The sequence below is a fragment of the Brassica rapa genome, chromosome A02 (genome assembly GCF_000309985.2).
Source record: "Brassica rapa cultivar Chiifu-401-42 chromosome A02, CAAS_Brap_v3.01, whole genome shotgun sequence".
Taxonomy (NCBI): Eukaryota; Viridiplantae; Streptophyta; class Magnoliopsida; order Brassicales; family Brassicaceae; genus Brassica; species Brassica rapa.
Window position 1 is genome coordinate 11,598,341 of NC_024796.2, and position 60,834 is coordinate 11,659,174.

The 60,834-nt window shown below is 31.8% G+C and overlaps 7 protein-coding genes and 1 pseudogene across 7 annotated transcripts; 2 read left to right on the forward strand and 6 right to left on the reverse strand.

Annotated features, from left to right (window-relative positions):
* Nucleotides 1–928: 928 nt before the first annotated feature.
* On the reverse strand, nucleotides 929–2,161 carry LOC103852686 (MLP-like protein 31). Its single transcript, XM_009129583.2, has 2 exons — nucleotides 1,898–2,161; nucleotides 929–1,507 (listed from the first exon to the last, which is right to left on the reverse strand). The coding sequence occupies exons 1-2, from the start codon at nucleotides 2,094–2,096 to the stop codon at nucleotides 1,230–1,232; spliced, it is 477 nt and encodes a 158-aa protein (XP_009127831.1). The 5' UTR covers nucleotides 2,097–2,161; the 3' UTR covers nucleotides 929–1,229.
* Nucleotides 2,162–7,450: 5,289 nt separating this feature from the next.
* Nucleotides 7,451–8,556, reverse strand: LOC103852687 (MLP-like protein 31). Its single transcript, XM_033285683.1, has 2 exons — nucleotides 8,111–8,556; nucleotides 7,451–7,895 (listed from the first exon to the last, which is right to left on the reverse strand). The coding sequence occupies exons 1-2, from the start codon at nucleotides 8,307–8,309 to the stop codon at nucleotides 7,618–7,620; spliced, it is 477 nt and encodes a 158-aa protein (XP_033141574.1). The 5' UTR covers nucleotides 8,310–8,556; the 3' UTR covers nucleotides 7,451–7,617.
* Nucleotides 8,557–9,396: 840 nt separating this feature from the next.
* On the forward strand, nucleotides 9,397–9,837 carry LOC103853363. The gene has a single exon (XM_009130287.1). It carries the CDS (start codon nucleotides 9,397–9,399, stop codon nucleotides 9,835–9,837), a length of 441 nt encoding a protein of 146 aa, XP_009128535.1.
* A 6,385-nt stretch (nucleotides 9,838–16,222) lies between these two features.
* LOC103852688 (MLP-like protein 31) lies at nucleotides 16,223–17,213 on the reverse strand. Its single transcript, XM_009129585.3, has 2 exons — nucleotides 16,873–17,213; nucleotides 16,223–16,741 (listed from the first exon to the last, which is right to left on the reverse strand). The coding sequence occupies exons 1-2, from the start codon at nucleotides 17,069–17,071 to the stop codon at nucleotides 16,464–16,466; spliced, it is 477 nt and encodes a 158-aa protein (XP_009127833.1). The 5' UTR covers nucleotides 17,072–17,213; the 3' UTR covers nucleotides 16,223–16,463.
* Nucleotides 17,214–18,591: 1,378 nt separating this feature from the next.
* On the reverse strand, nucleotides 18,592–19,881 carry LOC103852689 (MLP-like protein 31). The gene is made up of 2 exons (XM_009129586.3): nucleotides 19,096–19,881; nucleotides 18,592–19,002 (listed from the first exon to the last, which is right to left on the reverse strand). The coding sequence occupies exons 1-2, from the start codon at nucleotides 19,265–19,267 to the stop codon at nucleotides 18,734–18,736; spliced, it is 441 nt and encodes a 146-aa protein (XP_009127834.1). The 5' UTR covers nucleotides 19,268–19,881; the 3' UTR covers nucleotides 18,592–18,733.
* A 1,338-nt stretch (nucleotides 19,882–21,219) lies between these two features.
* On the reverse strand, nucleotides 21,220–22,505 carry LOC103852692 (annotated as a pseudogene).
* Nucleotides 22,506–25,316: 2,811 nt separating this feature from the next.
* Nucleotides 25,317–32,693, forward strand: LOC103852693 (homeobox-leucine zipper protein ATHB-X). Its single transcript, XM_009129588.3, has 4 exons — nucleotides 25,317–25,806; nucleotides 25,905–26,104; nucleotides 26,240–26,319; nucleotides 27,373–32,693. Exons 1-4 carry the CDS (start codon nucleotides 25,722–25,724, stop codon nucleotides 27,623–27,625), a joined length of 618 nt encoding a protein of 205 aa, XP_009127836.1. The 5' UTR covers nucleotides 25,317–25,721; the 3' UTR covers nucleotides 27,626–32,693.
* A 2,050-nt stretch (nucleotides 32,694–34,743) lies between these two features.
* Nucleotides 34,744–36,915, reverse strand: LOC103852694 (chaperone protein DnaJ). The gene is made up of 6 exons (XM_009129589.3): nucleotides 36,171–36,915; nucleotides 35,813–36,004; nucleotides 35,596–35,683; nucleotides 35,434–35,498; nucleotides 35,289–35,345; nucleotides 34,744–35,195 (listed from the first exon to the last, which is right to left on the reverse strand). The coding sequence occupies exons 2-6, from the start codon at nucleotides 35,918–35,920 to the stop codon at nucleotides 35,019–35,021; spliced, it is 495 nt and encodes a 164-aa protein (XP_009127837.1). The 5' UTR covers nucleotides 35,921–36,004; nucleotides 36,171–36,915; the 3' UTR covers nucleotides 34,744–35,018.
* Between the last annotated feature and the right edge of the window lie 23,919 nt (nucleotides 36,916–60,834).

Here is a 60,834-nt window from a genome sequence, read left to right on the forward strand (position 1 = left end):
AAAGTAGACCCGCAAAATGATGGAACAAATCAGTTGCGATCTAAAGGGCAACAAGCACGTATGGTTTTTCCTCTCACTTGTAAACAGATCATCATGTCTCCTCAAAATATATCAAAACTAGGTTTCAATTTCTTTGCGCCGTGTTATCGGTATTAACGCCCGCTGTGGTGGTGGGCCTCCGGCACGTGAAAGTCACGCTCCAATAAGGGTGCAGTGAAACCTATTCCACGCATTAAACCACTAGTCTAATACACTGTTGGTTATGTTTCAATTTCTTTTTGTATATCTTTCAAATGATTTTAAAACAGATCTTAGTGTTAAATGTTTATGAATTAGAATTTTAGATTTTAGGGGTAGAGTTTAGGGATTGAAATTTGGACCCTTTAAAATTTAAAGTTTATGATTTAAAATTCCGGATATAGGATGAAAAATTAGGGGGTAACAAAATTTATTTTATTTTTAAATAGTTTTTTTTAAATTGTTTAGAAAATATTTATTTATATTAAATTTGTTATACGTTAAAGATAGTTAGCTTTTTTTAGATTTTAGTGAAAGATATTTTGTTATATTTTTCTATCCTACGCTATGTTGTGAACAAAACTATTTTGTGGTATTTGAGAAAATTGACTTTTTATATAATATTTGGATAACACATATGTTGATTTAAAGAATAATATTTTATTATAAAAGGAATTAAATCCATAACACAAATTAACCAAACCCTTTATATTATAACCAGGTCACCACCTATGTGGTTAAAAGTTATTTTACATAGATTACATCATATATGGTTCATTTGTATTCCTCTCGATGGAATTTCTTGTTATCTCGTTGCAGAAAGGTTTTAGCAAGGTTTAATTATCCCGCCCCCCACCCAAACTCAAAGGTTTTAGGAAAGAAAAACAATTAAGTTGAAGAAAGGTGGAAATAATAAGAAAAAATATTATATTATAGCCAACGTGGTGGGTAGGGTAGTACCGTAGTAGCATACATAAACTTTAAGTAGCCTTGTAGCTACACTCCTACTACACATCGTTTCATATTAAAAACTTCAAACATAACTGACGACTGTTGTAGTATGCATACGTACACGCATGTCACACCAACATATATCTCTTATTCTCTTAGACAAACTCAGGCACCGCTCATTATTTATTTCAAATACATAATTAAGCAAACATCCTTAAGACGAGAGCAAACACACACACACACATACGAGGAGGGGTCCTCTATTCTTCGGTCAAGAGATGTTCGTCGATCCCTTGGGACATTTCAGTAAGGAGCTGGACAATAGTCTCAGGGTGAGCCACCTCCTCACTAATTTTCTCATACTCAATGTGCCAGTGCACAATACTTCCGGACCCTTCATGCTTAGGGGTCGCCTGGATCGTCAACACAAAGTTCTTGTACTCTTTCATGAGATCACCTTCTATAACCCTCATCTTGAACAGGTTCTTCTCCCGATCCACAGCTTCTATTATGTCCTTCGCCACCTTTGGCTCTCCATCTGTACCAATTAGTTCAAAATGTGATTTATATACACAGATTTATTTTTGAGAATCAACATGAATGTAGTTTAAGAACATATCATAAGCATGTATATTAGGCCTAATGTATATTATATGCAAATGATGGTATTACAGTGGTCATCCCCTCGTGGATATTAAGATTAATTTCTGCTCTGAAAATTAGTTTTATTTTTCTTTCTTTTTGAAAATTAGTTTTCTTGTTTGAAATTCTCTCATTATTGAAACATGTAATCAGTGGTAGTATAGTTTGGTGACCGTCTAATATCACTTCAGTGATCGTTGCATATCTAATTAAAAATGAGTCTTAATTAGTTTCAGTTTTGAATCAATAGAATGTTTTTATCAGATAGTGCATAAATTTAACTTGCCATGAACGTAGTTCCAGACGATGATAGAGCCAACTTTTCCCCATTCGCCGTCGTGCAGATCACATCCCTTAATGTGGCCTGGAGTTGCTTTCGGGATATGGTGTGGTCTCTCTGCGAACATGTGATGGAACTTCTCAGCCGAAGCTTTGATCTCCACTTCTATCTCAAGCTTCCCCAGCAAACTAGACGGCTCTGCCATGGTTTTTTCTTATCTTGGGAAAATAGATGGTTAGGATTTTAGGAGAGTGAGTTATCTTGTGAGTTTTAGCTTGTCTACTTATAGAGGAATAAGCAGTGATCATGAATGTACATTGCCTAGCCGTATAAACGGATGCCTAAACGGGTATATACAGAGATATATTTTTACACGAAATATAAGTATAAGATAGATATATATATATATATATATATATATATATATATATATTATTTTTGAAAAAACTGAACATAAATATATTTTAAACCCACTTTTATGTATAAGTATATAGTTTAACATATATATATATAGCTTTAAATTATAAAAACTAAAGTCATTTTAAATATATAAAGATGATAAATTTAAAATGATTTTGCAACAATTATACTAATATCTACAGTCATATAAATACATAAAATAAGGAAAAGTAATATTAATAATAACGTTAATAAAAAATAATAATAATATTAATAGTTTACTTTTTTGAATATTAATGCATAAAATCCGCCTAGACGTCCGTGTAGACCGCACAATATCCGCCTAAACGCTATTATTCGTCTGAATTATATAAATCCACACAAAAAACTGTATAACATAAAAACAGTACGGTTAGCTAACGTAGAGCACCTAAACGCCGTCTAAGCGGGTGCCTAGACCGTATTTTAAGACACTGGGAATAAATGAGCACGTGTTAGAATAATGGAGATCTTTTGTTCGTTTAAAAATTATCATGAATAGTTTTGTGGCCCAAAGAATATGTGGTCACGGAAAAATCTTATCATAAGAGTTTCTGTAGATCAAATCCCCTTTATATATACCATTGAGTATTACAACATGTTTTCGTAGTCACGTGTTACCACTAGAATAACTTTTAGAATCCTTTGAAAAATTACTGGATCCATATAAATATATATTATACTTTTTATTAAACTAACTATCAAATTGATTAGGATTGTACAAAATAATATTTTTTCTTTCTTCAAGTAAAAACTATGAAATTACCTAATATGATTAATATATATACGACAATTGATTATTATGAATAATACATATTTGATAACAATTTTTATATCTTTCTTTTTTTTTTTAATTTTATATTATTACATAATCACATTAAGCATATAATAAAAAAATACATTTTTTCATATATGTTAAATTTTGATTTTTTTAAAACAGCTATAAACTACTAAAAATGGTAAAATTCCCACATTGAAAATTTTGTGATCGATGATTTAACGTTTTTTTTGTTTAAGCAAAATACAAATGATCATAAATCGTATGAATATGAATTCTCACTAATAGATATCCATATTATATATATATATATATATATATATATTAATATAATTTAAATTAAATTATACACTATAAAAAATAAAAAAATTTAATTTCAAAATTTGCGGTGAAAAATTATTTTGATATTATTATCTTAATTTTGAAATTTGCATTGAAAAAATTTACATTAAAAGTTTTGTGATGAAAAGTTTAAATTTTTGATACAAAAATATATATAAATGTTAAATAAAATCATATGAGTAGAAAGTGTCAACAATAAATATTTACATTAAAATATACTACATATATCTATGTCAATATCACTAAAATTTAATTATAGAGAAATTAGGCCACATATATGTAGAAAAATTCATATTTAGGTAAGTACACTAAACACTATTGACATTTCTATAAATGTCCATCTTTTTGAATTGACACTTATGTAATTCACTGAATTCATAAAAATTAAAAAAAGAAACAAAACTCATATCAATGAAACAAAAACAAGAACAAAATCACTGTTTTATAGAGGTAGAAAATGAAATCACTTACAGAGAATCAATAGTATACAAATCGAGATCAGAAAACCTAATCCCCTTTCGTCATTTTACAATCGCTGTTACCTATTTGGCTTTGTCAGTTGCATAACTTAATTTCTTTTTCTGCATATTAAATCTTAAAAATAATTAAAATGAGTTGTAATATGTTAACTCTTCAACAATGATGATACATTTAATTGACCAATATTTGTATTCGTCATTTTACAATCGATACAGATTGTAGTGTTACAAAATGTTAAAACTACTTAATGAATAAATATTAGTATAAAAAAACTCACTCTGCGCATGCACGCAGGTTATCATCTAGTACTTTATTAAAACACAATACACGATCAGGCTCCTGCGTATTACGATGGATCATTATATGTTTAGCCAATGATCAAAATTATCACGAGAGAACCAAGCATATTGAGGTATCACTTTTTGAGAAATGAGAATTAAATTGAAAATGAAAAAAAGTAGAAATTGCAGATAATCATGTTGACATGTTCAATAAGTAGGTTTCTCACAATAAATTTAAGTATTGTTTGGACTTGTTAAATATATCAACATGTTAGTCTGGTTTTAAAGGGGATCTGGCCTGAAAGATATCTGATCTAAAAGAAAATCTAGCCTGAAATAACATCTGGTCCGAAAGTACTTCTGGTCCGTTGGAATATCTAGCCCGGACATCTGAACCAAAGAGAGTGAATCTAATACATATGGCGCTAGTGAGCCTATCTGGTACATCTGGCGTTGAGGAGGAGTGTATCTGGTACATCTGACACTGGAAGGTGCATTTGATGCATCTTGTACCTCTATTTTTGGAAGATTCACGTTACAATAGAGATTCGTTAATGTGCTTTAAATAACGTGATCCGTTAATTTGCTTTAAATCTGGATATTGCATCTAGGCGATGGATGTTGCATCAAGTGCAATATACCCACTCGGTTTGTGTCAAATGTGTTGCATCAAATTGTTATGGATGTTACATCTGATCATGAGCTTAGATACATAAGTTCATATATGTTGTAGTCATGAAATCCATTGTTCAACCATAGTCTCACCAAACCTCCCAAACCGGCCACCTAGGAGACACCAGCGACATATGTTCGGTCCACAGAGCCTATCTCGGCAACCAAACGATTTTTTCTATGAAACCAATTTTCCAAAAAGGATAACTAATCAATGAGTCATTGAGGCTTGGAATTTAAAGCAAAGCTTCACGGAACAGAAAGTTATGGATTTTACAAACTGGAGGTTTTCCAATCCGTCCAGTTGCAAGTATCAGCCCTTAGAAGTGGATTTCAGCCCAACCATGAAGCGCCCTTCTTCAGAATCAATCATGGGCTTCAATGCGGATTTATTATCTTTCCAGGAAGACCGAAATCAGAAGAATTGGTCAAGAAAATACCAAGATGCAATCAATTTCACAAAACCGGCCAAACCGACATTGTTTATGGAAAGTCTCCAACGAATTCAATTTGGTTCGACCCAGAGTTATCGATGGAAGCCAGGATATTATATCAACCATCCAGAAGACATTCCAGACATCGTTAGCTTCACCTGCACCCAGGGGATCAGGCGGATCTTCATTTACACCAACCTTCCATATTTGGCAGCATGTACTCTTAATGCCTTAAAGGAGTTTTTCCAAGTTATCTCTCAAGATCAACGGCCATATTATCCATCAAGGCGCTTCAGGGTCATATCAGGGAGACCCCTAAACCGTGGAATCATTCAGAAATTTTCCAGATACAAGATCATCCAAGTTTCCCCTTTTGAAGGCTCAAATCGAGCTAACGGCTAATTTTTAAGGAGCCATCAAAGCTTTCTCATCCAAGTTTTTTATTTCAATTTATTTATTTTCTTATTTCATTTTATGACTTTTAGAGAGTCCCAGTAGTCGAACCTACAAAGCTCAAGTTGTTTCTTCATTGTAAATTACCCTTGATCATTTTGAAAGTAATAGAAAACAGTTTTTCTTATAAGAAAGTTGTGAATTATTTGTTGTTATTTCTCTAGTTCTCTTTGAGTGATTCACTAACTCCTAAAAAAGCCACGTCCAGAGAGTCTTATGAGATTCAAGGCAACCTGTTCGTCTATTGATTGAGCGAGTCAATCCCTATCCATCGATCCATCTCATCCACCGGCCAAAGCTTGAGAGTGTTATACAACCAGCAAGCTTAGCTCCATTGCATCCAGCAATCCGACCATTTCTTCTCACCTTATCACCTTCATTATTCTCTGTTTATTATTTGTTTCATTCGTATTCACCTCATTTGCATTTGTTTCAGGTTTACAAGCTGGATTCCATTGCTATCGACCACTAGATCATATCTCCGGCTACAACTTGGTTTCAGCCTCTATCAATTCGTAGGTTACCCCCATGTGCCCACAACAATATAGGTTTTAAGATATGAAACACTACTACGTATATCTTATGTTTGAAGTAATCCTAACTTTACAGTTTAATATCATATTTAATAATAAAATTTCTTTTTACCCGTGGATATAGCTAAACTAGTGAATCACAGTACATCATTATTTCTTTATTACATCGATTTATTTATCTATTTCCGCATTTCTTTTTCTCATGTCTGGAACAAAAAGTAGTATGTTATATAGGCATGGGCATGAAAACCGAAAACCGAAAATTAAATCGGAACCAAACTGAATCAGAATCCGAACTGAAGTTCAAAAATAACCAAATGATTCCTATATTTTTATAGCCAAAAAACGAAACCGAACCAGAACCAAATCGAGAACCGAATGAGTACCCAAATATCTGAAATACAATTTATATACCTAAAATATTAATTATATTTAGTATTAAAAATATCAAATATTCTAAACATATTACTTATACACCGAACTACCCGTAACCTTTTGAAATACCCAAATATTTTTTTTATCTAAAGTATTTAAAATTATCCAAATTATTCTATAACCTGAATAACTCGAATAATTTTTATCCAAAATATTAAAATTTATCCGAATTACCCGATTTTTTAATCTGAAAATCCCAAAAATTCTGTTTTTTACCACGACTTATCCACAATTAACCGAAAAACCAGAATCAAACCATTACCGAATTGGAACCAAAATTTTATCGGTTCTTATAATTGTTATCCGAACCGATCCAAAAATCGAAAGAATGGAACCGGACCCGAACCAAATTTTATAGATAACCAAACGGTTCCTATATTTCTAAAACCAAAAAAAAAACTGAAAATCGAAAATACCGAACACGAACCGAACCGAACCAAAAACCGAACGTCCATGCCTAATGTTATATGTTCTTTGCAAGATTGCTTGGATGTCAAGTACAAGTAATATTATATGTCGATACCTGTTAATACTAAAAAGAATAACATTTGTCTCTCGATCGATGCTATTCCTTCTTATTTAACCCTCGTTAAATTAGGTTTCAAAGGAGGGGATAATTTTTTTGAAACATATAGAATATTATATTATTAACCGATGTAGAGTACTACATAAACTTCATGTCGTCTTGTATCTTTAACCCTAGTATACGCCGATTCAAATTAAGAACTTCAAATATATCTCCACCATACTATTGTGCACACACACATACACGCACGACACACGCCAACATATATCTCTTACCCAAACTAGGACACGGCACATTATTTAATTCAGTTTCAGATACTTAAAGAGGCCACGCACACACACGAGGAGTAATCCTCTATTCTTCGTTCAAGAGATGTTCATCGATCTCTCTTGAGATTTCAACACAGAACTGGAGGAGGGTTTCTGGGTGAGCAACCTCATCGCTAATTTTCTCGTACTCAAGGTACCAGTGCACAACACTACCAGGCCCTCCATGCTTAGGGGTCACCTGGATTGTGATCACAAAGCTTTTGTACTCTTTCATCAGATCACCTTCTACAACCCTGAACGTGATCAGGTTCTTCTCTGGCTCCACCGCCTCGACCCTCTCCTTAGCCACCTTTGCCTCTCCATCTGCACCAATTATTTAAACTTTATTTATATAGGTTTGGTCTTTTACGAATCAGCATGAATGTTATTTTCAAAATCATAAACATATGTGTATACAAAACGTAATTCTGTAGTAGAACTCATGGACTTGTTAAGATTTTCCTAAACAATTTTTTTTCCCTACTACTAAATTTATTGTATGTATTGTAAAAGTAAAAAATATATATAAAGTGGCTTGCCATGAACGTAGTTCCAGATGACGACTGAACCGACTTTGCCCCAGTCGCCTTCACGTAGCTCACAGTTCTGAATGTTGCCCGGAGTTGCTTTGGACACATGGTGTGGTCTTCCTGCGAACATGTGATGGAACTTTCCAGCAGGAGCTTTGATCTCCACATCTGTGTCAAGCTTCCCCACCAAAGTAGACGCTTCTGCCATGATTTCTTTGCTTGCTATGAGAAAAGAAAACGTTTAGTTTTGTAGGAGTGAGTTGTCTTGTGAGTTCTTTAGTCTCTATATGTAGAGGAGTGAGTTGTCTTGTGAGTTCTTTCGTCTCTATATGTAGAGGAGCGAGTGAGAGCAAGCGTTGAAAAATAGAACGATTTTTGTAAAATACTATAATGATAACTTTTGTGACCCCATGGTGATCAGGAGGAATTCAGGATCCCATACTAATAATTCACCTGCCCAATATTTTTCTATTATCCTGTCAAGTTACAAAGTGGTTTATATTTGATATTATTCAACAATCGCAACATTCACGTCGTTCCTTTCGCTCTCAATTCTTCTCTTCTCGGCTCTAGTTGGTGACACAGTAATGTTTTTTTTTTTAAAAGCATTAATAAATTAGAAATATCGGTTCCAAGAAATATTTTTAGAGATGCGATCAGTAATTTTGGGCTTGAGGCCCCAATTATGGTGGGCTGAGTTTGGGAACCACCATTATGGAAGATGGACAGATGATCCAAAAAAAGTATACATATGTTTGTTCTTTAGATTACGATACTATCTGTTTGTAGTTTGTACGATCATATATTGTAGGATTCAACTTATTCCCATTAACACTAACGAAAAAACGTAGAAGCCCATATCACCCATCGCATATTTTTGATGTCACCAGGATGATTTTTTTCCCTTTAACCCAGTACAGAGGAAACTTGTAAATTGGAGGTGGGCATGTATTGTAATTAGTTAGGTGTATCATCTTAAAACTTAATAAAGTAATAGAATTTAAGTATTTGTTAGGAAAATTCCAACTTGACCTTGTATCAACCAAACATCTATTATTTGCTGGTTTTTTTGATACTACTTGTTACGTTTACCCATACACTAACTTTCCTACCGTAAGAATCTGCAAGTGGAAGATACGGTCTTATGGAAGAGTAATGCAGAGAGCTACAAAACCTCTTTCTCATCAAATAACACATGGCAACTGATCCGAAAGGAGTATGTTAAGCAAGGGTGGAGCAAAGGTGTATGGTTCAAATATGATACGCCAAAATACTCGTTTCATGTTTGGACAGCGATGCAGGACAGACTGTCAACATGTGATAGAATATTGAAATGGATCTCTGCTATTGATCCTGTCTGTGTGCTTTGCGAACAGGAAATGGGGACAAGGAACCATCTGTTTTACTCCTCCTCATACTCGAGAGAAGTTTGGCAAAAACTGATGAAGGGATTGCTGCTTGGGAGATATACAGAGAAATGGGAGGAGATAGGTACACTTCTACTTGATGAAAGCCAAGATCGGGTGAAGTTATATCTGTTGAGATACACTTTTCAAGCCGCTGCTCATTCCATTTGGAGAGAGAGAAACTGTAGAAGACATGAGGAGAAGCATCTCCCACACATTTTGCTAGTGAAAGTCATTGACAAGAATGTGAGAAACAGATTATCTACCATTAAACGCCAAGGAGGTCACAAATTGGAAGGAGGGTTGAGAATGTGGTTTGGTAGTAGATAAACTCTTATTAGAACCAGCTTTCAAATATTTTACATTTTAGCTTGAAGTTGCATTTCAATGTAAAACAGCTGTTTTTTTTATGAATAAAATTTAACATTTATTCAAAAAAAAAAAAAAAAACTTTCCTACCGTTTGAATGTTACAACTTGGATCTTTGTGATAAAAACAGAAACTTAAAGACACAAGAAATTTGTTTATCCAGTCCCCTTTTCGGTAACCCTGGGGTGGGATATCTCTCCCACAACTTCCACTAACAAGCAAAGCTTACAAGTTTCAGTCACTTCTCACTTCCTTGAGAATGACAAATGAGATTACAGAAGGAGAGTACAATACCAAACACTCTAAGAACACAAACACTCAAACTTTGTTTCTTCTCTTGTGTTTGGTAGCTTCTCACTCTCTGACTTCTTCTCTCTTGTCTTCTTCTTGTTCTTTGCTCAGCTGCAGATTCTCTTGACTGCCTTTGAGCCTTTTGCTTGCCTCTCTCTCTAGACTTTGTGGAGTTTCTCTTGTCTTCTTCTCTTTTTTGGTTTTGCTTTTTAGGTTTAGAGGAGGCACAAGATATATATAGTGGTATCTTGTGTCCCCAAAACCCTAGCTCTAATGGGCTTCGAAAACACTGAGGCTCAAACTTAACATGTTTCCTAGAGCATCAATGTGCAAGATTTAGCCTTTCTGAAGTAGTCACTTCAGTGCTCTAGACAACTTCACTGATTTCCCTATAGCAACAAAGTGCTGAAGACAGGTTTCTGAAGTGGGCACTTCAGAGCCATAGGTGAAACACATACCAAGTGCACATAACCAACAATCTCCACCTTGAGCGTTTGGCCACTTGTGCTTGTGCTCTCTTGCGTGTCCAACCTACATCCAACCTACCATGCCTACTTGATACTTATCCCGCTTCTTTGGGGTCTTCATTTTTTCCTGAGACGGAATCATCCTCGCCTCCTTATCTCAGCTACTCCACCTAAGTCAAACTACTTGTTTAAACTTCTTCTGAAGCTTCTCTCAACTGCTGCACCTGGAACCTGTGTCTCTACTAACACGGTTTCAGAAACTCCACTAGGTAACTCTCCACGCTGCAATTTAACCTTCCATCTCCAGGCTTTATACAAATTAACTCTACCCGGTCAATTCGATCCTGCAAGATAGACCATAAGCCAACATAGTTACCTGGGGCGGTTTCCCCCTTTAGTGAGCGTTGAGAAGTATGAAGCCTTGCTGCAACTCCTGACTCGGTATCCTCTTATCCAAGAAGCCTCCTTGCTTACTCCTAGCATGCTTCTGATCTTGGGTAGACTCTCCTACTTTTATGAGAGACTCACATTCTACTTCACTCACTTCAAACATAAACCTTGTGACTGCTTCAATCTCATCTAAGTCCGTTGCATTCTCTGAGCCTGAGAAACTACTAATGCAACATCTGGAATCCTTCTTGAACCTATAAAGCTTTTGATTCCTTCTTCTTGAAGACTTCTTCTTGTTTTTCTCTTTGTCCACTTGAGCTACCTTCGGTTATGCTCTTGATTCCTCTCTGCTCATCTTAGACTCATTCTCTCCTGACCGTCCTGTAATAGAAGAGCCTCCACCTTGAGCTAATGACCCTTCCACTTATAGCCATAAGGAGTTGGTCCTTGAATTAGATTCATGCTGAAAGTCACATTCCTTGACTTCTTCTTTTAAGTTTTCTTAACCTACTTCTCTGCTCCTTTCCCGGACTTCTTTCTCTTCCCTTGGCACCTTCACTTCAGCCTCTGTGACCTTGACTTGAAAGTAGTAGATACCTTCATGATACTCACCTGATATAACCTATCTTCCAACTTTATAAAACTGAACCTTAAAGCCTTATCCTCTGTACTTGCAACCTGACTTCTCCAACATTCCATAGAAAATCAGATTTCTACTCACCTTTGGTATGTATTTAACATCCTTGAGTATCACTTCTGAACCATCCGGATTCTCAATCCGCACCTTTCCTATCCGCTTGATGTTACCATATGTGTTGTTAGCCATTAACACTTTACGACCATCAAGCTCCGTGAAGTCAAATAAGACTTCCTTGTCTGGTGTGTTGTGGTATGAACTACATGAGTCCATAATCCATCCTTTCTTTGTGTTATAAGTGCTAACACTTAAAATCATTGGTTCTTTATACTCAGTTGCAGTATTTGCAGAGCATTTATCCCTCATCTCTGGGCAATCTCTTTTCTAATGCCCTTCATCTCCACAGATAAAACAATCTTTGTTGTTCTTATCAAGTTTTGGCTTTGACTGATACTTTCCTCTGCTCTTAGACCTTGCTCTTCCAAGTTGGTTGTTTCCTCTTGAATCAACATAGAGACCTTCAGCATTTGGTCTAGACTGGCTTCCACTTTCAGCCAACTCTCTCTCCTTGGACCTTGCAGCTCATGTTACTTCATTTAAGCTGAGACTGTCCCTTACATACTTGAAAGTTTCCTTTAGCTAGTCATACTTGTGGGGTAATGAACTTAGCAGCAAAATCGTTTGGACTTCATCTGACACATCTACACCTAGATTGTTCAGATCTGTTACCAGCTTGTGAAAGTTATCAACATTCTCATCTATACTCTTCACATCATTCATCTTGAAAGTATAGAACTTCAGCTGTAGATATATGCGATTTGGCAATGAAGACTCCATGTACAACATGTCCAATGTTGACCATATGGCTGCTGCTGTTTCACAGTGCTTGATCTTCCTTAGCACTTGATTTCCCATATTCAAAACAATCAGATCTTTAGCACTTTTTGATTTCTCGAGCTTTACTGGATCTATGCTTGAACCAGCATCTGAGATCCCTGCTAACCCTTTCTATGGATCCTTCATAGCAGCTTCCAACTCCTCTTGTTCACTAGGTGGATCCTTCAACAGCTTCTCATCTGTAAGAATTCCTTTCAAACCTAAAACACCAAAGTGAGCTAGCTACGAACCTTCCATAAGGAGAAATCCCATGTTCCATCAAACCTATCGACCTCTATCCTTGTATTCAACATTGAGTCTTCAAGGAGAATTTTCTAACACTCTTGCTTTGTACCTGGACCTCTGATACCACTTGTTGGTTAAATTCCAACTTGACCTTGTATCAACCAAACAGCTATCACTTGCTAGTTTTGATACTACATGTTAGGTTTACCCATACACCTAATTTTCCTACCCGTTGAGTGTTAAAATTTGGATCTTTGTGATGAAAACATAAACTTAAAGACACAAGAAATTTGTTCACTCTGTTCCCTTTCCGGTACCTCTGGGTGGGATCTCTCTCCCACAACTTCCACTAACAAGCAAAGCTTACAAGTTTCAGTCACTTCTCACTTCCTTGAAAATGACAAAAGAGATTTCAGAAGAAGAGTACAATACCAAAACCCTCTAAGAACACAAAGACTCGAACTTTGTTTCTTCTCTTGTCTTTGGTAGCTTCTCACTCTCTGAATTCTTCTCTATTGTCTCCTTCTTGTTCTTTGCTCAGCTGCAAATCCCTCTTGACTGTCTTTGAGCCTTTTGCTTGCCTCTCTTTCTAGACCTTGTGGAGTTTTTCTTGTCTTCTTCTCTTATTTTGGCTTTGTTTCCTAGGTTTAGAGGAGGCACAAGATATATATAATGGTATCTTGTCCCTAAAACTCTAGCTCTAATGGGCTTCGAAAACACTGAGGTCCAAACACAACAGCTTTCCTAGAACATCAATGTGCAAGATGGAGCCTTTCTGAAGTTGTCACTTCACTGCTCTAGGCAACTTCGCCGATTTCCCTATAGCAATAAAGTGCTGAAAACAGGTTTTTAAAGTGGACACTTCAGAACCGTAGGTGAAACAGAAACCAAATGCACATAACCAACGGTATTATACCTTGATATAAAAATCATAGTATATGGTTCAATAGACTACAAGTCCAAATATCATCTATATTTACCGCGTAACCGGAACCAAACCATTACCGAATTGGAACCAAAATTTTATCGGTTCTTATAATTGTTATCCGAACCGATCCAAAAATCGAAAGAATGGAACCAGACCCGAACCAAATTTTATAGATAACCAAACGGTTCGTATATTTCTAAAACCGAAAAAAAAAAAACTGAGAATTAAAAAAACCGAACCAGAACCGAACCGAAAACCGAACGTCCAGGCCTAATGTTATATGTTCTTTGCAATATTGCTTGGATGTCAAGTACAGGTAATATTATATGTCGATACCTGTTAATACTAAAAAGAATAACATTTCTCTCGATCGATGCTATTCCTTCTTATTTAACCCTCGTTAAATTAGGTTTCAAAGGAGGAGATAATTTTTTTGAAACATATAAGAATCAATACTATTAAAAGGGAAGGAGTCTTAAAAAATCTACCTATAAAAGTTGTTTGGACCTTTTCATTTAACTCATTATTTTTGATCTTATCTTAAATTTAAACTAACAATATATTACCATATATTTCTCTAACAATAATTTATTCAATTCATTTATTTATTCAAATCTCACTTCTAAATACTAATCATTACTATTACTATATTTACTATTTTGATTTTTAATCATAAAAGCATTAAAACTAATGTTTTATATTATCACTTTTATTATATAATATATGATTTAAAGCTAGAGAAGTTACACGACATATATGTGTACATTCTAACTTCCTCTTTCCTTTATAGTAAAGTAATCATATCATGTATAAACTTTCTCACTAAAATCTCATATCATATACTTAAATTTCAACCGTCTATAGTTTAATAGATATTTTCATATTTAAAAATGAGTTTTCTGAATATTCATATTACCTTCACAAAAATGTAGAAATTCATTGGTTCTATTAAAACTAACCCGACTTCACGATATCAATATTGATTATTCACGATTTTGAAAATTATTGGTTTAGATATTATACTTTGATATACTTTTCACTTAAAAACGAAACAACACTATTAAAAGAGAAAGAGTCTTAAAAAATCTAATATAAAAAAATTGTTGGAGTCATGTATAACATTTTGTTTTTGGTAATACTATTAATCATTCTAACCATACAATATTTTAAATATTTTTAACAGATCCTAATATTATTCCTTATGATATCTTTACTCAGAAAAATATTTCATCAACCATGTTTTTGTACAATAACGTTAAAACTCTATATCAAAAGGTTGTTGGACCTGATATGGACGTAATGGGTCCACATATGTTCGGGTATTTAGGATCCTAAAAATTTCGAAATATCTAAAAAAATCTCAAAAATATTTGAAACTCCAAACAAATACCTAAAAAATTCAAATACCTAAAGATTTAAAATCTGACACTATGAACTGAAATACCCTTTTTTTAATTTGAAAATTTACCTGAAATCAAAAACTATAATCGTAAACCAAAAACTTAAAAAAAACATCCATAATACCGGAAACATATTCAAAATATCCAAATATACCTAATAAACACAACATATTTATTATCAGGTCTAGGGTAGGCCCCAAACTCAAACAAAGACATGCAGGTCCAAAAAAACCCAATAGATTATCTTCTCTGGACATGAACTAAACCTATATTTTCGGGTCAGTTCGGTTTGTTTTTTTGGTCCGGATATAATTCTCATGCCTAAAAGAAACTTACGTAAAAGTGTACATATAAAATCTCAAATAAACTAATTCGTAGATTATATAACTGTTAAAAATTATATTTTTTGATATAATAAGACTTTGTATTATAATATAATCCAAAAATATCCGCGTTTTCTAAGCGCGGGTCAAAATCTAGTTAATACTATTAAAAAGGAAGGAGTTTTAATAAATTTACTTAGAAAGGTTGTTTGGACCCTTTCATTAACTAAGAATATTTTGGTCTTACATTGATTTGGACATGCAATACGTTACCTTAATTTTTCTAACAATCATTTAGTCAAAACTTTTATTTATTGGATTCATATCTTTTTGAAAACGAAAAGATTATACCATATATATACTACCACATAAATTTGATTCACGAAAATATAATATTATGTATACTTTTTGATACTCTTCTTTATATATGTCTCATTAACTTTATAATTAAGATAAGTTTAAAAATTATATATTATGTTAATTTTATTTTATTAATAAATAACAATTTAGTATTTAAGATAAGTTTAAAATTATCAAAAACCCAACAAATCTTTTTTTACTACTCAACAAAAAACCTACAAATCTATACTATTAAATTAGCCAAAAACATCTCAAATAAATCTTAAGTTTCACCAACTAAACAAATGTAACTTTTATAAAATGCACAAAAATATAATGAAATATTAGATTTGGCCATTTTGGTCTTCGGGTCAAATATAAATCGATTTCTTTCAGGTCCAAGTTTTTTGGGTCTTGGACATTTATATCCAAATAAGTATTTTCTTGTATTTTATTATTAACCGATGTAGAGTACTACATAAACTTCATGTCGTCTTGTATCTTTACCCCTAGTATACGCCGATTCAAATTAAGAACTTCAAATATATCTCCACCATACTATTGTGCACACACACATACACGCACGACACACGCCAACATATATCTCTTACCCAAACTAGGACACGGCACATTATTTAATTCAGTTTCAGATACTTAAAGAGGCCATGCACACACACGAGGAGTAATCCTCTATTCTTCGTTCAAGAGATGTTCATCGATCTCTTTTGAGATTTCAACACAGAACTGGAGGAGGGTTTCCGGGTGAGCAACCTCATCGCTAATTTTCTCGTACTCAAGGTGCCAGTGCACAACACTACCAGGCCCTCCATGCTTAGGGGTCACCTGGATTGTGATCACAAAGCTTTTGTACTCTTTCATCAGATCACCTTCTACAACCCTGAACGTGATCAGGTTCTTTTCTGGCTCCACCGCCTCGACCCTCTCCTTAGCCACCTTTGCCTCTCCATCTGCACCAATTATTTAAACTTTATTTATATAGGTTTGGACTTGTTAAGATTTTCCTAAACAATTTTTTTTCCTACTACGAAATTTATTGTATGTATTGTAAAAGTAAAAAATATATATAAAGTTGGCTTGCCATGAACGTAGTTCCAGATGACGACTGAACCGACTTTGCCCCAGTCGCCTTCATGTAGCTCACAGTTCTGAATGTTGCCCGGAGTTGCTTTGGACACATGGTGTGGTCTTCCTGCGAACATGTGATGGAACTTTCCAGCAGGAGCTTTGATCTCCACATCTGTCTCAAGCTTCCCCACCAAAGTAGACGCTTCTGCCATGATTTTTTGCTTGCTATGAGAAAAGAAAACGTTTAGTTTTGTAGGAGTGAGTTGTCTTGTGAGTTCTTTAGTCTCTATATGTAGAGGAGTGAGTTGTCTTGTGAGTTCTTTCGTCTCTATATGTAGAGGAGCGAGTGAGAGCAAGCGTTGAAAAATAGAACGATTTTTGTAAAATACTATAATGATAACTTTTGTGACCCCATGGTGATCAGGAGGAATTCAGGATCCCATACTAATAATTCACCTGCCCAATATTTTTCTATTATCCTGTCAAGTTACAAAATGGTTTATATTTGATATTATTCAACAATCGCAACATTCACGTCGTTCCTTTCGCTCTCAATTCTTCTCTTCTCGGCTCTAGTTGGTGACACAGTAATGTTTTTTTTTTTAAAGCATTAATAAATTAGAAATATCGGTTCCAAGAAATATTTTTAGAGATGCGATCAGTAATTTTGGGCTTGAGGCCCCAATTATGGTGGCCTGAGTTTGGGAACCACCATTATGGAAGATGGACAGATGATCCAAAAAAAGTATACATATGTTTGTTCTTTAGATTACGATACTATCTGTTTGTAGTTTGTACGATCATATAGTGTAGGATTCAACTTATTCCCATTAACACTAACGAAAAAACGTAGAAGCCCATATCACCCATCGCATATTTTTGATGTCATCAGGATGATTTTTTTCCCTTTAACCCAGTACAGAGGAAACTTGTAAATTGGAGGTGGGCATGAATTGTAATTAGTTAGGTGTATCATCTTAAAACTTAATACAGTAATAGAATTTAAGTATTTGTTAGGAAAATTCCAACTTGACCTTGTATCAACCAAACATCTATTATTTGCTGGTTTTGATACTACTTGTTAGTATTACCCATATACTAACTTTCCTACCGTTTGAATGTTAAAACTTGGATCTCTGTAATAAAAACAGAAATTTAAAGACACAAGAAATTTGTTTATCCAGTCCTTTTTCTGGTAATCCTGAGGTGGGATATCTCTCCCACAATTTCCATTAACAAGCAAAACTTACAAGTTTCAGTCAATTCTCAATTTTTTGAGAATGACAAAGTAGACTACAGAAGGAGAGTACAATACCAAACACTGTAAGAACACAAACACTCGAACTTTGTTTCTTCTCTTGTCTTTGGTAGCTTCTTACTCTCTGACTTCTTCTCTCTTGTTCTAAAATATATGGTAAATTGGTAACCGTCACTATCGGATATTGATTTTACTATTAGAAGTTAAAAAGTGTTTAGGGCGAAATTTGTATTTATAAAATCAAAATTTATTTACTGTTCATTTTATGGATCATGTTTTAGTTTATCTGTGGGAACTAGAAATGCTCTCATACTCTCAGCTAAGCTAACTCGATAGCATTTCCTTTCTTTTTCTTTTTGAATGATTAGGAAATTTTAGGTACGAAAATCCGTACATCTTCTTAGAACAAAACTCAAACCATGTTGTTAATTTTTTGTAAGAAAGTGACTCTTCCCAACGGGAAAACTAACTTGATAATAACAAACTCTTAAGTATGTATTAACGTTAAAACCCAACCCCTTCAAACTTTTATTCATGTAACTTTCGCACGTACACACATGGCATAAAGAGATGAAACCATTGTTATAAACAAAGCAATACGTATTAACTTACATCTTTATGTTTTGAGAAGATTAGACTCAATATCTCTAGTGAGATAGACCGCAAAATCCATATACTTATTAGGAGCTGGAGAATCTGAGTTAAGCTTCTCGTATTCCCAGCTCCATCTCGCTATACTTCTTCCATGGAGCTTCGGTATAATCTGAAGGTTGCATTTGAAGCTACTGTAGTTTTCCATTACATCTCCATCGAACACAAACACAGTCATTGATTTGTTCTCCTCGTCTATTTCAACTCTCTCCTTCATCTTCTCCACTTTTCCATCTGCAAACAAAACCCACATCATATTAGAGTGATACAGAGAGTTACTTATGGGAATTGTTGTAATAAGAGGAGAGTTAGTTTATTTTATTTTACCTATAGACAAAGTCCAGTTCTTGGTGTGATCACCGACTTGCTCCTCCACGCTAAGTATTTTCCCTGGAGATAGTTTTGGTACGCTGCGGGAAGTAGCCTTAATAGCTTGGAAAATCTTGTCAGCTGACACTTTGATCTCCACTTCTATCATGGATTTCGCCATCTGAGCCATCGCTTTTTATGTTAGTTGATCTTTGATGTTACTCTAACTCTGCTTATATAATAAGTGCAGTCTTTTGGAGGAAGAATCAATATGGGAATATGGTACCATGCCTAGTATTTACGCTAGTTTATATTTAATGGTTTCTTTGTTGTATTCACATACAAGACTCTCATGTGGAGAATTGATCCACCAGGAATCTCCACTCAATATTAGACCTTCTCAATGGATAATTATATATCTCACAAGTGTGATGGAGCTTGCTTGTTGCTTATATTACTAGCTACAAGCCTACAACCGAAGAGGCCTCACCATTATTAACTTATAAAACATTCAACATTCGATCGAGTAACTTTCTCACCATAGACAATTGTAATGGCATTGAGCAGAATGATGCTCCTACAAAGTTTGGGCCTCTTATAAAGTCTAGGCCTGTGTTGGACTTTTATTTTATAACGAACTTGATGTTCCAAAAAAATTAATAGATGTTTCGTTTAATTTGATCGTCCATCATGCAATTTTAACGTCTAGCGTTTTCCTAACACTCATTTTGCGACATTTTTTTGAATGAAGAAAAAGTAGACCCGCACAAATTGATAGCACTTAAAATGACAGAACAAATCAGTTGCGATCTAAAGGGCAACAAGAACGTATGGTTGTCTACCAAATAAATGATGTTTTTTCCTCTCACTTGTAAACAGCTCATCAGAGCATCATTAACCCAAAAACTTACTTTAGGTCTCTTAATAATTTTTAAGTATTAAATGTTAGTTAAAAGACCTAGTTAAGAGACACCAATATTTTACTCCTCCATTGAGAGTCTCTTATTTAGAGATTCTTTTTTTAAAAAAATTAAACATTCTCAACACTTGCCCTATATCTTCCATACTACCATCTTCCATACCATCACAGTAGGCAAGTATTCATTCAAACATGATCCAAATGATGGACAGAGGAATAATCTCTTTGATGCTTTAGTTTTGAAATCTTTACTATTGTTAGAGTAGAACTGCAAACAAAATACAACTCATGAAGGGAAATCTCAAAAACATCATTCACACAAGAACAGCTTCTCTGTCTAAAACAGAGCTTATGTAATGATTCGACATGAACTTCCTCATCATTTACAAGTTTAATAAACGCAACAAGAGATTCTAACATATAAACCACTACTTCTTGTGATGAAATTGATCGACTTTAATCTCATAAACGCTGTACCTAAGTACAAATATCACAAAGGAGCAACCTTTTTATAAGGGTCGCGAGGAGAAATTGAAGATTCGATAGAAGAGAAGAGAAGAGCGGTTTTCGTTACTTGGGTCGGTGAGTGGAGTCGCAGAGTCACTGAAGGTCGAGGCGAAGAGAGGAATAGATTAGACATTTGTTTGGTTGCTTTGGTTCGTGTCTTTCTCACAGAGAGACCATTGAAAGAAGGAAGGAGAGGTTCCTTCTCTGAATAGAGAGATACAGATGAACACCAATTTCTCTCGACGTATCTTCCACCCCTAAATTAAAAAACGTTTCATCTATTAACATTTAATTTTCTTTTTCTTTTAATCCCAATTGCATTAAGAGACTCTGTTAAGAGCTTTGGATAATGAATGCTCATGTCTCTTCAAAATATATCAAAAACTAGTTTCAGTTGTTTTTTTTTTTTGTATTTCAAAACAGATCTTAATGTTTAATGTTTACTAATTAGAATTTAGATTGCAGAGGTGGAATTTAAGGATTAACTTTACGATTTATGATTTAGAATTCCGGGTCTAGAATGTAAAATTAGGGGATAATAATATTTCTTTTACTTTTAAATAAAATTTTTGCAAATAATTTTAAAATATTTATTTATATGAAATATATTATATGTTAAAGAGAGTTTAGATTTTTAAAATTTTTTGTGAAAGATATTTTTTTTATTTTTGCTATTCTGCATTTTTTTCCATATGTGTTACTTACTTATTTCCAGATATTACATAAAAAAAGACAATTTTCTCAAATAGCAAAAAATAGTTTTTATCACAACTGTTGTAGTATGCTATTCTACATTATTTATTTCAAATACATAATTAAGCAAACATCCTTATTTAAGACGAGAGCAAACAGACACACACATACGAGGAGTGGTCCTGTATTCTTCGTTAAGGAGATGTTCGTCGATCCCTTGGGACATTTCTGTAAGGAGCTGGACAAGAGTCTCAGGGTGAGCCACCTCCTGATCACTAATTTTCTCATACTCAATGTGCCAGTGCACAATACTTCCAGACCCTCCATGGGGGTCGCCTGGATCGTCAACACAAAGTTCTTGTACTCTTTCCTGAGATCACCTTCTATAATCCAACAGGCTCTTCTCCTGATCCACCGCTTCTATTATGTACTTCGCCACCTTTGGCTCTCCATCTGCACCAATTAGTTCAAATTTTATTTATATACACAGATTTGATTTTGAGAATCAACATGAATGTTGTTCAAAGAAAATATCATAAGAATGTATATTGTATCCAATGATGGTATTACAGTGGTCATCCCCTCGTGGATATATATGCCAAGATTAATTTCTGCTCTGAAAATTAATTTTCTTTTTCTATTTTTGGGCAATATTTTTTTTTGAAATTAATTTTCTTGTTTGGAATTCTCTTGTTATTGAAAAATGTAATCAGAGTTAGTATAGTTTAGTGACCGTCTATAATATCAGTTTAGTGATCGTTGCATATCTCATAAAAATAAGTTTTAATTAATTTCAGTTTTGAATCAACAGAATGGTTTTATCAAATAGTGCATAAATTTAACTTGCCATGAACGTAGTTCCAGACGATGATTGAGCCGACTTTGCCCCATTCGCCTTCGTGCAGATCACATCCCTTAATGTGGCCCGGGGTTGTTTTGGGGATATGGTGTGGTCTCTGCGAACATGTGATGGAACATTTCAGCCGAAGCTTTGATCTCCACTTCTATCTCAAGCTTCCCCAGCAAACAAGACGGTTCTGCCATGTTTTTTTCTTATCTTAAGAAAATGGATGGTTATGATTTTAGGAGAGGAGTGAGTTTTTAGCATGCTCTATTTATTAGCGGAATAAGTGAGCAAGTGTTTAAGAATGAAGATTTTTTTGTCCATTCAAATAATATCATGAATAGTTTTGTGGCCAAATTCATATGTGGTCACGGATTCAAAATCATTATCATAATAATTTGTATAGTCCAAATACTTTATTAGAACAAACACACCACACCATTGACTTTTAACGTACATGCCAAACTATTCGTAACAACATTTTAATTTCACTTTTGAGTCATAGCAACAACAATGATAATAGAATTTTGATGTTTAAAAACCTGATTTCAAAAAATAAATGAGACTATTTTCTGGGTCACTAAATTACTAATTCAATCACTGATCAATTAATACAGAAACTTAAGGTAGACCGCAACCCGCAGCGGGCCAACCCCCACGGATCTAACTAAAATTGAATCCAATGCGGGTTGGATTATTTGGAGGCGGATTAGTCCGTAACATTCCTAAAACTAAGAAGTTTGATAGAATATAAAGATTATGGATAACTTGAGACACATGTTCTCTTAAATATTTATTATTTATAACAAAATTCTTTTAAGCCATTTAAAATAAAAATGAAGAAAAAATAGAAAAAAAAGCATGAACAAGAAACCTAAATAAAGTCACATTTCATATTTGTACAACATAAATTAGGTTTTATGTTTTGTTTAGCAACTTTGGAATCTAATTATTACAGAAAATACAAAGAAGTGAATCTTGTAATCAAATATCTAAAACATATTAACTTTCACTTGCTTTGTATCATCTGATATAAGCTTATGCATGATTTTTGGCTTTTATATTTTAATTCATATCTTAACAAATGTAAATAATTTAATTGATAAGAGTATTATAAAATACATTTGTTTATACTCTCTCATTTTTCTAGAATTATCTTATCGTTTCTTTTTTTTAATTTAAAGATTTTCAATCTAATGCACTAATATATCTTATTTACAAAATAATTGTTTATTATTTTTCTTTTACAAGTCACATTAATTCTAAAATCACAGTAATTCTAAAATGACACTTATAGCATAAAACGGCATAACATATTTTAAAATGAAATTCATAGCATGAACACTACATATTATATTTTGAACCCACAGGCTCTACTGCCATATTCTTGGTTCAGTAGTTGTGGAGCTACTGCCATATTCTTGGTTCAGAGAAACCAATGGGCTTCACTGAGCTCATTAATCAGCCGACTCAACTAGTTACCATTGTGGTCATTTTGTCTTTAAGTATGGAACCAACAAGTCGCTTGTAATCTTTTAAGAGAACCTGTACTTTTATGTTCCTGTCTTGGATTCTTCAACGAACCAATTCGCTGGACCGGGAAGAAAGAAATTATTCAACAGAACCGGATAAAATAGTAAACCGAAGTGAAATAATAAACCGGATCAATGTCGGCTAAAGAAAGCAAACGCAGGTAGTGGGACCCCTAACAACTCCACTTTGGTTGCAAAAGCCGAAAGGCATTGATGTTTTGGAAGAGCCAATAAGTATAGACATTAGGAAATCTTGTGGCATGCATGCCAATTATAACGCGTTAATTGTCTCCCAATAATGCGAAAGTACATATCATTAAATATTAAATAAAGTCTCTAGTTAAACATTTTTATGTATAAACCTGAAACATGCGTATGATTATACTTACAGTATTTTTGTTTCAGTTTAGTTATCGTTGTAAAGTAAAAAATTTGTTTCATAATAAGTGTCATTTTATAATTCAGTGTAAAATTTTATTTTTGGTTAAAACGTAGTTACATGTATTGGTAATAATGTTTTTATTTAGTAAATATACATAATTAAATATTTTCTTAATATGTATGCACAGTAACGGAACCATAAACATTTTGTACTTATGGGATTAAAATTTATTTTCAAATAGGATCAAAATAATTTTTCTTTAACAAAACCAAAAAAATTTAAAAAATAGTGGGGTCAACTGACCCCACTATCCATATACTGTTTTTGCCTCTGTGTGTGCACAAGTCTAAAACAATAACTATAAAGAAACGGATGGAATATATGCTAGTGTATATACTCACAAAAAAAAATTGACTATCTTTTATACATGCAAGTAACTTAATGATATTATTGGCCTATCAGACTCATCTTAGTGATTAAGATATTGTAATTGTTCAACTAACAAGCAGATCCAATAGTAATATTTCTTGTATAAATACTTGCAGAGGCACCTTATATATAAATATCAGTTAAAAATCAACCATGTTACACTTTTATAGTGTCGAATTATTCAAATTATTTGAAATATAGTTTTTTGTATATATTTTAGATGGTACATGATTAAAACTTGAAGCTATGGAAAAAAAAATCCTGGATCTTTTTTTTTAATCATTTTTAAATTTATTAAAACGTTTAAAATCACTGTTAGAACACAAAGTCGACAAGGATCATAAGTCATAACCCTTTCAAAGACTAAAGCCGGCGATATCATTAAATCGAACATCCCAGAGATAATAAGAAAGACAATTAAATATAATGCCAAAGATATTATCCTAGAGTAAACATATCTAAAATCAAAGGAGAATGTACTTGAAACACTTAAGAACCAAGGGAGCTAAAATTGAACTCTATAGTGAGGACGGACAAGTGCCCATTTTAAAAACCTCGGAAAAGCACGTGGTGAACCCACGAACCAGAAATTTAGAAAGAACATAAACCACCACAGGTCAGAACCACAGATTTACCGATTACGGCGTAAACAAAAGAAAAGACCAAAACTACCATAAAGCCAAGAACTACAAACAAACCATCTGCAAAGACAAACCGGATCCTCAAGGGAGGAAAGCACAAGATCGAGTCTTGAGACTCCAAAAGCGGACAAGGTAAAAAAAGACTAACGTAAACAACCCTAGTCAAACCACATTATTTCCTCTCTAAATCCACCAATCACACGTAAACACACACCTCTTCGTTTTTTTTTTTTTCTAACAACACCTCTTCGTTTTTTTTTAACTGAAAAATTCTTTTAGTTAGGTAAGTAAGGGGGCTTCGAACCCGGGTTCAAAGAAACCTCTTCGTTTCATTCTATTCCTTTCCTTTTTATTATTCTCTCAACTTACACTGCCATTTATTTTCTCCCTTAGTTTATATTCCTTCATTGACCTACTTGAAACTTTCTTTTTTATCTTTTGTCTTAAGACTATTTTCTTGAGATTTGATCATTATATCACGCTCAATCCCTTATTCCATATTCCACGCTTATTACAAAATCTTTCTCCTTTGTCTAACCTTTTTTTCTTTTGTTCTTTCACATGAGTATATAGTGTATATCTACACAGAGACACACACCTAGCTACATTTCTATTATCATATAAAACTTTATCTTTACCTTTCCTCTTCCAAAAAAAAACTATCTTCTCTTCACCAAATTCTATTGCTCCATCCTCTATGGCCCTCTCACCTAACTCAAGCTCGTTAGAATTATCAATATCGCTTCCAAGCTTCTCTCAATTATCTTCACACCCTTCATCTGGTAAGGTCCAAAGATTGATATCAAAATCATCTATATATATTATATAGAGTTGTAATAGCTGTCTCTGAAATTTTTTGATATATAATATATTTTCTTAGGTGAGCACATGGTGAGAGATTTGGACATAAATCAAACTCCAAAGACGGAAGATCGTGAGTGGATCATGATCGCTGCAGCACCGCATGCCAACGAAGAAGATAGCAACTCCTTCGGCTGGCGGCGCAAAAAGCTCCGTCTAACTAAAGAGCAATCACATCTTCTTGAAGAGAGTTTCATACAAAATCATACCTTAACCTCTGTAAGTATATGTATTATTCTATTTTATGGTACATATGTTTTGCTTACGTTAGAAAAAGAAGAAAACAAAGAGAGTTGATTTTCTGATCATCATGTCGGCTGATTATGTTTTGGTTGAATAATAATGAAACCACAGAAACAAAAACTAGAATTGGCCACTTTTTTAAAGCTTAGTCAAAGGCAAGTTGAGGTGTGGTTTCAAAATCGAAGAGCTCGGTACGTCCTTCAATCTACCGCTTTCGTATATTGCATCGTTTATAATACATATAAATTGAGGAAAATACGATTTATATCTTATCGAAATTATAATTGTATATACATATACGGCAAAGCATGTTATATGTGTAGATTTTTTTGGAATTATGTTTTATGGTAGTTGAGAATATATTAATTTATGAGAGTGCGTTGACAGAATATTTAATATAAGATCGTGTGTAATCGTAACTTAGATTCTGAACATAATTAACCTTATATACAATAAGTAGTTTTGAAAAATGGAGTAAAGTGGAAGTGAGCCACTTTTATCCAAGTGTTTCTCATTGATTCCCACATACAGTTATCATGCATTCTATGCGACACATGAAAAATAATGTATTCTTATTCTTATATAAATGTCCCGTGATTAAAATCAAAAATATTATAGAATCTAATTAATGCATCAACAAGAAAAGAAAGCGTTAGGGAACATGAGGGACAAAGTTAGAGACAGATAATAATGTGTATGTTTCTTTTAGCCATCTTTGGCCAGTCCACAATTATGATGTTTGTAGTATATAATAGGCATATTGCTTTAATGAAACATAAACTTAAAACACTGCACACATACACTTTTAATTTAACAATGCTTTCTCTATACATGTGTGTATATATATATTCATATGTACATAGTACATCACATGAATGTGTATATACGTACATTTGCATCGGGGCATGCATGCTTGCACAGTATCGAGATACATGTTGCGTGGCTGTTTCTTCATGAAGCTCATAAAATGTCGTTTTCTACCGTTATTTTTCAGTTTTTAGAAACTGTTAAAACAACTTTTACATATATATATATATATATATGATATGCAAAATTTAGTAAAGAAAAAACTTTACATATATATAAAAGCAAGCTCAAGCATATGGTTGGTGTAAGATAAAACCTAAAAACTACAAATGGCGCATGCATGCATTTTTCCTTTTTTTGTGTATCAACGCATGCATTTTAATAGTACGCATAGCTCAGTCAACCAATATCATGGTTACACAAAATTTGATATATAGGAGTAAGCTCAAGCATACGGAGATGGAATGTGAGTATCTAAAGAGATGCTTTGGGTCATTGAAGGAGCAAAATCGACTTCTACAAAAAGAAGTTGAAGAACTACGAGCTCTAAAGGCAGTGCCGGCCTCGATTTTAACCATGTGTCCTCGTTGTGAACGTGCGACTGATGCAACAGATAATGCCGTCAAGGAGGGAACAGCTCCGAGAAGCCAGTCACGGAGGACAATTTCCTCTTCCTCTTCCCTGTGTTGACTGGTTCGGTCAAAAGTCAAATATTGAAACGTCTATATATTTAGAGTGAAGAGTAAAGATTTGATGATTAATTAGGAGGATTTTGTGCATAGTTCTTTAATTATTTATCACATCAATGAGGAAAAAAAAAGAATTAGTTTAATCCTCGTTTTATAGGGTTCTTATGTTTTTCTAACTTTACTTTCCATTTTATGGATTCAATCGTAAGTCCGTAACTTTATTTTTCGTGTCCGTTTGGATTGAATGGGACTATTAGTGACTTGAAAATACATGTTATATCTTGTCTACCCGGCGAATGTAGAGTACAAACTGAATGGGAAACTAGATATTAGTGTATTGACGTCATTATTATTTGACTTCCACAAGTTTCAAATATGGCTGGCTATTTGTTCCTTGACTTAAATATATAATACAACATTTTATTTGAATTCCGTTGAGTTATTCTTTGCTGGGCGAACCTCTAGTTTCTCACTCTAGCTAGATAATAACCAATTAAAAACTGTCACGTGTCATATTTTGTTTAAAAAAACCTAGAAAATATTATTAAATGCAAGATAAAAATTTTACATAGCAAAATTTTAAACCCTAAAATCTATAGCTCATGTTCCAAACACTGAACTCTAAATCCTAAGATTAACACTAAACTCTAAACATTATAGCTCAAACACGAAAACCATAAATCTTAAGGTTAACCTTAACTAAACACTAGGGTTTAGAATTTAGGGTTTAGGGTTTATAAGATTTAAAGTTTACAGTTTAGTTGACAGCGTTTAGGGTTTAGAGTTTATGGTTTAATGTTTAGAGTTTGAGCTATAGGGTTTAGTGTTTAGAATTTGAGTTATAAGGTTTAGAGTTTATCAAGTTTTATAATGTCAAATTTTTTTGAAAATTAAAATATTTTTTTTCATAAACAAAATACTAGATGTGGCAAATTTTTAGTGGTTAATATGTAGGAGGTGAACTTAGAGATTTTCACTAGGAGGTGAACTCAAGAATAACTTAATTCCGTTGAATATATTCACCTAATTCACCTGAAGTCTAGGGTGAACCCAAGAATAACTCAATTCCGTTGAATATATTTACCTAATTCACCTGAAGTCTCATTCCAAATAATTGTTGTTTTTTCCTTCTTTCATATTTGCTTTTCTCTTAAGTTGTTATTTCAATATGATTTTGGTCTATTTTAAATATCTATTATTTGTTAAATAAATCATTTTGATACTAAATAACCGTTTGTGTTACGTTTATCTCAAACCAAATCTTACAATATGATTGCAATATACCATACTCCAGCCACCCTATTTGAACTAGATTCGAGTCATAATATATTTTAAGTATTATAAATTAGAAATCCATATATACTCTTATCGAGTTAAAATATCATGTATGATTGACGAAAGTGCAAGTTAAAATGGCTTTCTAAGATGCAATAGAGCCTTATCTTGTGAAAAGAATGCAAACAGCCTCATCGGTCGTGCTTGATTATTGATATGCCAAAGAAATGTCAGAAATATAATCGAATTAGAGGTGTGGCTCTCACCAAAGAAAGATTCCAATTTATCTTCAAGCATGCATATATATGATCTGGAAAAAGTTTTAAACAAGGGCATGGAAAACTACAATAAATAGAGTCTCGTGTTTGAAAGGTGGACTGAAAAGCCCATACCAGATTATCTTCAGCAAGTTCAGATCTGTGTTCAGATAAACAAAACTTCCGTTAAATCACTACACTGAGATTGCTATTACGGCAATAGGAGAGCTTACTGGTCATGTGGATGTGTTGCATTTGATCTAGAGAAATCTCAAAAGCATGATTTTTTTTCGTATGAAAATAATATTTGATGTTCCAAAGCCTCTGAGGAAATTTAAAGTTCTCAACCTTCGTGGGGGAATTCAACGCACTGTATATTACTGTATATTTCTTCTATGAGAAGACTCAGAAAAGATACTACCTTTGTCAAAGGTTGACGCATGCATAAGATATGTCATTTAATCTCTAGAGTTCAACCAAATGAAGATGTTCGATCTACGAATAGCTCTATCGCAAATAGATCCAAGGGTCATCTAGTTCTCTGTAAAACTGGTCCTTTGTTTAAGATTTTAAATAAAGACCAAGTTGGTATGTATCCTTTATCTGGTAGACCTCAGATTGCTCCAGAAGTGTTGCAGGAGATGCATAACTACTTGCTAGCTATTATGGTGAAGATAGGAGAATTAAAGAGTAACAAATTATTACTTCAGTAAAGGAGGCGGAATTGGACCCCATCACCGAGAAAACAATGTTGCAACTGATCCGTCCTCCTACCATTACAACTGAGGTAGATAAGGGTAAAGGAATTGTGTTTGGCTATGACACGGATCGGATTCCTCATCACAGTCTCTGAATCAAGAAGTGAAAGGTCCAAAGCTTATGTCTGCGGCCATATCAGCTGGACGCTCTATAACTGTTCAGGCTCATGATCAAAGTATGGCAATGTCAACGCCATTACTGTCTAGTCCGATCACTTCAACATCGATGGTTTCTCAGTTCAGTTTACCCTTAGTTGAAAGGAAATGTTAGGAAGAGATTAGGAAAATTCTAAAGGAATGCTCAAGCTCAAAAGCACTGACTTGCAAATCGGTTTCTCAAGATTCCAAAGAAAAAAACGACTCTCAAAAAGAAAGCAGAAGCTATTTTGGTGGATGTATCCAAGTCTGTTAAGCTTAAATCATCAATGATGGTCCCAAAGGAGGGACTGTCCAACACCTAGATAAGTCTTCTGAGCTGGAACTGCCAGGGGAGTGGGGCGGCCTCATGACCTGACTCATGGAATTGCGTAGTATGTGCTTCTCTGAGATTTTTTTTATGGACACCATGAATAAGGAATTACTATGGTAGATCTTAAGGTTTGGCTTGGTTATGATCATGTTTTCATTGTAAATCATGTAAATACATGGGCAGGGTTAGCCTTTTTTTGGAAAAACAGTGTACAAGTTGATTTTTTGTTCTATGACAAGAACCTTTTGGATGTTAATATTAAGATGTGTGATAAGCAATTTTACCTTTCGTGTATATATGGTAACCATGATATTAAATTTAGACATACTTTGGAGCACTTTTGATGCGCCTTGGTGTACATAAAAGAAGCAGTTGGTGCATGGCTGGTGATTTAACGAGATTATTAACAACACTGAAAAGATTGGAGGTCCAAGAAGAAGTGACACATTTTTTCCCATGTTTGGAGTATTATTAAAGACTTTGAAAGTTTTAAAGATGGTGTTGCCCATGCTAAAAGCATATCAATATCAATCCCTGAAAATACATGTTCAGAGATAGAAAATCCTTTCTTTGATTCTCTCACGCAAACATCTCCAGGTTTGCTTCCATTTTCTTTAAATTTAAGTGATGGCGAGGGGAATATCAGCGGATCTCACTCTCCACGCCGAAGTGGGATAAAAAAATCCAAAATGAAATGAAAACTTGGTGATCAAACAACATCGGTTCAATACCTTAAAAGACGGAAATACAAAATTTTTGGAGAAACTAAAGAAGACGAGAGAACAACGAAAATATCACTTGGAGATTCAAAAGAAGAATTATGCTTTGAATGAGCTGAAAGAAGAAAACAAATATTTATTTTGTGACTTGAATTCAATGTAAAATCTAGAAGTTCGTGCATATTTTCAAGAGGAACGAATACAAATTTTACAAAAAAAATGTGGTCAACAACATGAACAATGAACAAGAAGCTACTCTTTCATTTACCTCATTTGGACAATACTTTAACAATTTAGGTAGATCTAGAGGAAATTTACCTGAATATTAAATCACAATAATTTATAATTTAATTTTATATTATGTTGCTTGTTTCTATTTAGTATTTTTTTCTTTAGCTAATTTTTTAGATTTTTTAAAAAAATTTAATGCTTCTTTTTTTGGCTAATAATAATAAGTTTCAAACATTTGTATATTGTGTTGAAGAGAATTATGTGATGTTTGCATAATTAAATTACATAAATAGTTACAAAATAAAATGATTAAAACTAAGAAAACTAAAGTATAAATAAAAAAATTTCACTCTATAATAGAGTAAGAAATAGAGACACTCCAAATATAGAGTAAAAAATAGAGTTACACTATTTTAGAATGAAATATAGAGTAGATTGAAGAAGATTTTACTTTATAATAAAGTTTGGTGTAGGAAATAGAATGGGCTGGAGATGTCCAAATTATGCAATTAATGGAACAAACAAAAAGCCATAAACATTTTACTTTTAAAGCGTTCGGATTTAAAACTACATTTTTTTCTTTTTGGGAAACTTTTGTGCATGCAAAGACCAAGATGAAATTGAATTTTTTTTGGTAAAAAATAAAAAAAATACGCACAAAAGTTGACTATATTCCAAATCTGGAAAAGAAGATACGCACCGACTGACTGAGTGGTCTACATAAGGATTCAAGACCATTTAACTGAAATTAACAAGAGTCCAGGTCGAATGCTTGGGTTGCATCACTACAAGAAAACAGGGGGATTCTGATGGCCGAAATCGTCAGAAATTCGTTGGAATAGACCGATTCTTACGAATTTCTGACGAACCAGTCCGTCGGTATAATTTCGTCGGAAAAAAAGGATTCGTCGGAATTTCGTCAGACCTTCCGACGACTTTCTGACGAATACCGAGAAACGTCATTCTGACGAACTTCCGACGATATTCCGATGCGGACACACGAGACCAGAGTTCATCGGAAAAACTATATACCGACGGAGCACGTTCCTCGGACTATACCGACGAACCGAGTCCTTGGAAAATACCGACGGACTATTGTTCGTCGGAATTTTCCGAGGAACCTTCTCCGTCGGTATTTTCCGAGGACTTCGTTCGTCGGTATAGTCCGACGCCCTCAATTCGTCGGAATATATCAATTTTAAATACAAATTAATTTTGCATTTTTATATATTTTTTATATTAAAAATTAATTAATAAATAAATAAAATCTGAAATTTAAAACTAATAATATTATAGAATTTAAATTCATACAAACCGAAATAGAAAAAAAACATTCAGAAAGTTAAAAATTCATACAAACCGAAATAAAATAAAAACATTCAGAAAGTTTTAAAAAGCAGAAAAAAACTAAGAACTCGAAGACATCAAACGATCTAGCTTCTGCATTATCTCGGCGTTGACCTTCTTCTGTAGCGGGAATATATGCGGGAACCGAGCTTTGTTCGTGAGACGATCCCGATGCACGGGAACTGCTCACCGAACTACGTCGAAGACGGGCTGCGGGGCGGGGTACATCCTCGGACCTAAAAAAAATTAATACATCAAAAATCTTTTCAAATCATTTCTATTTTTAATGTTTTCATTTATATATTTACAAAAGGTTTTATAAACGTTTTAAAAAAAAACTATTAAACCTTTTATTATGCATAGTTTATTACTGGAAACTTATAAAAAATTATAAAAAATTTAAATTTTTTTATTATACATGATTTATATATATATATATATATATATGTAAACAAAATTATAAAAAATTTATAAATATAGAAAAATGTTGTTAAATATTTTTAAAATTTTTAAAAAATATTTTATTATACATAGATTATTACTGGAAACTTGAAAAACGTTTTTAAAAATCAAAAAATGTTTTAAAAATAGTAAAACGTCTTGAATTTTGACAAAAACACAAAATAATTCCAAGAAAAACTAAAACAACAATCCAAACAACAATCCTAACTTATATATCCTAAACTATCCATTCAATCCTAAAATTTTCAATCAAACAACCTAAAATCCGAGATCTAACTTCCAAAACCCTAAAAAAATGAGATAAAACAAGGTTGGGATGATTCTTACATGATTTGGGGTTTGGAGAAGAGATATGAGGGTGAGAAGAGGGTTCGCCGGTGATAGGAGCTCGAGAATGGTCGGAATCGCCGTGAAAGGGAGAGAAATCGCGGAGAGGATTGAGAGAGAGGCGGAGGCGGAAATAACGAAGAAGGAAGAAGAAGAGTAATTATATTTAACGTTTCCGACGGACACAGGTTCGTCAGTATTCCATCGGGATAATTAAATATATACCGATTGGCGGTTCGCGAAAATTTTCACGCGGTTTGGTTTTCCCGGGTAAATTGAAATTCCGACGGAATTGGTGTCCGTCAGTATATTCCGACGGAATTGGTGTCCGTCAGTATATTCCGACGGAATACTGACGACCTTTTCTGACCGAATTCCGACGACTTAGTGTTTAGGGGTTGATTACAAGTTTCTAAATGCAAAATCCAAATCTTTGATAATATATATAGTATTTGCATAAAGATTTAACAATAAAAATGTTTTTATAACACGATTTTACACAACAACATTTTTTGTAGTGTAAGATTAGATGAATATGATTGTATAAGTATATGAGTGTTAAGATGAGATGTTATGAAAACAATGATATGCATACATAAATATTTTAATGAGTTGTTATATTTGAACGGTTGTGATCTAATACTATACTAAACACTTATTATGTGTTATTTTCATAGTTTTGGCATCTAAATTTATTGATTTTTATGTTTGAATTTTTTTAGAAAAACATGTCCTCGGTAATTCGTCGGAATATACCGACGACATTCCGATGAACTAGACAAGTTCGTCGGAATGTCGTCGGTATATTCCGACGAATTACCGAGGAAATTTCCAAACTTCAATGGAACCCTTTGTCGTCGCTATGTCGTCGGTATTTTGCGAGGAATTTCCGATGGAAACATGGTTCGTCGGAAATTTGTCGAAAAGTTTCGACGGAATACCGACGATGGTAAAAGTTATATCTGTTAATCGGAATGTCTTCGGAAGTTCGTCGGTATATTCCGACGAATTTCCGACGACTACAACGGTTATATGTTTTATCGGAATGTCGTCAAAAAGTCGTCGGAATATTCCGACGAACCATTTTTCTTCGGAAATTCGTCGGAAATGGCCGACGGAATTCCGACGACTTCAAATTTTTTTGTTTTCGTCGGAAATTGGTCAGAAATCCGTCACAAACGTCCGACGACATTGTAGTCCGTCGAAACCTCCGTCGGAATTCGGCGTGTTTTCTTGTAGTGCATATGCCACTTTGTTATTTTGTATACTTTCGCTTTTGTTAACGATTTTCCAATGCATTTGTTATTGGTCTATGGAGTCCAGTTCTAACAGTACAATGCATTTGTTAATGCAATTACAACGATTTGTTTCTAAATTGGAGGTTATTCACAACACAGAAAATCCACAACAACAAAACGTAGAGCAATTCATGTCCTCGCCTTCACAAGTCAAAAACCTAGGCCCTCACAGAACTGTCAGATGTTGAGACCAGACTATCCTTTAGCCGTGCAACATTAGTCCGTACGATGCGGATTATGTGTATACTGATTTAGTTACAGTAACTGCTCTGAGGACAGAACTCGAAGCTTGAAACCGGCAGAGACATCTGCGAAGCCCAATCTACCGGTTGGTCCAGGTCAAAGTTCATACACATTGATTGGTCCTGGAACTCATAGACCATATCATTGACCATTGTCTGCAACTCCTCCAAGCTGTATTGCTTTTCCTGCACGTAACCATTACAGACACCGTTAACTTGTGCGCAAACAAAGACAAAATACACAGAAGTGAAGTTAGGCTACAAGAAAAAGAGCTTTACCTCTCTTCTCGTCTGAGCCATAAGTGAAACCATCTCTTCAGCGAAATCAAAGTATCCCTTCATCAGTAACAGAAACAAATCAGTCTAGCTATTACTCTATACCCCATGTAACCATTTAAACCGCAAATGAGATATGTATTTATACCTCATCTTCTTCAGTATCGTAGAGCCCCACATCGTACAAGCTTCTTTTCCGTTGATCAGACAACACTACACACAACAAAATGTTTCCGAAAAACAACGTCAGCCCCATATACAACAGCAACAACAGAGAAACATCGAACACATGGTCTGAACAGAACCGTACCCGAATAAGCTTCTTGAATCTGCTGAAATCTTCGTTTTGCTTCTCCAGCCCTAAGTGGATCTTTCGTCCACCGATCAGGATGCCATTTCTTCAACATAAAAAAACAAGTAAACAAGAAAATGTGTCAAAACACATTACTCTATGCCTTCAGTGAAAAAAAAAAAAAACACATTACTCTCTATAGAAAGTCAGAAAACAAGAATCAACGATGACCCACCATGGCAAGTTTGTAATACGCTCGTCGTATCTGCTCCGCCGAGGAGTTGACGGCAACACCAAGAAAATCGTAATACGACGGTGATGTTGCCTTAATGCCACCTTCCATTGATTATAACTTATATATTATACGTTATATAATCTTCACGACATTACAGAGCACAAGAGATATGATAAACTTTTGTAGTGTATACAGTAGCGAATCCAAACTAATTTCTGACTGGGTGCACACCGTGTAAATTTACCAATGACAATATGTGTATATATGAAATTAGGCTGAGGAACACACTATTTTTTGAAAATATTATGGGTGCATGTGCACCCCCTCTCTCCTTACTAGCTTCGCCCCTGAGTGTATATAAAGAAGGAAGGTGGCTTCAATGGCGGTTATGTGGTGCAAGAATCATACAAAAAGAATTTCTAGACGTTTACGGGTGTCCAAAAATATCTCGTCACAAGAACGTTCCGGAACATGGTAACATGGCAGATATTATCCAGACATGGCTTTAGATATTTTTTAAATTGGACGGCTGTGATTGGAATGGACGGTCGCATCATATCTAAACATGACACGTTGTTTGAATATTTAGATGGAAAATTGTAAGATTTTTCTGAGTTTTACTTTTACTTGTCCGAAGCAGACAAGTCATGCTTCGCCGCACACAAAAGCACGGTGAATAGCGAACAGATTTTTCTTTCTTCTACTTTTTTCTTGTCAACTTATTTCTTCTACCTTGGACTCTACATTTTGTTGTTTGTAGTTTTTTCAAGTGGTCTTTGGTTTTTAATTTTGCAAAAACTAATTTTAGTTCAGTCATAATTTTAGCAAAGTAGATTCCATAAATTTTAGGAAAACTAAAATTTTCAGGGTTTATCATTTTTATACTTAAATGCTAAATCCCTATTTTGGTGGTTTTTCACTTAAGACAATTTTTTTTTTTGGGAAAATTGTTTTTTTTAGGCAAAAAAAAATAGACTAAATTCATATATTTTATGTCATATTAGGCAATTAATTTTCAAAATGACAATAATGCCCTTAAATTCAATTATAAATTCGAAATAACAATTACCAAAACAATTGTAAATATTAATATATAATAAATAATTAAAGTAATAAAGATAAAATTAAACATTAAAAATCCTCAAATAAAAAAAAAAACCTAAACCTACACTTTATGTCCCACGATTTTTTTTTTTTTTTTTTCTGAAAAATTGAATTTTTTATATATGGAAACTGAATATTTCCAAATATTTTCTTTCCATATTTTTGGAACTGATTATTGTTATCCGTACAATACAGTAAATATGTAGAACTCGTTTCTACAGGTTTTTAGAATTATATTAATCTGTAGATTTTGATTTCTACAGGTTTTAGATTTACAATAAATCTGTAGAACTTGTCTTCTACAAGTTCTTAGATTTATGTGTAGATTTTGATTTCTATAGGTTATAAATTTACAGTAATCTATAGATTCTGATTTCTACAGATTTTAGAGCGATAGATTAAGCGCGGAATGTGTATTCTAAATATTTTTAGAGTACTATTATTTATGTAAATCACGTATTCGAAACATAGTAGATTCAATGGAAAATCTGAATTTCATTTTCTACTTCGTAAAATGCCAATTCTACTTTATGTAAAGCATAATTTGAAATTATGATTTAAACATTTTTAGAACTGGAAAAAAATTTCACTAATTTCATATGGGTATTTCATTAGTAGTTACTAATTTTTCAATTTTTTTAGTTTGTAAAACTATTTATTTGATTTGTTTTCGAAATACTAAAGAGTATTAAAGTTAAAAATGATACAAAATATAAATTAGCCTACTGAGACATAGTTACCATTTTTTGGCCTAAAAAAATAATTTCCTTTTTTTTCTACTTTTCTATTTTGCAAACATTAGTAATTTTTAAAAAGTCATCTACTATATAAGATCAACAATTATGAAAAGAAACACAAGCATAAAAATCTAACAAAGAATAATATTCTCTAAAAGTTAGGTAATAAATATTGTTGAGATTATATGCGTATGTGTCCATAAACCCCACCTATATTAATAACATATTTCTCATTATCTTCATCTTTTTCTAATGTCGATTTTGTCCCTATACTCTTTTCTCTCTTTACATATATTTTTTGTTATGTGTCACGTTCTGTCAGAAAAGTGGAGTTATTTTCTCTTACTTCTCTCCTAGGCTTCTTTCATCTTTTATGTTTAAATTTTTTTATCTTCTCTCTTTTTTTCCTTTCATTTCCCCTCACTTACGAATTTATCCATTTTTTTTTTGCTTTTTTTCTATTTCAATATCTAGTTATTATGTCAAGTTCTAGCAATCTACATCCAATTCACTTTGAATTTTTACCATCTACTCCATTTATGGTTTTAAATCTTCGTAAAGATCCGATAATATCGTTTTCAGAAGTGATAAAATATTTTTTTATTCTGATTTCTCGGCACCAAAAACGTAATTTTCTGCTCCAATATTTTATACTTTTCAATTCATATTTGGCTCTAAATAATTTTGTTGTGGTCCTCATTGTTGTTTGTGTTCTACTATTAAACATATAAGATTTATGTTACCACGTTAAACCATATATGTAGATGCGTGTGTGTGTATATGATATTGTTATTGTTTACATGCTAACTTGTTTTTATAACATGCTAATTTCTTTTATTTGATTGTTAATTTTAAAATTAACTAGTTAATTTCTGTTAACCGTTAAATAGTGTGTTAGATTGGTACATAATACTGAACTATATAATCTATTATTAAGTTATTGATTTTTTAAGGTGTGATAACAAAATATAACTCGATAACAAAATTTGTAACATGTAAACAAATAGTATTCAATGTTAACAAAATGTGTAACATCTTACAAAATTTATTAACTAGCTAACAGAATGTGTAACATGTTTGATGGTCAAATTCATCGATGAAATTCATCATAAACCTAGAAAATAGTGTTTATTAGGTTTTCACTTTTTATAAGCGTACTACAAGAGATCTACATTTTATGTGGAAGATGTGATTCTTCAAATAACTGACTTGAATTTAGAATGAATGTGGTGATTAAATTATTATTAAGTGAGAATTGTTTTTGAAATTTAGATGGAAAAATGTTCAAAAATGAGTAGTGATTGCTCTAAAAAAATGAAAAGAAAAAGAATAGTGGTTGAAAAAAAAAGATGCCAGATGAAAAATGAACTCCCTGTTACAAATTGTGCATATAAAAAAACTGCCAAAGTAAAAAAAATTGTTGTGTCAGTGTACTTGGTGATGGATGTGTTAGAGGAGAGGGCAATTTGAGAATTTCTTGTAACAAAGTGTATGCTTCGAATTGTTTATTTCCCATCATGAGTACTTAGCTAATTTAGGCTTCTAATAGGGGTATTGAGCTTAATCTCTCAATGTTTAGATAAGTTAACTATATTATGTTTTAATTAATATTTTTTACTGTAAACTTTATATAAATTTAAAAATTGTTAGTTATAATTAAATTTCATTTGGTTTTTTAAAAAATTTAAATATTAATTATGTATTTTTTGTCGATATAAAATTAAATTAATTTTTGAAATGTACGTAGATATTAGTGTTTATTTAATTTTATTTCGTTTATTATTTTAAATATTTTTAATAAAAATTTACATATTATCATTGGTAATAATAATATATTTTTTTCATAAAATATGTTACATTAATAATTTATTTAATTATAAATACAAAAATGAAATTTGAAATCACCATTCAAGCTTTTCAGAAAATTAAAATCTACTAAAATTTTAAAAACCAAAAATTCAAAACTAAAAATAAATTAATATGGAATGTTAATCATTGTAAGTCTTACCATTTCCACTGACATGGTCACCTAGTGTGTGTTAAACTGTATTTTTCTATAAAAAGAATGTAAATTTATTTGATTCAAAAAGAAAATTACAACATGTGTGATAATATTTGTAATGTTCTGATATAAATTTAGATACTAAAAATAGCTAACAATTTTTTTTTCTTATAAGAAAGCTCAGTTTGTTGAGAGGCAAACTTAGCTATTAGTTTTTGTTTAATTATATTTCGTTTTTTATTTTAAATAATTTTTAATAAAAAAATTCATATTATTATTGGTAATAATATTTTTTTTCTTAAAATATGTTACATTAATAATTTATTTAATTATAAATAAAAAATGAAATTTGAAATCACCATTCAAGCTTTTCAGAAAATTAAAATCTACTAAAAATTTAAAAACCATAAGTTAAAAACTAAAATAAATTAATATGGAATGTGAATCATTGTAAGTCTTACCATTTCCACTGACATGGTCACCTTGTGTGTGTTAAACTGTATTTTTCTATAAAAAGAATGTAAATTTATTTGATTCAAAAAGAAAATTACAACATGTGTGATAATATTTTTAATGTTCTGACATAAATTTAGATACTAAAAAATAGATAGCAATTTTTTTTTTCTTATAAGAAAGCTAAGTTTGTTGAGAGACAAACCAAGTTATCATACTATTATTCAATTATGTTTGTGAGAAAAAATCCTATTTTCGAGCCAGCTTGTCACTGAAACAAAATATGGTTGCAGCAGTGTGATGAGTTTCGCCATGTCTATACATATTTCTCTCCCTATAGCAGTTTGAAACACATATATCAGTTTGATTTTTTTTTAAACATTGTAGATATTTTTAGTTTAATTTGAAACAATTATTATTCAATACTTCATTCAACTAAATATGTACCTTTCTTTAAATATGTACCAATTTATTATACAAAAGTGTATATTGATTATGATTGGGGACAATACGCTTGCAGTACCTAACTTCATCAAAGAAGAGCATTTGAAAAGAAGTATTGTGTTAGCAAAAGGGAAAAAAAGAAGAAGAAGAAGACGAGAAGAGGTATTGTACTAGTTAAAATAAGTGGTAGATGTAGAATTTATAAAAACATAACATAGTTTGATAAAAAAAAACATAACATAGTTTATTTTATATCTAAATATGCCAGAGAAAAGTTAATACCAATATAATCTAATTTTATGGTTTTGTTGCTTTCTAAAATCAGTCTTAATTATTTATAATAAATCTCGTATAATGAAAACGAGGGGTAAGCATTTTATCCAATATCCGAACCCGACCCAAAAAATCCAAACCGAAATTCGAACCAAAATAGTAAAATACCCGAATGGATATTATATTAGGAGAGATTGGATATCTGAACCCGAACGGGTAATATCTAAACCCGAATGGATATCCAAAGATAACCGAATATATGAATATTTGACCATATATTTATAATTTACTTCTCTAATTTTACTCAAAATATTTATATTGATTCTGCACATGGCTCCAAATCAGATAATATACATATAATTATGGACAAAATCATTTGCTACTCAATTAAAATACATATCAAGCTTTTATTTCTTACATTAACAAAAATTGCATCCAAAATTTTAAAATAGCAACTAAATTAGTGTCTTTCTATTTTTAAAGTTTTATCCTCAAACCTATTAATAATTTAATCTATTAAAATTAGAAAACCAGTTAACTTAAAATTATATATTTTAAATACATAAACTTAAACAATGAAAATTTTAATTTTTGTTTCCTTCAAAATGTAAATATCCGAATCAGACCCGAAATAACTGAACCCGAACTTAAATATCCGAACCCGATCCGAAATGTAGAAATACCTGAACAAATTCATACCTCTATACTGAAATACCCGAAAATCCAAAATACTCTATTCGAACCTGAATGGGTATCCGAACGCCCACCCCTAATGAAAATCTTATATTTAACAGAATAAATCAAACGAGATGAAAAAAGAGAGGAAATATACAATTTTTGGGAGCTAAAATAAAGACCTAAGGAATATTGTAGTATAATTTAGTAGTGAATAGAAAATTAAGATAAAATTAAAATTTTGGGAAGAGGGGAAATAATAACTGAAAAAGAGGATTGTGGTGGGCACTGGTACTTGAACACTGGATATATGAAATACTTTACCTAATATAACCAATTAAATCAAAATATTATCAAATAGTTAAATGATTATATAGTTTTACTGGAGCTAAGTGATCATTAAAGCTAATTTGATTGAATGTGGTGCTTCTTTATTTGTGTCAAGCATGTGTTTTGAGCTTGTTTAGGCCTATTCTGAGGAAACTTTTGTATGTCTTCGTGTTTAGTTTATTCTCTGTGTTTCATTTTGATCTTTCCGCTTGTGTTACTTTAATTTACAGACGAAAAAATATCTCGGTACTTTTTTATAAATAGATCTGACTCTGGTTGAACGGCAAAACACATTGGTGGATGCAACCTTTTATATACCATACTTTTCATTACTTCTTTTTCATTGAAATCATAAGGAACCATGGTAGGTTTTGTTTCTTCTTTCTAACTTTACCAGACCCTATTCATGTATTAAATATTTGAATAAGATACTTCAATATATTTATTTCTGGAATAAGATAGTTCACTGCATCTTGTTTTGAGTATTAAATGTATATATAACAAGTTAAAACAAATTAATGCTTCATCAATCTATTGACAATTGCAAATTTTATTCAGATAAATTGTTTTTTTTTTTAAACCTTATTGTCTATCCCCGATAGAAACACATTTAATGATACAAAGTAGGCTGGATACAACACTGTCTTGCCAAGTTTGAGTACCTTCCGAACAATGCAAATGGGTGGACCGATAGTCTGTTACGGGCCACCATGCAAACTAGTTTTGCCGAAGCCCAAACCCATACTGAATCGAATTCAGTGTTCAATAGAGATCCTTCTGCATGTGACAGTTTTGATTAATCATTCTTTGTTTCTTTTTTTTTTGTAAAATTTGTGTTTCTTTTTTTGGTAAAATCATTGTGTTTCATTTTTACCCTAAAAACTTGTTTTTTTATTCGGTGATGAATTTTTTGATTTATAAGTTTCATAGAGTGTGCTATACGGGTGAGATGCATGTGTGTTTATTGTGTTTTACCACAAGTCAATTAACCTAATGTACACGCTACTACAATCGAATGGTATATCGTTGCAACACTTTAGGATTGAATCTACAAGGAACTAGTGATCTATATCACTAAGAATACACAAACTTTCCTAATCTAAGTAAATAAGAAAATGGATGATTGGTAACAAGTTAAGATCTTAGAAATATAAAAAAAGTTGATCTTAAATCCAATCAAGAAATAAATGCAAGAACTAAACTTTCAATCAAATGTTAAGGATGGATCCATGGGCAAAGATAAGTGATATAAAGTGATCAAGGTTTAATCTAAGATGTTCAAAAAAAATCAACAAATCTATAGGTCTAGATCTCATTCAAATAGATTAATCCACTCCCATGACAATAATCACTATGCTAATCATGCATTAGACATCAACTTCCGTTGGCCTAAACATTCAAGCATGCATAAATCACAAGTCTACTAACCATTTAACATCTCTAGTATCAATTCCCATTGTCTATACATGTAAAAGACAATATTAGGTTGGTTCAAACATTTCATCGAGTACCATCCGGGCATGAAATTACTTAAGCAATCTAAATCAACTTGATCAGGACTAATCTAGCATTAAAAACACCTAAAAGCATATAACAACACTAATTAAGCAAAAACCATCCTAAATATCCCCCTAATCCCCCTAATCCACCTAATCCATGAATCACAAGGTGACTACTTATTAATCTCCATGTAAGGCTTAAAGCTAATCATGGTAATGAGCAAATAAACACAATATAAGATGAAGTGATTTCTTAAATGATAAAAAATTCAAACTTTTACAAAGATTAGACAAGATCTTGAGAAAAAGATGAGATGTCCTAACATTTTTAGGTCTAAATCTAATTATACTAAGCTAAAACTCGAATTAGGTCAATTCAACAACCCTGGGCCGACCCAACTTAAATTTGGATCAAATCCGGTTCAAATGACAGCCGCGACCACAGCCCGTGATCGCCATGTTCCGGCTGCAGCCAACACATGTCTTGAAGATGGCCTGCGAAACACCCTGGTCGAACTCGTCGTGACATAGACACAACCATACTCATCCTGCAAAAATAGCATGTGTTCGCCATACGCCACCACGACCTTCTTTTGCATGCGGTCGTTACCCGGTACTGCATCGTTCTTCACTTTTTGAACTCAAAATAGCCTCAAACACCTCTAATGACTTCAAATGGAAATTACAACACCTAATAAGTACAAATGCATGGAAATGCAACCTAATAGTGCCTAAATACTAATCTAAATGATCAAAATGCACACTAAATAGATGATCAAATCAATAAAAACACAAGATATCAATGTGAAATGTGAACCCATGGGAAACTTCATCTTAGGAGGGTTATTGGTACAAGCATTTTTGTGGAATTTGATGATTCTAAAAGTTGAGAAAATTTTAAAATTTTAAAAGTTAAGAAGATTCATTAAATATATTTTTATTTTTTTACAGCGAGATAAACCTTAAACGTAACTAAACCGCTCTGTTATGGCCAGCGTGGGCAGCTAGCCATCCTGGTGCATAGCAATCGACATACGGGGGGTTCTGAACTCGTGATCTTCGACCTTTTGCAAGACAGTCGTCAAGGATATTTAAAGATCTTGGAATATAAGTTATGGAGAACTTCAGATATGCTGTCGAAAATGCTTTGATTTCATCTAGTTCGGCTGCCATTGAAGGCCAGTCTTCCTCCTTGCTTAATAGCTTGACAAGCTGCTCGCAGTCCACTTCAAAGCGCACCTCTCTGTTTCCCATCTTTAGCACCTCTTGCATATCCCATATTAGCCCTTCCGCCACTGCGTGTAGAGGGGATGCAGCATTGACCACTCCTCGCGCCCCATACAGGGTCAGTGATCTTGTGTTCATCAAAACAAATCCCAGACCAGCTCGTTCGCTGTTGCTTATCCAAGATGCATCCATTTATCACCTTCATTGTGTTGGGGCCGGCGTGATTGGTGGGGGAATTGTACTGTGCGGTTCCTCCTGCTCCACTTCTTCAGTTTCTTCTACTCGATGGGCTAAACTTCAATTCTCTGATTCTTTTCATTAAATGTTATTGAGTCGTATAGAATTTCATTGATTGAAAATTATTTTTGATAAAGTAAGAAATTAATGGTGGTTTGACAAAGAAAAATAGAATAACAATAATATATGCTACTAGTGTTGGATGAAAACTTCTTCAACTATTTTGTTCATGAAAATTTGAATTATTTTAAGCTAGAAAGTTTTATAAAAAAGTCCAAGATTTATGAGTTTTCAAGACTTCGACATACCTTTTCGTTTCATAATAGAACACATGTTAATGACATGTATTTTTGTCAACTTAACTTTGATTATATATGCTCTTTGTGTTGGATTAATTTTTTTTTTTTTTACAGCAAAAAATATTCACAGACTCATATAGATTCTGTAAACGAAGGTGGTAACTCTGAATCCATGTATACGACGAAAGACGGTTGTTGCCGAGCACTACGTGCCAAACTATCCGCCCTTGTGTTCTCCGTCCTAGGTACATGAACAATATCTGAGTTGACGAAACTTCTTCTCAAAAGCTTAATATCTTCCAGGTAGCTTTCAAATGTTGGACATTCCTCTGGTTCCGAAATCATCTTCACCAATTGAGAACAATCTGTTGCAAACGTAACCTGAAACTGTCTTAAATTTCTCATGCATTCCATTGCCCAAATTATTGCCTCCATCTCCAGATGAAGCGGTGAAATACATGCCCTTACATTCCTTGCCCCTAGTAAACCATCATACGCAGGTGGTTTTCATATATTATGTTCAGTCAGTTTTCATAGTTTTGTGGTTATTTTGTTGTGTTTTTATAACATAGATTTTGAGAATCTTATGGATATACATGATATTTTCAAAATTGAGTCTCATTAGTAAAAGTAAAAAAAATTTACATCCCAATAACAATAGATTTTAATAGAGTTGTTAAATCAATGATATGTAAATTTTCCAATAATGAAATATTTTGAATGAAATTTCAAAATCTCCACCCAATAACAATTGATTTTATTAAGATTTTAAAAATCTTTAAACCAACAACAATAGAATCAATAAATTTTACAACTCTCCTAGAATTCTTATGCTACTAGTGTTGGATGAAAACTTCTTCAATTATCTTGTTCATGAAAATTTGAATTATTTTGTTCTCGAAAATTTCATAAAAAGTCCAAGATTTATGAGTTTTCAAGACTTCCACATACCTTTTTGTTTCATAATAGAACACATGTTAATGACATGTATTTTTGTCAACATAACTTTGATTATATATGCTCTGTGTGTTGGATTAATATATTATGTTCTGTCAGTTTTCATATAGTTTTGTGGTTATTTTGTTGTGTTTGTATGTGAGTGTTTTTATTACATAGATTTTAAAAATCTTATGGATATACATAATATTTTCAAAATTGAATTTCATTAGTAAAAGTAAAGAAAATTTACATCCCAATAATAATAGATTTTAATAGAGTTGATAAATCAATGATATGTAAATTTTCCAATAATGAAATATTTTGAATGAAATTTCAAAATCTCCACCCATTAACAATTGATTTTATTAAGATTTTAAAAATCTTTAAACCAACAACAATAGAATCTATAAATTTTACAACTCTTCTAGGCACATATATGTATACCGCAAGATGTTCCATCTCGGCGATATTTATATTTGCTATTTATTATATACTATTTCTATCTATTTTCAAGTAAATAGCTCTGCTATGAACGAAAAATAAAAAGCCTACCTCTGGTTCGTATTCTATTAGTGAAAATTATCAGAAAAGGAGAGAGAGCTGTAGTATTTACAAAAATAAATTAAATCTAAAATTTTAAAAACATTAACAAAAATCTATATTGGAAAACTTAACAGAACCCAATTATCTTTTTTTCTTTAACGAAACTCATTTTATTTGGTATCAACTTTTCAAGAGTTCAAGATAAGACAAAATGGATTGGTTCACAGTATATACATCTTCACGTATGATTTATGCTGATAGTTAAATTTTCGGAGAAGCGCCACAAACATATAAATTATTTTAGTTATTGGTCAACATTGAATCGGCTCATGATAAAAACAAATTATAGTTTGCACAAAATCTTTCAATTTACAAAAGGTTCTCGAACCTACAGCGTCCATCGAAATAAAAGCTCCTCCTAACTCAGGTTTCTACGCAAAGTTTCTTATTATTATTTTTGTGAAAGGTCAAATATGAGGAAAGAAAGTAAATATCGTATATGTGATCACAAACTTTGAAAAATTTGTTGGGGATATTTTGTGTGGAACAATCTAATCTGGCCAATCAAAGTACCACATAGATAATTAATTAAAAAATATTAAATTTATTTAAAAATAACAAAAAAATAATTATGTTAATTTTAACAATGTTGACGCTGCAAACAAAACCGTAAACCCAAAATCATAAATTCTTAACTCTAAACCGTAAATCTTAAACTCAAATCTTATACCCTAAACTCAAATCCTAGACCCTAAACCCCAACTGTATTCTCTAAACTCAAATCCTAGACCCTAAACCCAAACCGTAAACCTTAAATCCAAACCCTATACCCTAAACCAAATTCTATACCCTAAGCTCAAATTGTATACCCTATACCCAAATCTTAGACTTAAAACCCAAACCGTAAACTCTAAACCAAAATCCTAAACCTAGACGCTATAAAGTTTGGGTTTAGGGTCTAGGATTTAGATTTAGGGTATATGGTTTGGGTTTAAAGTTTATGGTTTGGGTTTAATATATACAGTTTGGGTTTAGGGTATACAATTTGGGTTTAGGGTCTTGGATTTGGGTTTAAGATATTAGGTTTAGGGTATAGAGTTTGGGTTTAAGATAAAGGTTTAGGGTTTATAATTTAAGATTTACGGTTTCGCTAACGGCATCATCATCGTTAAAATTGGCGTTATTCTTTTTCTTAGTTATTTTTAAATAAATTTAATATTTTTAATTAATTATTTATATGGTACTTTGATTGGTCCTGGAAGTAGATGTGAGTTTAAAAGTTCACCCATATTTTTGTGAATCTAAGTTTTGTTCTTTTGTTAGATCCCCATATTCAACTTCTATCTTTATCATTGGTTCGATCCTTTTACCCAATTAAATAAATTAATTATACTACAATTTTACTTTTATACATGTTTGGTATTGTGAAAAAGGGTTCTTACAGTTGGTGTTGTCCTAAGAGCACTTCCAACAATAGATACTTACTAAGTATACAAGTAATTAAATTAAAATTAGGAGAGAAGTAACAAAAATTTCTCAAATTATAACTTTTTAGAAGCTCTTTACATAATATGATAACACATGTCAATATGTTACTAGTTTAACTTTCTTTTAAACATTAAAATTTAATTACATAATTAAAACTTACTAAGATATTAGTTTTATTTTACTTAGAACCCTATCTTAAATACTAAACCAGTGGGGGTGCCCTAAGTATCTCACAAATGTAAAAGAGAAATTATATAAAATAAATAGGTCTCTCAAATATTACTGAAGATACCTTGAGACACTTTCTGAAAGAATATCTCAATATTTGAGACTGATCTTTATAAGATCATTTTCTTATATTTGTGAGATACTTAGATCTGAGTACCTTTGTAATAAAGTTGCTGTAAGCAAACCAAAGCTAATTAGGAAAAAACGGTGGGAAGACATGAATATATCACGCGTCGAAAACACACCTACCCGAAGGGTTTTAGTCTTTTAGAGAGAAAACAAAGAGATGTGAGTTTGGTTTGGTTTTGTGTTTTTTTTGGGAGGGGGGTTGGTAGGGTTTGAGGTCCATATGCCTCGATCTTCCTCTTCTTTCACTTTAACCTTTCTTACAAAACTGTCTAATTATTCCACTACGTCGGATCGAATCATGCACTTATAAATATTATATATATAGATATGTATGTACAAGCACAGCTACGTAGATGGATTCAGTGCAAACACTTGTCAAAGGAGCAATCCCGATCTGGTTCCATCTTATCTTCGTTGTCTGTTCGACCTTGGGCTTTGGCTTTTACCATCACATAAAAGAAAGTTTTTAAATCACATATTAAGCTCTAGACCGACAAATTAAAGACCAAATAACAATTTTCGACTCCTTAGGAAGTAACGACTTAATATTAATACGGCTAGTTATTTCACCTCGTGATGACATGTCCGGCCTGTATATCAGTATATGCATACAATATTAACAATACTCATGGTCTTGCGTATGTGCAGATGCAAGCATGCTGAGCTATACAGAACTCTTTCACGTCAATATGTTCTATATACATGTCTATGTTGATTTGTAGTTTTGTACCCATAGGTATGTACATAATATATATGTTTATCAAACTCAGTAGGTAAAACACTTTCCCTCTAACCGGATTAACCAAAATGCTTTGAAACAAATGTTTCCATATATTTTTTAATCTGTAATATCGCTAATTTTCCATATATAACAATTGTTTCTTCATATCGAAATCCGCTTGCATGCTAACTTAATGCAAAATAAACAAAATCCGTATGTATATGAATATAATGGTTTAGCTTGTGGAAAATGACTTAAACGCATACCTTCAATCAAATAGAATACCGTATGTGTAGTGTGTGTCTTGTATGGTTAAAACTATCTATGTTAAACCATACCAAAAATTCCTGAGAAACTAAAAGTTTAATCGTCATCCGGATTGTTCACAAATCGATACCATGTAATAATAGTTGACAAATCGATACCATGAATAATAGTTGACAAATCGATACCATGTAATGATAGTTGGTTAAACCAAAAAAAAAGTAATAATAGTTGATGATATGATCATAAGAAGGATGTATGAATGAAATAACGGTGGAGAACTGGGGTTTTCGAGGAGAGATCGAGGCCAAGGTCGAACAGACAACGAAACAAAGATGAGAACACATAAGATTGCTCACTTTGACAAGCCTAGCATCGAATCGAACCACTCTTGATCGTCTCCATCTTCTGATATCCACCATTTATAAACCCAATATTATTCTTAAAGAAATTTTTTTTTTTTTTTTTGTAAGAAGGAGCCCTAGCTACTTATAGAACAAGATATGCAATGGAGGATGAGAATCCACGCAACCAACCATGAGTTAATATAGGGATTCTTGAAAAGGCTTGACAAAACATCTGGGCTAGAGAGCCTCACACGTGTCAACCAATCACAAGTCACGAACCCTTTGGTTTGTTGACTCACGGGTGGTTCGTGTGCATGCCCTCTCTTCTATTTCGAGCGTGCGGAATAAATGTACACACACACAAATTTATACTTATACACTATACCGCATACCGCACCTACCAACGTCTCTTGTGAAAACGGAAACAAGAAAGAAAAGTTGTATTATATTGACCGTGATATGAAGATTCGAACCCACCCATGTGCGTAGTTATAACTAAATTTCCTATGTTGAAAATTGACATCTCCCAAGATATTCGGAATGGCCTTATGGAATCAGCAATAGCCAAACAATATGTATTGAAGATGACCAAGATATTTATCTTGCGACCAGCTATTACGAACAGTTAAAAGTGTTTGCGAAGTATGTGAAACTCAAACTGAAGTATATTAAATAAATTCCATTTTGATGATGATTATTAGTTGATTCAGATTTATATTATAAGATTTATTCTAGTAGATATATGTATAAATTCTGTGTATATATACAATTCTCATGTAATTTATTAAGTTATACAACACAATTATAAATCTCAATAACATTTTTATCCTCTAATTATATGGTATGTTTCACCGAATAATATCGAAATTACCAACTTATTGTTTTGAGTCAGTTTTTAATATAGGAAAGTTAGTTTTAACTCGCACATGGGTCTTGTCGAATCTTGATATCGATAATGGCCACACAGTCCACACGAAATCATCTTTACTGATATAGCAAAAGTACAAAACTACTTAAACATTATCATTGTTTTATGAAAATAACAGATTTTGTGTATATGTGATTTGAAATCTTATTATATCAAGTTTGTATGTGTGCATGTGTGGGTTGATAAGAAGACTTCAATTTATTTTTGTTCAGAGAATCAGTGTACCATGTACTAGCTTTATGTGGAATGTTACTGTAGTGTCGTTAGTGATAGTACAATGATGAACTTCAATTATTCTGAGATGAGTTGAATTCATGTGGTTCGATCATCCGTTTTCTTCGGTATGTTGTCAGTGTTCTGATTTATATATGAGTGTGTATGTTTTAGTCGATCAGAAGTGTGTGTAACAAAGAAACATTTATGTGATGGTGTTACTTTGTGCATAGGATTTAAGCCACCCTTAATATACAAAGTTATTTTTTATAAAAATCGAACAATTTAAAGGCTAACTCGATATCTGAAAAAGATTATTTGCATGATTCACATTATTTTTAATGTTAATTAAAACAGAGTTCCTATATAAACTGGAGTAAAAACAGATCATAGGTTGTCGACACAAAAAAAAATAGATCATAGTTCGGTAAGTATTAACTCATGCGGATTCAGATTTAATATTTCAACAGTAATTATAACATAACTACATATTAAATATCTCCACCAAACCTTGTTATTATTTGTTGAACTCAAACTTTCCGCACCTACCAATTGCACAAGCTTCCATAAATCTTCCACGTCATATATAAACTATTGAACAAAACTTAGGTTCAACCTTTGGATTCACTTCTCATTTTAGAAACAATCAAAGTGTCATAAAGTGTCATGTAGATAATTAATTAAAATATATTAAATTTATTTTAAAATAATTAAAAAAATGCTAATTTTAATAACGCTGGCGTCGCCAGCTAAACTATAAACCTAAAATCTTAAATTCTCAACCCTAAACCGTAAATCTTAAACCCAAACCCTATACCCTAAACTCAAATCCTATACCCTAAATCCAAACCATATACTCTAAACTCAAATCTTAGACCTCAAACCCAAACTGTAAACTTTAAATCCAAACCTTATACCTAAACCAAATCTTAGACCCTAAACCCAAACTGTATACCCTAAATTCAAATCTTGGACTTAAAACCCAAGGTGTAAACCCTGAACCCAAACTCTAAACCTAGACGTTATAAGGTTTGGGTTTAGGGTCTAAGATTTAGGTTTAGGGTATATGGTTTGGGTTTAGAGTTTATGGTTTGGGTTTAGGGTATACAGTTTGGATGTAGGATATACAATTAGAATTTAGGATTTAGGTTTAGGGTTGATGGTTTGGGTTTATGATATACAATTTGAATTTAAGGTCTAAGATTTGGGTTTAGGATATAGGAGTTAGCTTTAGGATTTAAGGTTTAGGATTTAAGATTTAAGGTTTACGGTTTAGCTAGCGACGTCATAAAAGTTAAAATTGGCGTATTTTTTTTTTAATTATTTTTGAAAAATTTAATATTTTTTAATTAATTATCTACGTGGCACTCTGATTAGTCGTAGAATGAAAAATGAATTTAAAAGTTCACCCTAAGAAGGGAACCTAAGTTTTGTTCTAAACTATTCAGCCTGTATTTTCATATTACTTATTACTTTTTCATCTATCAATTCAGTTCTTACGTAAATAAAGTTTAAACTGTAAATTTGTAATCATGGATTCAGTATTTTTAGGTGATTTTCCCGTGCTCATGCACAGAATTATTTCTAAAGTAAATATGCTATAATAATTGATTTCGATTTATTTTTAATTTTAAATTAATTTATAATTTGTATGCATCATTTATGTTAATAATATTATATTATTTTAATTATACATATGATTTTATATATGTTATTTTTAATCGGTTTTGTTGTTTTTAGGGTTGATTTAGTTATCATTTGGGTAAATTAGATTGCATTTCTGAATTCAACTATAATATTTTATATTCTAAATATATTAAAATTTTGATTAATTTCTTATTTGCATGTAGGTGGTTGTTGTCTTAGATATGTAGATATATTTTATGAAGATTATGTATAACTTAAGATATATTGTGCTTAGAATGAAATAAAAATAAACTAAAGTCTCTAATTCTAAATTACATAAATTAATATAACGATAATATTAAAAAATCTCATGTATATATATATATATATTACAATAGAACTAAATTGTAACAGTTTGTTAATTTTTTTTGTTCATTTTAATATGTTTTAAGTTGTTCTATAATTTATATTTATAAAATAAATTACTATTTTGAGTTGAATCCAGATATATTTCCCACTCAATCACTGTTTGCCAATATGGATCATTTATTTTGGAGAGTCTCTCCGGAGATGGAAGATCGTCACTTTGCATGGATTCTATGATATATATGGAAATAAAATAATAATAAAATATTTAGCAATTTGGATATGGATCCGAAAGATACTCTTAAAATGGCAGAAACGAAATCGCTACTTTGGACTGAAGCACAAAACTCTCCTATACAGGGAATGAATCATACTCAATTACCCGTACCATCGATAGTACCGACTATACCAGGTAGATAGTGCTTTACGGACGGATCTTGTAAAATTCAGGATATATATTCATAGCAAGGGTGGTATAGTACCCTGGAAGGTTTTGATGGATTAATGTGAGCAAGGAATACAAGAGCGAGTCAGTCGCCACTACATTCAGAGATAGAGGCTCTCATATGGGCAATAGAATGCATGAGGAATCTTAGAAAATTATATGTTACATTTGCAACGGATTGTTCTCAGTTCGTGAAGATGGTTTCGGAACTAGAGGTGTGACCAGCCTTTGCAAGTTATCTGGAGGACATAACATTTTTGAAAAGAATTTTCAACAGCTCAGATATCATTCATATACCACGGATGCATAACTCAAAGGCAGACAGTCTCGCTCGCAATGCAAGAAAACAACTGTCGTTTGTCGTTCATATGGATGTGGAGCTACCAATATGGTTTACAAAATCTACATGAGTCTGCTTATGTTGCTGACAAAAAAAATTACTATTTTTAGAAAATTGTATATTTTTATCGTAGTTAAATCTATGATTTTGAATATAATTTGAATTAGTCGAGTCACTTATGTTGTGAGTATTGAGTTACATATATTCTTTCAAATTCAAATTCAAATATAATTATTTATTTTTATTATTATTAAGTCAAATCAAATCAATTTTATTTATCATTTAAATGTGCAGGTATTTTCATAACATTTATCAAATTATATGTTGATGTTTTTAAAAATATTAGAAAATAAAGCGATGATCAATAAGAAGTTACATGCATAAGTAGCTCATAGATTTTTGGAAGCTCATGAATACATATCAATATTTACAATAATTAAGATATTTTATAAATTCTAAATAACTTTATACCTTTGATTTATTGAATGGAAACTGAAATTTATTTTAAATAATCTTAAAATTTAGAATTCAGATTTGCTTTGGTATTTAGATTATGGTTATATTAAGTTCTACAAAACTAAAAAACATAAAATGTAAAAGCAAATTTAATATTAAGAAACAAATAACTTTAATAATGATAAAATATAATATACGTACCTCATTGAACTATTTTGTAACTATTTGATCTAACGATGTTTATTTTTAAAATGTATTTTTAGTTTTTTTAATATATCTTTAAAATAAGCAGTAAACAAAATTGTGACTGTATTTGAAAATAATATTATATAAGTAAATTATAATTTATCGATACTTTTTCTGTAATTGAAAGATATTATATTTAATTAAATATAAGAAGAAAAAAATAAAACATTTCAATAATACTAATTATAAACTATTTTTAGTGAATTAAACATATAGCAGTTTATGTTACTTTATTATTTTATATAATAATCTATAAAAATTGATAGATATATAAACTTTTTTAATGAAATTACATTGTATACAAATTTATATTTCTCATCTACGAAAATATAGAAGAAAAGAAAGTATATTATTACTTCAAAAGTATATTTTTGTTATTTAAAAATATTTTTAAATGTAATATTACTATTTTGTGAACTTTTTTTTATGAAATAATATTATATATACATATATTTTCGTTTTTCAATTTTTTTTAGTTTATAAAAAAATTCTTTTTTAATTATATGTCTATGGTTTAAAAAAAAACCAAATAAAAATATAAATAATAGTATTTTAAATTTAATGTTTTTAATTCTTCAAGAGTATCAGTGTAATGAACCATCGTGAGAGTTAACGTGATAACGACACATAGAAAACTGATTTCTCAAATAATATTATAGAGATAAACAGTCAATGAAATAGACTATCACTTAGTTACATTTACTGTTCATGCTTTTTGTAGGATAACTGCAAATTTAGTAGAATAAGTAGCGTGGACTAATGTTTGATTGGTAAAAAATATATATTATAATTTTGCTAGTAAATATTAAATATATATATATATATATTATTTTCTAATTTGTATGCAAATTTAAAAAAAACTTTGATACATTGGTTTTAGCAAGTTTAATCAGATATTTGAGCAATTTTTTCACTTTAACACAAATAAAGTTTTTAATACAATCTATAATTTGATAGATGAACGACTCAGCCAATCAGTCTGGTTCAGTTTTTAAAACATTGTTTAAAATAAAATATACCTAATATTTTTAAATTTGAATTAATATATCTGTTTTTTTAAATATAATATTTAAATTAAGTAATAATAGTAATACTATTAAACAACTAAAACGACAATGCGTAGTTTATTAGTGTTCTAAACAGCTAAAATCCTTTTGAGTGAAATTATATTTATTAAATAAATATTTTTTTTATCTTTCAATTAAATTACGAAGAATAAAATAAAACCACTGTTAGACCGCATCAAATCTCGACTGCATCATGAAAATTTATCTGTATATGTTGCACCACAACAATGATTTAGTATATTGATTGTTTTCACTAAAAGTCACATAAGTTACACAATTTATCTTGAATGAGAATCGTAAAGTATTGGCGTATTGATAACAAATGATGTGCATTATCTCTACTGATGTGCATTTTCTGGTGTGTAACCGATTGAACTATCATCTAGGAACATTTCACCAAAACAATCTAGGAACAATGCACAGTATTATTAACAAATGCAAATGTTATATTTATGTAAAGAAAAAATTAAGGTGAAATAAAGGCTAATACCAAAGCATATGTGAATGGTAACTGAGAACAACATCACACCGTGTTGAAAAATTATTGTCATATCGTTAGTGTTTAGTGTTTACAGTTTGAGAGTTTAGAAAGAAAAAGAAAAAAAAAATCAATTTAGTTGGTTTTATACATTGACATCTACAAAAATATTTTAAAACTACCCTACAAGAATATTGTTAAAAGCTATTGTGCCTACAAGAATGTTGTTAGAAACTATTGGGCCTTTCAATCTGATACATCACAAGCTAAACCCACTATCAATAGCAATACTTTTATTTTTCAATTCCATTGGATTCATGCCACCAATAGTGACACCACTTTAAAAATGTTTTACTTGGTTTGGAACTATAAATAAATAACCAAACAAGAGATTGGGTGAAAAAGTTAGTATATCCACAGGGAAAAAAACAAAGTCAGTGAAACCATTACTTTTTACAGGTTTTGGGCACTCGATAGATAGATGATAGATCAAAGAAACTAATGTGCTCCTCTCTGAAGTCAGCGTTAAAAAAGAAGTAAATTTTATGTGATTCGGTAATTACCGACTCGTCGTAATGAGCTTTCTACGAACGTAGCAGATTTTAGTTGACTTGAGAATAAAAATTGAGTGCTTTTGAAGAAAACTATGTGTTGCTTTATTTTCCTTTTGTAATAAATGTTGTGTGTGTGCAACATGAATTTTCTACTGTTATTTCCAAATTATACCCTTTTTCTTATAAATAAAATTAACAAATTACATTTGGACTGTATGGATTACAGGATTAGGCACTACGCCAATAGCTACGAACTGTTTTTTTTTTTGTCAATTGATGTACTTCCCAAGAAAATAACTTTTTCCCTTCTTCCTTGTTTAGTCAATTCCAATTCTGTTTGTTCTATTCTTCTCCCCGTTTATAGCACTTTATACAATTCCGCTTGTTAGTGGTTCAAAAAAAAAAAAAACAATTCGGCTTGTTCTGTTTTTCCATTTTGTAATATTTAATAAAAAGTTTTAAAGCAATAACACATAAATGAATTAATATAGAGTTGTTATCATTTCCAAATATTTTCTTCGGATAGTCTTTATTTTTTGAATTTTTTTTTCATCAAACATTCTTACACGCACACTTACAAAAAGCATGTACTATGACAAAAGAAAAGCATGTACCGTGTTAAATTCGGTATGAACATTATAATTATCCCACTCTTTGCATTCACGTCTGTAAAAATGCGTGACACGATCCAGTGCCATACCATTTGTTTCGGCATACATAACTCATATCAAAATTTTTTTATCAAATTGAACTATTTTTTTCCTTTGTCAACTTTCATTTTGCTTTATAGGAAACGACGAAGATGGGAATTATATCAGATCAATTTGGAATATTAAACAGGAGTATAGACCATGTATGATGTAACATATCTATCCATATTAACTAAGATTAAATTAGACTAGAGTTCAACAAACTGACGAGATTCCACGTTGAGTTTGTCAATTTGTCATATCTAATTATTTATAGAAATTTATTTTTATATTAAATAAGAAGCTGAAATTTATGACCGTTCGAATTATATTATTTTCTAATAGAAATATTATTTTCTTTATTATTGTCTTTTTGTGTATTTTATATTTGATGAATGTATAGATTTCATAATTAGTGCGCAACTGCACATGAAAAAAAGAGAGAAGAATCTCCATTTAGAGAAAATAAAGGTTGTTGCCAAAAAATAAATAAATAAAGGAAAAAGTGAAGTGCACGGTTAGAGATACATGAATCATTATTAAATGAATTTAAACACAAGCGCACAAACCGTGGGTATTGACATTAAATAATGAATATTGGGAATAATCCACGAGTTCATGATTATTATTAGGTAGAAAATATATGGAAAAATTTTGTCAGCTACACCATGTATAGACTAATATGGTGGAAATCATCAAATGTAAGGAAATAGATTAATAATTATACGATGTTTATGTGTTAATACATACCATATATACAAAATAAATAGTTATATGATGGAAACATCACAGTCAGACTTAATTAGTTTTAAAATTAGTTAATAGGGTCAATTTGTAATATATTAAACTTACACCCAATTAACAAAATGTGACCCGTCCCAACCCATAAACTCGACCCGTGTTCAAGTTATGTCACTTATCTTTGCCAAATCGTAAATTTTAGGGTTCATAAAAAAAAATCTGATTTGTAACAGAGAAATAAAAAAAGAGAGAGAGAGATGGAATTTGCTGCATGATCCAACCATAAGCGAAGGAGCAAACGCAAGAGAAGGCAATGTGCTTTGTTATTGTAGGTTACCGCGAAGATATCTCAAACATGGACATACAAAAATCTGAGTAGAAAGTTCTATGGATGTGAACAATACAAGGTGCAACAATTGTGCTTTTTGATATGTTGAATTAGAGTTTTCCTTACTAAGTTCTAAATTTTGCGTTTGTATTAGCGTGGAAGTGAATGCAAATTTTTCAGTGGTTTGATGAGGAAGAAACTTTTGGATGACAAAAAGAAGCTTGAATTGAAACTAGAAACGAAATTCACGAGAATTTTGAACACGGGTCGGGTTTATGGGTCGGGTCGGATTTTGTTAATTGGATGTAGGTTTAATATATTACGAATTGACATCATTAACTAATTTTAAAATCAATTAAACTCGATTGTGATGTTCATACCATATAATCATTTATTTAGTATATGTGGCATGTATTAACATAAACGTCGTATAGTTATTAACTTATTCTCATACATTTGATGGTTTCCACCATATTAATGTATACATGGTGTAGGTGGCAAACTTTTTTCCAAAATATATATAGCTAGAAAGTCTTTTAATCGTCAAAATTGAGCACAAAAGTTTTTTTTTTTTTGAAAAATACTGAGCACAAAAGTTATTAGTATCTTTTATATCTAGAGATGATTCTTGAGACTTCACAACAACAATCGTGTAATGGTTGTGGCCTTATAGATTGGTTATGAAATGTGTCCACTCAGGCACTCATGAGTTCGATCAAATATATTTTAAATTAACTCAAAGTTATTTATTTTTGGATGCTCTATGTGATAGTGGTGATATAAAAAAGGTAATAATATATATCCGACCGATCTCTCCCGTGCACAATGGCACTAGTGGAATGTAACACCGCATGAGATCACGCCACAATGGCAGTAGTTGCCAACAGATTACATCAACAATGAGAAAAGGAATAGTTCTCATTAGGAAATGTCACAATGGCAGCCCATACAAACTGGCATTTTTCAAGTATGTGTGTATAAGACATGTATTGAAAACTTTCATTCTTTCAAAAAGTATTTGATTTTTACATTAATTACAATCTTCATTGAAGATTTATTTGTAATATCTAAACAGCTAAATAGGATTTTTGATCAGCAGTGAAATGTAAACATAATCTTGCCCTTTCATAATTTATAAGACTAAACTACCTCTTATAGACAAAAAAAAGTAATTAAACATATTTTGTAACATATGCATCACCTTATACGTGTATGCAATTTGGTTTATACAATGATGATACATGATTTATACAGAATTAAATAAACAATAAGATAGAGAGATTATTGATTGGAGGCAGAGTTGGAGAGGTAAGCCTAAAGTGGGTCCCTTTGCACCCTGAATTTGACGCAGACATTATCATATAACACGAAAGATCCATCAATTTTAGAGGTCCATTTTGGAAGTACGGTCAAACCGAAAGTGTAAACTAATTATAATACTTTTGTTTTGCAACTATATACCATTTAAAATGTAAAGGGTACCAGAATTATATCTGAGTCACATATATTGTTTTAAATCAAAATTTAAAAGCTTTCCTAAATCAAAAAAAAAAAGAAACAACCTGATTTGTCAAGTAGACCAAACAAAATGGATATGTCTAGTTTTAGGTCTGGTCTAGAAGTGATTATGGGTTCAGTATGATGTTTTATAGCGAATTAAGGAGTTTTTCATAGCACACAAATTAAGGAGTTCTAAGAGATATAAATGAGGTTTTGGAGGGAGGGGTGGTGGTGTTAGAACTAGATATCCAAAAAAAAAAACATGTATAGTTCAGAGAGTTTATTTAAACAAAAGGATATAAAAAGATCTGACAACCAAAATAAGATGGTGGCTTCTCACCCACCTTTTCAAAATATGTTTAAAGAAAACAACTTATCTTTTAAAAGAAAAATCATATCAAATTTACATATTCACAATTTGAAGAATATCATTTGTTAAAAACTGGGTATTTATATTTTTTATAATTTTAATATATTTTGGGTTAAATTCCTTTGTTGTTTTGCATATATTACCAATTAAATATATATATATATATATATATATATATATATATCAGTTTTATTTTTATTTTTTTAAATAATGTAAAATATGTGAAAAGAATCCCATAGTTTTTTTTCTCCTCGAATGCGACATCTGAATTTCTTTTTGCTTATGTTTAGTAATTTTTCAGCTATCCATCTTTCTCAGATGTTTGAATATAATTATGTTCACTAATAAACTATTAGTTATTTGCACTATTAGTCATTCGCATGAACACACATAAAGAACATAAAATTATTTTCAATAAACACTTCTTAATCATGATAAAATAATCTAACATATCTATGAAAAATGGTGTTCTAATATGAAATTTTCAGGTAATTTGTTGTAAATTGTTATTAAATAATTCCGATAGATTTACATATATATATTTGTAGACAAGTAATTATACTAATTTTTAATCCACAATTTTTAGAATTAGTTCAAAATCACATATTTCATCATTTGTCACAAAATATAAATTTTCGGTTACATTTTTCAAAAATACTTTACATATCTCTTAAAAGATTTGTTATCTTTAAAGAGAAGACACATGAAATAAATATGAAAAAGGGATGAAATTATA

What these genes read in the sequence shown, in the direction of transcription:
- LOC103852686 (XM_009129583.2), bottom strand. Translation starts at nt 2,096, where the DNA reads ATGGCAGAGCCGTCTAGTTTGCTGGGGAAGCTTGAGATAGAAGTGGAG. An exon ending in CGTCTGGAACTACGTTCATG is followed by an intron (nt 1,508 to 1,897) that starts GCAAGTTAAATT and finishes TAATTGGTACAG; the next exon opens with ATGGAGAGCCAAAGGTGGCG.
- LOC103852687 (XM_033285683.1), bottom strand. Translation starts at nt 8,309, where the DNA reads ATGGCAGAAGCGTCTACTTTGGTGGGGAAGCTTGACACAGATGTGGAG. An exon ending in CATCTGGAACTACGTTCATG is followed by an intron (nt 7,896 to 8,110) that starts GCAAGCCACTTT and finishes TAATTGGTGCAG; the next exon opens with ATGGAGAGGCAAAGGTGGCT.
- LOC103853363 (XM_009130287.1), top strand. Translation starts at nt 9,397, where the DNA reads ATGCAGGACAGACTGTCAACATGTGATAGAATATTGAAATGGATCTCT.
- LOC103852688 (XM_009129585.3), bottom strand. Translation starts at nt 17,071, where the DNA reads ATGGCAGAAGCGTCTACTTTGGTGGGGAAGCTTGAGACAGATGTGGAG. An exon ending in CATCTGGAACTACGTTCATG is followed by an intron (nt 16,742 to 16,872) that starts GCAAGCCAACTT and finishes TAATTGGTGCAG; the next exon opens with ATGGAGAGGCAAAGGTGGCT.
- LOC103852689 (XM_009129586.3), bottom strand. Translation starts at nt 19,267, where the DNA reads ATGGCTCAGATGGCGAAATCCATGATAGAAGTGGAGATCAAAGTGTCA. An exon ending in GAACTGGACTTTGTCTATAG is followed by an intron (nt 19,003 to 19,095) that starts GTAAAATAAAAT and finishes TTTTGTTTGCAG; the next exon opens with ATGGAAAAGTGGAGAAGATG.
- LOC103852693 (XM_009129588.3), top strand. Translation starts at nt 25,722, where the DNA reads ATGGCCCTCTCACCTAACTCAAGCTCGTTAGAATTATCAATATCGCTT. An exon ending in AAAATCATACCTTAACCTCT is followed by an intron (nt 26,105 to 26,239) that starts GTAAGTATATGT and finishes ATGAAACCACAG; the next exon opens with AAACAAAAACTAGAATTGGC. An exon ending in TTTCAAAATCGAAGAGCTCG is followed by an intron (nt 26,320 to 27,372) that starts GTACGTCCTTCA and finishes TTTGATATATAG; the next exon opens with GAGTAAGCTCAAGCATACGG.
- LOC103852694 (XM_009129589.3), bottom strand. Translation starts at nt 35,920, where the DNA reads ATGGAAGGTGGCATTAAGGCAACATCACCGTCGTATTACGATTTTCTT. An exon ending in GATTCAAGAAGCTTATTCGG is followed by an intron (nt 35,499 to 35,595) that starts GTACGGTTCTGT and finishes TGTTGTGTGTAG; the next exon opens with TGTTGTCTGATCAACGGAAA. An exon ending in TGGCTCAGACGAGAAGAGAG is followed by an intron (nt 35,196 to 35,288) that starts GTAAAGCTCTTT and finishes GGTTACGTGCAG; the next exon opens with GAAAAGCAATACAGCTTGGA.